Below are 66869 nucleotides of genomic sequence, written 5' to 3'. Positions count from 1 at the left end.
GAAGGAAAGCTTCCTACTACCCAGCAACAGTCCAGCCGATGAGAGACTCTCACAGCTCAGCCAGTGAGAAACAGTCACAGCCCAGCCAATGAGAAACAGTCATAGGCTAGCAGCCCAGCCAATGAGAAACAGTCACAAGCTAACCAATGAGAGCCTCTCACAGCTCAGCCAATGAGAGACTGTCACAGGCCAGCCAATGAGAAGCCACTACACTTCAAGCTCTGTCTTATTCCAGTGAAGTTAACAGCTTATCCCAGCTCCCTCTGGGCGGGGCTTTCCTCTGCGTTGCTGTCTGCAATTGCATCCTGGATTGCAATTCTCTGCTATTCCCAAATAAAACCTTTTCTTTTTTTTTTTTTGCTGGTAAAGTAACTGGCAGTGTAATTTTTTAAGGCTAACAAAGGATCTAATCAACAAGGGTCCGATGCAAACCTGTAAAACAGAATTGAAACTCAAATAATGAAAAACAATTATATTTTAAATGAATAAGACAACTACCAAGAAAAACTAACCCTATGCTGATGAGGGAAACAAAGGCAAGAGAAATGTGGCTTAAATTAAAATCTCCTTACAGCTTGCTGCCCACTGACAGACACCTGAAACATGCCAAAGGTGACCTTCCTGGAGGAATTCATGGCTGCATTAGTGCCTTAATGTTTATGTCTTATTACAGGCTAAAAGTAACCTTATCTTAACAGCAGCTAGCCCCTCAAGGTCCTGAAAGCCTTGCTTCCAAATTCCTTAGAGACTGCACTGTCCATAACCCTCAGTAATTAAAAAGTATGTAGTCATTCACTTCTTCTTATTGGGACACTTTCATGTCAATTGCTCAGGCTGCAACCCTCTAGCCAATGGCTGCTCTACAGGGAGGAGGAAGCTGGAAGTTAGTCCCCTGGCCGGAATGGTAATGAGACCCAGAAACTCTCTTTATTCCTATTCTTTTTTTTTTTTTTAATTTTTAATGTTTATCTTGTGAGAGAGAAAGAGAAAGAGAGCAAGAGAGAGACAGGAGGGGTAGAGAGGGAGAGAGAAATCGGGGTTCAAACTCACAAACTGTGAGATCATGACCTTGGCCAAAACCAAGGGTCAGACGCTTAACCCACTGACCCACCCAGGTGCCCCTCTTTATTCCTATTCTTATATAGAGTTGTCTTTTGGGAGTTAGGACAGCCACCTAAGTCCCCGGGACGGCTGCTAATCTTAAAGACTCTCACGTGAAGTTTCCTCCTCATTGGTCTAATGTGATCCCCTCCACATCCCTGGTCTAGCCGCTTCTGGCTGCAAGACTTAGGCTCAGGGTGGGCCGAAACCAGCACTCGATTGAATCAAAGCCCCACTGGGGATGGCTTCCTGGAGAAGTTAGCTGTAAAAGTCTACATATGCTGGAATGTTGCTTACACTGTGATGGATTTCGCTCTTTACTATTTTTTCATCAGTGTCCCCTGCTGACTACTAAAATTACAAAATTGGATAATTTCCCCTTATAAAGCTCTTCTGGGGGCGCCTGGGTGGCTCAGTCGGTTAAGCGGCCGACTTCGGCTCAGGTCAGGATCTCGCAGTCCGTGAGTTCGAGCCCCGCGTCGGGCTCTGTGCTGACAGCTCGGAGCCTGGAGCCTGTTTCGGATTCTGTGTCTCCCTCTCTCTGACCCTCCCCTGTTCATGCTCTGTCTCTCCCTGTCTCAAAAATAAATAAAACGTTAAAAAAAAATTAAAAAAAAAAATAAAGCTCTTCTGGTGTTTGCCACGGGTGAAAAATGGCACGGCCTTCATGGCAAGGCGCAGCGCAGTGTTTTGGTCCACGTGCAGACACCCACTTTGCAGTCTAGCATGCGTCGGGGAAAGGGGGGCCTTTGCAGCTGCCCGGTGATCACAGTGATTTTGTTTGAGGGACCCCTCCAGTCGCTCTGACACCGGGAACCTGTAACATATTCTGCACGAGACGTCACCCGGGAGTCGGGCCAGGGGGGATTCTTGGTAATGAACCTCTAGGCTTCTTCCTTGGTCCCCGAGGTCTCTCCCTTGGGATGCCTTTTAATCCACTGGAATCAATTCAGATCGCAAGATTCAAAAAAGGTCTTCTGTCAAACTGCACGGCCTCAGTACTCCTGAGGAGACAAGAAAAAATAGCCCATTAACGGGACTTTTAAAGCTTCAGTACGACTTGTCAGTTAGATCTCTTCTGCAGGAAACGGGGCAAATGGTCTGAGGCACCCTGTGTCCAGCCCTGCATGGCCCTAAATCACGACCCTGATCGAAGGGCCTCTTGCAGAATGTGTTTGGCCACTAACCAGGCTGATGAACTCCCTCCTGATCTACTAGATGGTTGTCTAAACAGGCCTCGTCTGGAAAAACCCAGGTTGCTGGAGGAAGCACAGGCCATCCCTAACGAAAGGGACTCTGACACTCTCACTGTTCCTCCTGACAGACTCAGGTTATTCTAGCTGTGTGTGGGGGCCTCTCCCTCCTTCATTCCCGGGGTTATTGAGTGTGATAACTGGAGCCAATTGGCTCTGGTTAGTCTATCCAGGGACAGGGACTTTATGGAAAATTCCCAAGCAGCGGCTGAAACTCCTTTTGTTTCAGGGAAGCCCCCCGTCTTCTCAGGCCCGGCACGACTGCCCATTTCCACTTGCTCGTGGACGAAAAAATAATCTGCATCCGCTCATGTGTCCGAGCTGACAGGCTTGGGGACCGGGAGGCCTCTTTCTCTGTCCTCTGGGCTTTCTTCAGCTTCCAGCATTCCCGCACCCCACCTCTTCCCCCTTCCCCTCCCCCTCCTCCTGTCTGTGCACCGCCTTGGGTGCGGCCTGCATAGCCGGCTCCTGTACAATTCTGGGTGCCTCGGGGGCCACCGGCCCCTCCTCCTCAGTGTCCAGGAGCGAAGGGCACCCCCTTTACGGGAGCCCCAGGGAAAAATCGACAGCGGGGGACACGCAGGTGGAACGCATTTGGCATTTACACTAATTTGTTGGCTCAATTATGACAGACATGTCTTTAGAGTCATCAACATAAATATGAAAATTTTTCTACCTCGGTTTACCGAAGGTCAAATAAGCTCGTGTTCTCTCTGTCGCAAATTGTTGGCGAAGCGATTCCTTGAAATGACGGTTCATTCTGCCCCTAAATATATTTTAAAAGGATACTGGTAGGGGGCGCCGGGGTGGCTCACTCGGTTAAGCGCCCAACTCTTTTTTTTTTTTTAAATTTTTTTTTTTCAACGTTTATTTATTTTTGGAACAGAGAGAGACAGAGCATGAATGGGGGAGGGGCAGAGAGAGAGGGAGACACAGAATCGGAAACAGGCTCCGGCTTCGAGCCATCAGCCCAGAGCCTGACGCGGGGCTCGAACTCACGGACCGTGAGATGGTGACCTGGCTGAAGTCGGACGCTTAACCGACTGCGCCACCCAGGCGCCCCATAAGCGCCCAACTCTTGATTTCCGCTCAGGCCATGATCTCACAGCTCAGGGATTGAGCCCCACGTGGTCAGGCTCTGTGCTGACAGCCTGTGGAGCCTGCTTGGGCTTCTTTCTCTCCCTCTCTCTCTGCCCCTCCCGCACTTGAGCTCTCTCCCTCTCTCTCTCAAAATAAATAAATATTACAAAAATAAAAGTACACCGGTATAAGATTAAAATTCTGCTTTTCTCTCTTTTTAAAGACAAAGTTTTCTCGGATTGTTGGTCTGCTCTTGATTAAAAAAATGTAATAAAAGGATTTTTTTCTCTCTTGTTTTTATTTATTAAGATGTTTTAATTTTTATTTTTGAGAGACAGAGTGTGAGCGGGGGAGGGGCAGAGAGAGAGGGAGACACAGAATCTGAAACGGGCTCCGGGCTCCGAGCTGTCAGCACAGAGCCCGACGCGGGGTTTGAACTCACGAACCGTGAGATCATGACCTGAGCTGAAGTTGGACGCTTAACCGACTGAGACACCCAGGCGCCCCAAGGGTTTTTTTCTCTTTTGTCTCCCTGGAAAATCAAGGTTTTTATGCTCTGTCTTTATTGAGTCTTTGGTTACTTAAGAACTAAAACTCATCAGTATTAAAGGAGCTGAGTTTGGCTAACCACTATCCAACCCTACATATTTGCCTTTGGAATCTCTTATTGCCACTTTGGTTAAATAAATAAAGTTTTAAGTGTTTTTTTTTTTTTTTCAACGTTTATTTATTTTTGGGACAGAGAGAGACAGAGCATGAACGGGGAGGGGCAGAGAGAGAGGGAGACACAGAATCGGAAACAGGCTCCAGGCTCCAGGCTCCGAGCCATCAGCCCAGAGCCTGACGCGGGGCTCGAACTCACGGACCGTGAGATCGTGACCTGGCTGAAGTTGGACGCTTAACCGACTGCGCCACCCAGGCGCCCCTAAAGTTTTAAGTTTTATAACGATCTGTAATCCTATCTAGGCACGTGCTTTATAATTTTCTGAAGTTTTTAACAAACTTCCCCAAGATTTAAGTTGTAAATGAAGTCTTTTTGACCAATTGGGCTTGTTTATTTGGTATGTTAAGTTACTTGGAAAGCCCTGTCAAACAAATAATGATAAATCTTAGGTTGTATTGCCTGGGTAAGTGCTAGAACTTCAAATATACTATATAAAATTCCTGCCGTTTTAATTTGTGTTGATAATAAGGTCATCCCTTAACATTCTAATTGGTGAAATGTTATGTTGCAGAAATAACTGAATTCCCTTGTCAACTGCCTTTGTCTTTTGCAATTTACCAAATGAGTTTCATCTTCAAAGAGACTTGTATCTTTATGATAAAAGTCCTCTTGGACTTCTTAAACAAATGCAACTGGAAAGTCATATTTCAGAGAGAGATGCATAGACTCAGATATGACCAAACAGCTTAAAGGAATTGAGGCTGACTTCACGAAACACGGAAATGTTGGCCTGACACTTCGCTTAGAGTTCCCAGCAGCCTCACCGGGTGAGTAAAGAAGAAAGAAGGTCACCTCCTGGCAGGTGCCGGAACCTCAGGAGATCTTGGGGACCTCGTGAAGGCGAATCTACCCAAATCTACAGGTATCGCAGGCCTGTCTGATAGTAAGTATTTGGCTTGGCTTCGGCCTCGAGAGGTTACCGGAAGTTCAGCTGAGATTTCCTATAAAAAGTTCCAGCACAGCAAATTTTAAAAGATTTATATTATCAATCTGCTCTTCTTGCTGAGCGTATGTAAATAATTAGGCCAAGTTTGCTAAAACTGGACTCGTTCTACAAACAAATTAGTCTTGATCTGGCTATCTCTGGAAATAAGGGTGATTTGGGAGAGAAAAATTATGTTTCAGTAACACATCTTTGCAGACGTTAAACTCTACTCCTGGTTGCCTTTAAGTGTCTGTTGTTTGCCAAAGCTGGACACCTTGAGGTAAACTTCAGAGAAACTGCCGTAAGGCTCACATACAATCTTTGTGCCCGTTGCTCGGTGGGCCATTCACAAGGACCTCCAGAGGCATCTGATTCCTGCCTGTTCCCACTCCAAGCTTGACATCTGCACATCTCACTGGCAGCACGCAGGACTCAGACACTGGGTTTATAATTTGCTCTAACCATTACTCTATTTTCTGTTGCCGTAACAGTGCCTCTTACCAATTACCTGATTGCTTACTAAACAAAACAGTCTACAGGATGATTAACACCACCTACCACACGTTGAACGCCTTAAATGACTCTCCGGAACCTGGGAGACTCCGAGGTCTCCAGCCTGGTCCAGGGGCTCTCTGTGGGACCTGGGGAGTGAGGCTGAGGGCTGGGGCCCAGACAGATCTGCGTGTCCCATTATCCGGGTTAAGTCTTGGCTTCATTTCTCACGCCAATGTCTCGGGCCTTTATCGGTAAAACCGGGTGATCACAGGTGTCACAAGACTGCGGTGAGCAATAAACAAAGTCGCAAAGCACGTAATAAACTGCTCTTACTTCTTTCAGGTCTATTTTACCCAAAGTCTGGGGGCTAAAAGAAGACGTTGCTTTAAGAAATTACCAGCATTATGATTAAAGCCAACGCAGATATCTAATTGAGAAAGCGAAGCATTCGCGTGGATTTTAAAGCTGAAATAAGGGTAAATGCTAAACCCTTGGGCTCCTCTGCCTATAGGACGAGGCCCGGGCCCCGGAGCCGGGACTCGAGTGCTCACCGCACTCACCTTAACCCTGACCTGCAAACCGGGCACTAGGCAGCCGCTGTCCCGCTCGCGCTCCCGCCTTCCCGCCCGCCCCGGACCCCAAACTCGGGACCTAGGATCAGGGGACTCCGGCCGCTCTCCGGCTCTGCACCTGGCGGGGCAAAACGGAGCCCGCCCGAAGTGGGGCAGCGCTGTGCGCAGGCGCACCACGTGTCCGCTGCCCAACCGCCCAGCTTCTCCGGCAGCCAGAGCAGCGACGCCATTGGCCGACAGGCTTATGCATATGCAAGACAAGTGACAAAGTGCGGCCCGGGCCGCTGCTGTGGGCGGCAGCAAAGAGGTGGCCTGGGGGCGGGGCCGGCAGCGGAGAGGCGGCCTGGGGGCGGGGCCGGTAGCGGAGAGGCGGCCTAGGGGCGGGGCCGGCAAAGGAGAGGCGGCCTGGGGGCGGGGCCGGCAGAGGAGCGGGCGTCTGGGGGAGGGGCCGGCAGAGGAGAGGTGACCTGGGGGCGCGGCCTGGACGAGAAGCCGCAGGGGGGCGGGGCACGGGCGGGGCGTGGCCAAGCCGGCTGGGAGCCGGGCGCGCAGCCGAAGAATACGGTGCAAGTGGACATGAGCGCGGTGGACCTTGCCCGCGTGGGCGCGTGTGTCCTGAAGCATGCGGTGACCGGGGAGGTGAGGCCGGACGAGCGCAGGGCGGTGGGTGGGCCCCTGGCACCAGCCCAGGCGCCCTGGCAGTGGCATGCGCGGCGGGCTTCGGGTCGTGGGGCTGGGGGCGCAGTCCGGGCTTGCGCGGTGCGGGGCTGGGGGCACGGACGCGCGTGGGAGGTGGTCCATCGGCGCCCCTCGCCCGCCCCGCGCAGGCAGTGGAGCTGCGGAGTCTGTGGCTGGAGCAGGCGTGCGTGGTGGCTGGCCTGCGGCGCTTCGGCTGCTCGGTGTGTCGCTGGATCGCCCGGGACCTCAGCAGCCTCAGGGGGCTACTGGACCAGCACGGCGTGCGTCTGGTGGGCGTGGGGCCCGAGGCCCTGGGCCTGCAGGAGTTCCTGGAAGGCGGCTACTTCGCGGGAGGTGCTTGTGCTCCCCTCCCCTCCTCCCACTGTAGCCCCACCAGCTACCTCGAGACCCTTCCCCAAGCCCTGGGCAGCGGCCATCCCCTCTTTGCCCAGGCCTGACCCTTCTGTCTCCTGGAGCTCGTCATGTCTCCGGGGCTCTCCACCTGTTGCCCCTACCTGTGTCCCTCAGGCACGATGTCCCTCCCACCTTGGACAGAGGCAGGGCCCAGCGGTGATGCTGGCCTCGAATCCCCGAGGGTCTCTACTGGGTGGCAGCAAGACCCCGCCTTCCCAGGAGCCTGAAGGAGTACGGCTGGGACAGGAGCCCACCCTGCTAGACCCCTCTCCCTGGCACTCAGGATATGCCCTCCCAGAGCCCTGGGCCCGGTGGCAGAGTCCAGGCCAGCCCCGTGCCTCCCTTTTCCTGCCACCTCCGGGCCTCTGCCCCTCCGCTAACAGTGGGGACACTCAGTCCTCTGCTCCTACGTCCTGGGTGGGCAAGCCAGGGGAGCGGGGGGCTGGATGCAGGCAGGTGAGCCGGGGGGTGGGGGGGAGGGGTGAGTGCACACCTGTGGCTTCTGCTTTCCAGAGCTCTACCTGGATGAGAGCAAGCGCTTCTACAAGGAGCTGGGCTTCAAGCGGTGAGCGGGTGGGGCAGCCGCCTCTTCTCATTCCTCTTCCCCCTGCTGCCCTCTTCCTGGGCATGAGGCTCTGGGGGCATCCACTGCTCGGTCGGTCCTTCTAAGGACTCTCTCTTGGGTGCTGGGTGTCCGTTACGGCTGTTGGTTAGGCCTCTCACCCAAGATCTACCCCCTTTCCGGCCACCTCGGGTGCCTGTGTCGTAGGCTGGCTGCCTGGCCTGACTAGTGGTGCCCAGCTGAGTCAGATCTCTGGGCTCACCCAGCCGGGGGTCCAGCCCACACTCCCCAAATCTTCTGCGGGGCCCCAGGCCTACCGGCCCCCAGGCTGGCTGCCCCATGCGCCCCCACCCCCACCCCCAGCCCTGCCCCGAGTCCCTGGTGAGATGCTTGTGAGAATCTGGTGGGTGTATCTTGTAGAGACTGGGGATAGAATTGCTGGGCAAGTCTTCGCCGAAGAGCCAGGGCCCGGACTAGCCAGCTGTGTCTTCACAGGTACAACAGCCTGAGCATCCTGCCGGCCGCCCTGGGGAAGCCCGTGCGCGATGTGGCCCTCAAGGTTTGTGATGGCCAAGGACGGGTGGGACTTGAGGTGGTGGGGCTTCCCTGTAGGGCTGACCCGGACCTGCCTCCCTCCTTCCAGGCCAAAGCTGCTGGCATCCAGGGGAACCTGTCCGGGGACTTGCTGCAGAGTGGAGGGCTCCTGGTGGTCACCAAAGGTGGGCTGGGAAAGGGGTGTCAGAGGCCGATGCCTGGTTGCATGGGGGGCCGAGGTCACATCCTGGGCTGGGAAGGTCTGGCTGAACTTGGTGGCATGTCCCGACCCTCTCTGCCTCCCTTCCTCTGGCTTCCTGACCTTGTCAAGTCTTCTCTGTGCTGGGTGGGCTGCGGCCAGGACGGCTCCCTTGTCAGGGTAACCAGGTGGAGTCTCGGACAGCGAGGGGTGTCTCCCTCCTCCCAGCACGCAGGGGCATCCTGACCGCCTCCCCAACGCTGTAGGTGGTGACAGAGTGTTGCTGCACTTCGTCCAGAAGTCTCCGGGAGACTATGTCCCCCGGGAGAGCATCTTGCAGGCCCTGGGCATCCCGGCGGAGGGCTGTGCCAGCGAGGCGCCCCAGGTGAGCTTGGGCCTGGGGAGCACGCCGCCCGCTAAGGGCAGCAGCTCCCCTGGGTTGAGTGCTGGGTACGACCAGGTGCCAGGCTGCACCCGCAGGGTTGACGTACTTCTGCGCTCGTGGCAGCCCAGGATGTCACTGTCACCCCACTGTGCAGGGGGAAACAGGCTGAGGACAGTGGGGAACCAGGGGCAAGGGTGGCCAGACGGCCTGGCACAGCAGGGCTCTCCCCAGAGGGCAGGGGGCTGCCCGTCCTCTCAGCCTGGGGAGGGTCACAGTTTGCCCAAGGTGACCACAGCCAGTGTTAGTGTGGTCCTGGTGGCTGACCTCCTGTGTCCCGAATAGAGGGGATTTTCTAGCACTTGGGCCCCAGACTGCTGGTGGGTGGGACCAGCTGCTTTGGACTCTGGGGAGTGCGGCTGGCCTGACGGGGACCCTGCTGTGCCCACAGTGTGCTGAGGGGGCGTGCACAAGGTGAAGACCAAGGCCTCCGAGGGCCTGGGAGGCGTCTGCTGCCTTGAACACTGGGAGCTGGATGTGAAGAATCTTTCTGGAATCTCTGGACTGGGGCACCAAACTCTGCCTGGGCCTCTGTGACAATGAACATTAAACTCGTTTCTGGGCGGCATTTATCTTCATTGGCTCTGATCCCGTCGTCCTCGCAGGGGACGTGGGCCTGCAGGCTTCCTTGGGAAGGGCTGGCAGAGGGGAGGAAATGGCCCTGCAGCCTCCCCGAGGGCCTCAGGCCTTTGGCACAGGAGGGTCAGGGGTCGGAGGACCGTGCAGGGTGCGGGAGATGAGGATATGGTCAGGTCAGAGCTCATACTGGGTGGGTGTCCAGGGAGATGTTGCCCCGAAGCTGCTGGGCACGGTGGACAGTGAGGCTTAGGGAGGGGGCTAGTCGGCTGGAAGGACCTTCTCCGATGAGATCTGTCATTTGCACCCGACTGGGGTGGCTGGCCTGGCCCAGCTGGTTCATCCAGCTCCGCCACCACCCCCCACACCATTCCTTGGGGGGATGTGACAGGCACCTGGAACCTAGTGTCCAGAGCGGAAACCTGCCCCTGCCCACTGTGCCTGGGGCTCTTTGGTCTGGGTGCGTTCAGATGACCTCAGCACCACCCCTCTACCCGCCCCCCTCGCCTTGGCCAGGATGACCACAGTGGCCTCCTAGCTGGCCTCCCAACTTCCTCCCACCTTCCCCCCCTGCCCCGTTTGGTACTACTCTCGGGGGTCTTTAAAACATCAGAGCAGGTGACAGTGTCCCTTTGTGGTTTAACCCCGCCACCGGCCTCTAGTTACATAAACCCCGAAGCGTAGATTCTGATCTATGGCTCCCCGGTTCCCTCGGCGGCCCACCTCCTGACCTCAGCCAGCTCCTGAGTCAGTGGCCCCTCCTCCCATCTGAACCGGTGGTCCCTGAGGGCCAGTGTTTGGGGGCATCCTGGCTCAGAGACCCTGGGGGGCTCACCAGGCGTGGCCCTCCCTCTGCAGGGTGCCCTGCTGTTTCCCTGTCTGGCTGCTGTTTTGCCCAAGGCCACCAGCAGTCAGCGCCCAGCCAGATGCTGTCCCCGAACAGTCAGCGGCGCGTACAGACAGGGGCTCGGCCACCCCCCTCCCACCCCCCCCACCCCCCCAACAGACAAGGCAGATGGCTTCTTTGAAGCGTTTACTTAGCTCAAGTCTGAAGCTCATGGACAGCTGACTGGGATGTTTGGAGAGGGTGCAGACAGGTAAACGCGTCTACAGGGCTGGGGCACCGTGCCCCTCACCGCAGGCATGGAGGGCGCCGGGCAGTCACCGCTTGCCCTGGGTGCTGGGGCCGCGGCTGCGCTCCAGGCCCCCCGCGGGGCCGGCCGCGTGTGCGCCTTGGCCTTGCCCGCGGCTCCAGCTGCACGAGCGAGGGCCGCCTGGCCTCCCGCGGCGGGTGGGCGTGGCCACAGTGCGGCCGGCGAAGGCTACCAGACGCGGCATCGCTCCCGCGGGTGCATGCGGGTGCCCTGGGCACAGTGGAAGGCGTCCGCGAAAGCCGCCAGGTTCTGCAGCGAGCCCAGCACCCTGCGGGCGGCCAGGGGCCTGAGCCAGCTGGCCTGGGCCCCGGGGGTGGGCGCTGGGGGGCGGGGGGCGGGGGGCGGGATGGGGGTGGCGCGCACGGATGCAGGGGGCTACTCGCCTGTACTTCAGGGGGCTGTGGACGTCGGTCTTGATAGACTGTACGGCGAACTCAGGCCGGTAAGACCCGCACCACACCTGTGGGGGCGTGAGGGGCGTGGCTGCGTGTGGGGGAGGGGCGGGCCTGGGGGGATGGGACGCAGGAATCAGGGGGGCCGTGAGGGCGTCCAGGCGGGGGTGGGGTGGGCCTAGGGGGGCAGGGACACGCGTGTGCTCTCACTTCTTTCGAGGCACAAGGGAGTCCCGCCTGTCCTGTCCCAGGCTGTCCCTTCTTGGGTGGGGGAGGGAAGCCAGCCTCCCCTCCCCAACTGGCCCAGCTACACCCGAAGCCCCCCAGCTCCAATCCTCTGCTTCCTTTTCCTCCAGGAAGCCTTCCAGGCTGGCAAGTCTGCTTCTGCCCGGCCTGCCCTCTCAGCATGGCCCTGGAAGTACCCCTCAGTGGAGGCCTTCCAAAAACCTGGTGGGCAACCGGTGCCCAGCTGCTGAGGCGGCAGGCAGGGTGGGGACTGTGGCTCCTACCTGGGCATAGTTGATGAAGAAAAGCTGGTCGTAGGTCAGTTCCAGTCCTGGCAGCTGCTTGTCCTTGCCACCGTCTGCCATCCACTTTAGGTAAGCCTGCAGACGCCAAACAGGTGCTGGGCCCGGGCCTGTCCTTGCTCCTGGGGTCAGCACCGGCCTGGGGTCCGGGCAGAATGGAGGTGTGGCTCCACGGTCCTGCCTCAGCACCTGACGGCCCTTCGAGCACCCCAGGGACGGCGCTCCTGCCCTGACGGCCTGGTGATCATCTCCGTGCTACAGCGGCTGGGCCCTGGCCCTGGAGCCGGGGTGGGGGGGCTGGGGGGCGGGGGGGGTGGTGGGGGGGGAGGATCCCTGCTCAGGCTGCCACGCAGCGCCCACCTAGAAGGAGCTCCGAGGCCCGGTGCCTCAGGCTGCAGGTGCAGGGACGATGCCACGGCTGGTGGGGACGTGGTGAGCGCCACTATCTCACCGGGGGAGAGTCAGTGGCTCCCCTGGGGTCCGAAGGCTCAGGTAAGGTCAGGGTGAAATGTGGGCAGCACAGCCAGGTGCCCATTCACCCGCAGCCAGGCTGGCTCCCCCAGGGCACAGCTGCTTTCCGGGACAGATGGAGAAGGGCTCCAGGGGTGCCTCGGCCTGCGCAGGGCACGGTCTCTGCCTCACCGAGGCACCTGTTCCCCCGCGCCCTTGAGGGGCCCCTGCTCGGACCCACCTTATATGCCTGCCGCACTCCTCCGTTGTCAGCGATGTTTTCCCCGAGGGTGCTGAACCCGTTCACCTGCACACAGGACGCGGGACGGTAGGGCGGCCGGGCTCCCCTGCACCCCCCGGGGGCCAGGGCTGGGGAGCCGGTCCCCGGCGGTGGCAGCGCTGCTGATGGCCTGCTCACGTTTTGGTGGTTGGCCAGGTCCCAGGAGTAGTTCCCATACTGGTGGACCATGCACTCCGACTGCTCCTGGAAGTGCTGTGCTGAGAAGTTGGTCCACCAATCGAGCATGTTGCCGTTCTTGTCGAAGTTCCGGCCTGGCGGGCAGAGGCGGCTGCCCTCATGGCCCTGCCTGCCCAGTGCCAGCCTCACCGGCACGTCCTCCCAGAAGCCCCAGTTATCTAGAGCTCATGGGGGCAGGGGACGGGCCCCTGAAGGGTTGGCACAAGGTCATCGGGCTGCTGAGGCCCGGGAGGGGGCTCTGGTGGCCTACCACCCCACCCCCGAGGTCAGAGCCTGGGGTTTCGGGGCCTGGGGGCACCGTGGCTTAATGCCCCTCGCCGTGGTGTCCAAATTCTGTGAGCCCCAGGTAAGGGGAGCACGTGGTCCTGGGGGCCACGAGGCTGCCCTCAGAAGGTCCCGATGGTCAAGCCCTGTGGGAAAGCCAGCTGGGGCCCCCGTGCGTGGTCACAGGCCACTAGAGCAGGCAGGGGCCGCACCCCGGGGTGGGAGGTGGGGATGTCGGGTCAGCACATCTCTGGGCTGGAGGAGGCTGGCTGCCCTGGGGTGACGCCAGGCCAGGACCTGGAGCTTCAGAAATGCCCGGGGTAGTGTCACTATCGCCAGTTCATGGGCCCAGGGAAGAGTGGCCCGTTAGGAGTCAGGATCTGGCCCGTGAGCCCTCACACCCTCTTCTCCATGTCTCTGCCCAGAGCAAGGGTGCGGGACGGAGGCCGAGCCTGCCATTCAAGACCTCTCTGCCACCATAGCTCCCCTGGGAACCCAGCAAGTCCTCTCTGCCTGGGTGTCAGTGTCCCCACCTAAATCGTGAAGGGGTTGGATGGACAGCTCCAAGGCCCCCTGTCCCCTGGTCCCCTCCCGGGACTGCTGCTCGGTGGAGAGGGAAGGAGGCCGTGTAGCTCTGACCACCCCCCACGCAGCTTCCCTACCGTTGTCGTCAAAGCCGTGAGTGATCTCATGCCCGATCACCATCCCAATGCCCCCGAAGTTCAAGGCCTGTGGCTGCTCCTTGCTGAAGAAGGGGGGCTGCAGGATCCCAGCGGGGAATACTGCCCGGAGACGGGGGTGGAGACATGTCCGTGAACAACACTCCCACGGGCCAGGCCCTGGGCAGGCACCCCTGGGGCTCCTGCATCAAACCACACGGCCCGGGGGGGCAGGGCTGTGACCCCCCCCCCACTCCGCCCCTCACGTTACAGACCAGAGAATACAGGGCCCGGAGGTGAGAGGCCGGGGCCAGCATGCGGCAGACCCAAGCTCTCCCGCCCCCCCTCATTCTCTGCTGCCCTCGGGACTGGGGTCTGCTCCCCAGTCTCTAAACCCGGCCCTACCACTCAGACAAAGGTGAGGAACTTCCCAGCAGGTGGGGAGAGGGGTGAAGTCCCTACAGGTGGGGAGAGGTTCTCTCCTCCCGAGAAGAGGCTGGAGGTGCCCCCCCAGGAGGGAGGGGAGGGCTCTTCTCTGGCACTGGAGGGGCTGGGCTCAGTCACGGAGGGGTCGCACGTACCTATCTGGTTTCGGTTTGGGGAGTAGAATGCATTAACCACGGCCGCCCCGATGATCCAGCTGTGATAGACGGGCCGGTCACTTGGAGCCCGTCTCCTGGACCCTTCCCTCCAGGTCCCCTCCCGGCAGACCAGAGCCCCCACCCTTAGGGCCCCCATCACAGTGGCCGTGCCACGAGACCAGCATTGCCCGCAGCCAGGGCCGGGTCTGGGCAATCCACAGATCTGAATCCTCCCTGAACCCGGGGCTCCGGGTCAGACCCCGGCCGCCCTTCCCGGCCCACTGGTTCCCGCGTGCCGCCACTCACAGGTTCTGGTCCACTTTCTCCCGAAGCTTCTTGAGGCTCCGCTGGGCACCAGCCTTGAGGTTCTGAAGACCATTTTCAAAGTACTGGTCCTCCGAGAAGTTCAGCTACGGGACAGGGGTGGTCACTGCCGGGTACGCAGGCAGGGGGTCGGCAGTGGCTGGGGACCGGCCTTGGGACTGGCTGGGCAGTCCTGCATGAGGCCGACGGGCGGTGGGTGCGGGTGGTGGGGTTGGGGGGCCGGTGCTGGCTCTGGGCCTTCGTGCCACTGAGCACATTCCTTCTCCCTCCCGACCTCAGTTTCCCCATCTGTAACAGGGGGAACTCTGGAGAGCTGCCCGCCCAGCGAGGTGGCCGAGACGGCACCACCTGCCAGGAAATTGAAGGCTTATGGTTCACAGGGCTGGTTCAGGGGCGGATCGGGTCGGGGGTGAGGGGGCAGGTGAAGTTCTCAGGGCCCCCTTGGCTGGGGGTGGGGCGCACGTTGGAATACTCCTCGTCCAGGTGCTTGTTCCTCTCCTCCAGGATGTAGTCTGGGTACCCGATCTGCTCCCGGATGCTCATGGCCTAGGGACGACATTGGGGCCGGTCGGTGACTGCCCCACCGTGGGAACCCCGGCTCTGCCCCTCACTCGCTGCCGCGTGGCTCAGGGGCTGAGGGACTCGACACCCCCCCCTCCCCCCACCTTGCAAGCCATGGGGAGGTTTAATGGGGACAGGTGAGGACCGGCTCAGCCCCACAGCCAGCCAGGGGTCAGATGGGGCGGGGGCCGGGTGCAGTGGGACGGTTTCCACTTGACATCCTGGCCCAGAGGGGGCTTGCTCCGAGGCCATCCCTACTCGTTCGCAAGGGTGCCGGGAGGGTCTCCCACACTTGGCTTCTAGTTCCACCTCTGAGCAAGCCACACCCAGACCCGGTGTCTTCATCTCTGAAGCGGGTGTGACGACGGTCGCCCTGTGTCCCCGTGCTGGGGCTGCCCTCTCCAGGCAGGATGCCCTGACCGTGGGGCTCCAGCCACCTGCGCACCTTCTCCTGGGCCTTCTTCTTGGATGCCTCGTCCATCCAGCCCAGCTCATCCAGGGTCTCCACGAACACCGCCCGCACCTTGTCAATGAGCTCTCTGACCTGGGAGGACACATGGCTCTCGTCCTGCGTGTCCAGCATTGGGGTCTCTGCAGGGGTCCGGTCCAAAGCCTCGTCCCTGCCGTGATGTCGGGGCTGGGGGTGTGGAATGCTCCCCGCCTTCCGGGACAGGGGTCCTGACTGCCGGGCGTTCTCCCGGGTGAGCCTAGGGCCTGCCCGCCCCTGGACTCACAGCCTGTATGGCCCGTAGGCCTTTCCCAGACAGGCCTGTAGGGTTGGGGGTGGGGCCTCCGGCCTCCCCATGTGACGGGGCACCAGGCAAACGTGTGCTCCCCGGTACCCCCTGGGCACACACGGGCTGCTGGGGGGCCAGCAGGGTCCCGGCACTGGGAGCCCGGAGTCACCCTGTGGGGGAGGGGGGCTGTGACCCGGGCCCCCACCCACCACGGGCAGCGTCCCTGTGCGGAGGGGCCACAGACAGACTGAGCACAGGGCACCCACCGCATCCTTGCTGTCTCTGGGAAAGGCCTCCCTGACGTAGAGGGAGCCCACGGCGCTCTCCATGTTGCTGTTGACGTAGCTGACACATTCTCGCCAGCGCACCTCCTCCACGGTCGTGCCGTAGAGCACCTGCCGCGTAGAGCACCCATTCACGCACTGCTGCCTCCCTGTCCTCAGCCCGAGCGCCCAGCGGCCAGAGCGGGGCACCGATGAACTCTGACCTCCCCGGGGAGTGCCGGCCGTGGGCGTGGGCAGGATGGCGTGTGCGCTTTTCAGGGGAGGGCTCCCCACCCGGGCTGGAAGTCTGGCCTCTGCCCCGGGACAGGGGTAGGACCCTGCTCAGCCCCAAGTGCCACCTTGCCCCCTGTTCTCGCCGCCCTGGCCTGGCTGGCCAGCCCGACTCTGACCTCTTGGACTCCAGCCCCCCACCGAAGCACAGGCTGGTGTTGACTCTGGGGGCCCTGGGGGCCACATCCAGCTCAGCCATAAGCCACTGGCTCTCCGGCCCCCAGTGGGTTTTCCCATCGCCAGAGTGGAGACGCTTGGCCGGTAGTGTCTCCACCCAACCCGCCAAGGCAGACGCCCCGACTTGCCCCAACTTTCCCGATGCGCTGGAGGGCTTCTGTCCGTCCCACTTCTCTCGCGAAGAACCTGGGGGTCCGCCTGACTCCCCTGCCCCTCAGCCCCCTGCTCGTACCTCAACTGTCTGTTGTCCACACTTGCGTCTGCTCCTGAGGCCCTGGTCCAACCCGTCACCCCGCCCGGACAACGTGTGTCTGCACTCTGACCCCACGCCCCCTCTGATCGAGGCCTTGGAACAGCCACCATGACCACAGGCCTTCCCAGTGGATCCCCTGCCTCTGCCCTGCCCGCACCCCCACCCCCAGCAGCCAGAATGACCACACAAGCAGGACACTAGGCTGTGGTTCCCGTTCTGAACACCCTGGCGGCTTTCAAGGCACGTGGAATCCACGTTCGGCTCAGTCCCACGATTGCGGGCCCCCACCTCTCTCCCCGACCCCGTCTCCTTCCTTCCCACCACGTGGCCCGGGGGTGTCCTGCCTTGGGAATCTGCCCCCAGCCTCTTCGTGTCTGGGTCATTCTTGCCTGGAGGTCTCCAGTGTCACCCTCACAGAAAGGCCATCTCTGTCCCATACCTTCCTGTCATGTCCTACTTGTTGCTTTGAAAGAGTGGCTCTCCGGTTTGGCGACTGTCCCAAGAGGGCAGGCGTTGTCAGCCTCTTGCGTGGCTCTGCCCCTGGCGTGGACCTTGGCGTTTGGCCCAGAGCAGGTGCCCAGCACCGTGAACTAAGTGAACAAATGACAGGCCAGGGGTAGGAGCCACCTGCGTGGGGCCCCACTCACCTTACGGTAGTTAGCTCGCGCATCCTTGAATCGCTGGCTCAGGCTACTAATTCGGTCCAGCACCAGGCGCCAGGCCAGGTAGTTCTGCATGGTCCTGTGGGCAGGAGGCAGAGGGTGGGGCATATGACAGGCGCGTGGAGTTTGCCCAGAGTGGGGATTGGGCTTGTGGGCCCTTGGTCAACGGCTTCTGTGACAAACAGGCGCTCGCCCCAAGCAGGGTGGTGGAGAAAGCCTCTGGGACAACCTCCAGATACAGCCTGTCTGCTCCTAGATGCCCGAAAAGTCCCAGGGAGGGTTCGCAACTCTCACTAAGGTTCTATCGGCCACTAATATTTATCTGCCCAGAGAAGATGCTCCCTGGGGTACTCTCCCATGAGGAGACGTGGAGGGGGGGTGCAGAGGCCGAGATGCCGAGGCCTCTGGGGACCTTCCCGGGGCCTCACCTGGCTGAGTAGACATCGATGATGTCTTCGAGGTTCCGGAGGTAGGGGATGCCATACACCACGACTTCCTCATCTGGCAGCAGTTTGATTTTGACAGAGGACAGCACAGATTGTATGAAGAGCGTCCAGTTAAACCCCTGGGAAGGCGGGCGTGCGGAGAAAGAGGGAGAGAACAGAGAGGTAGGTAGACACAGCTCGTGGGCATCCAAGAAACCCAGCCCCCACCAGAGAATATCTGGGGAATCAGAGGGAAGGCACAGATGATCAGAGTCAGGGTGAGGGTGGGTGACATCACCACAGAGCCTACAGACTGTGGAAAGAGATCACGCCAACGTATTTGAAAACTTGAGCGTGATGGAAAAATTCCTGAAAGGAGTTTAGCAATACGATCTATAGAGTATATATCTAATAAATATAAGAATAGTAGAAATATAGTCTTATAGGTAATAAATTGATCTTTCATTTGAAGGATTCCCACATGGAAATTTCTAGAACCATCTGCCTTTTCCAGTGGATGCTATCTGACATTTGTGGAAGACATACTGCCAGTCCTGCTCAACTTTCCAGAGGAGAGAGGAAGAGAAAAGTCTTCTCAATCTGATTTATGAGGCCAAGAAAAACTTGAATCCCCAAATAAGGATATTACAAGCAAAGAAGGTAACAGGCTAGTGTCGTTTATGATCATAGACAAAAAAAAATCCTATGGAAAATATTAGCAATTAGGATTTATCCACACCTACATAATATGGATAATACATCACAGCCAAATTTGATTTATTCAAGAATTCAAGTTTGGTGTGTAAAATTTGAAAATCGAATCAAGTAACTCACGGTGATAACTAGATAAAGCAGGATAATCACATCCTAATTTTTTTTATTAAAAAAATTTTTTTAATGTTTATTTTGAGAGAGAGAGAGAGAGACAGAGCGTGAGTGGGGGAGGAACAGACAGAGAAGGAGACACAGAATCCGAAGCAGGCTCCAGGCTCCAAGCTGTCAGCCCAGAGCCGGACATGGGGCTTGAACCCACGAACTATGAGATCAAGACCTGAGCCGAAGTCAGGGGAGGGGCAGAGAGAGAGGGAGACACAGAATCCGAAGCAGGATCCAGGCTCTGACCTGTCAGCACAGAGCTCGATGCGGGGCCCGAACCCACGAACCGTGAGATCGAGACCTGAGCTGAAGTCGGACGCTTAACCGACTAAGCCACCCAGGCGCCCCGATCACATCGTAATTTCAATGGATGCAGGAAGAAAGGCGTTTAATGAACTTTGCCGTCTGTTCATGACAAGAAGTCCTAGCGGACTAGAGCTAGAAGGTAAATTCAACAGTCCGGTGAGGGGAATCCACGTACAGCAGCAGCAACCCCGAAAACAAAACCGCCCACAGCAAACGTCAAAACTGAGGGAGGAAACGGGACATCTACTATCGTGACTGAGCGTCCCTGCCAGCTCAACAAGACAAGTAAATGACAGAAAATCAGTAAGGGTTTGAAAGGGAAGAAATAAAACTTATCGTTCACAAAGGACCTGATTTCACGTGCATAAAACCTGAGAGGAACTGCAGATACGTAGAGTATCAGAACGAGCGTGTGCGCGGAATAAAACCGCCGTGTCCGAGGTCAGAGCCTCTGCGCAGGCGCAACAAAGAACCCGAAGATACATCACACAGTAAGACCTTTCGTGTCAGTGTCAGAAACCGAAGGGCTTGGGGCGCCCGGGGGGCTCAGTCGGTTGAGCGTCCGACTTCAGCTCAGGTGGTGATCTCACAGCTCGTGGGTTCGAAACCCGCATCGGGCTCTGTGCTGACAGCCCGGAGCCCGGAGCCTGCTTCGGATTCTGTGTCTCCGTCTCTCTCTGCCCCTCCCCCACTTGTGCTCTGTCTCGCTCTATCAAAAATAAATTAAATGTAAAAAAGAAAAAAAACCCAATAACAAAAAGAGTGCAGCGGGGCGCAAACTGCCGTGTTCTCAAACTTGACTGTGCGGCCGTCAGCACGGCTGGCCCGGTGAGATGGGGCGTAGCGACGGCGAGATGTTGTCTCACCTACAAAACGTAGGACAAGACAACCCAGGGCAGGTGAGTGAACTGTCTGGGTCCGACGGCCCGTCTTGCGGAGGGAGAAGTCGGGGTGGGGGCCTTGGGGACGGGCCGTGTGGACGTGCACACTCGGAGGCAAGTCTAAGCGTTATAAACGCATTCTACGGCAGGCAGCCCAACGCCTGGCTTCCAGGACGTTCCCCCAAGCTTCTTCGCCATCTCCGCGGCACGGCACCTGCAGGCCGTGGGCGTTCTCTTCTCTCTCGCCTCTTCCCACTGTTAGTACGTTTGCAGATCCTGCTGGCTCTATCTTCCAAGTGGATCAGAAACCACCCCTCTCGCCACGTCGGCTAGCGTCTCCACCTGCCAGCGTTCACCGCCTGGTCCTCAGTGTGAGTCGAGTCTGTGCCCCAGGCCCTCTCACGTGCCCTGGAGGCCTGGCATCGTCCACCCCTTCACCGCCGGTGCCTCCTCTGACCTCCGGTCACCCTGCGGCCCCTGCCTCAGGACCTGGCCCTTGGCTGCCCCTTTGTTTGGACCACACACCCCAGACGGTCCCTCTTTCCGAGACTTCTCTCCCGCACCAGCTTCGTGGTGCAGCCCTTCCTGGCTGCGTTGTCCCATCGCCTCCCTGCTCTCTGCACGCAGGCCTCCCCGCCTGGACTGCAGTGTAGACACGAGGCGGGGGTTGCCCGCTTGGCTCACTGCTGGAGCCCGAGCCAGAGGGGGGCCTCGTCCCCCACAGTGCCCGCTGTGGCGGGGGTGGGGGGGCAGCTGTTGGGTTGTGTTGAGGGGCCGGTCGAAGCAGATCACCACTGGGAGCAGGTGCCAAGGAAGAGGGCAGGCTCCAGGGCCATAGAGGGTTCAAGTGCCATGAACCCTGGGCAGGAGTCTCCGGAGTGCTCCTGCTTTGTTCTCTGTCTCCAGACCCTTGCGTTTTCTGGTCAGGAGTTAGGAACTGTAGTGTCTGTCCCACCCCTGCCCTCTGCCCCGACTCGGGCTTCGGTTGTAAGGCTGGCCTGGCTACCACTGCATTTCTGTCCCTCCTGAGGGGAGGCCCCAGACAAGTCTGCGGCTCAGGGTACCGGCCACCTGAGTTCTGGGTTGGGTGGGGTGCAAAACCCGGCTCCCCTCTGTCTGGCCTGGGCTGCTCCTCCCCAGCCCCCTGCGGTCAGGCCTGGTCAGCAGGGAGGGCGGGCCTGAGGGTCTGGCGGGGCGGGGCCGGGTCAGGCAGGGGCTCAGAACAGGCCCCAGGGACGCAGTGCCCGGGGCGAGGGTCGCTCTGGTGAGTCGGCGACCCCTCCCGGCTTGTCTCCTGCTCAGGAAAGCGGGGTCCTCACGGTATCCACCTCACAGATGGGGTGGCCCTGCATGCCTGGACGGCCCGCCTGCACCTGCCGTCCCAGTGCGAGAGTGTCCCTGTCCGGGTGACCTCTGCGCACGTGGCGTGTTTCTGTGGCTTGGCCCGCGGAGGCGGGGCCCGTCGGGGGGCGGGGACTTGCCTTCAGGCCAAACTTGTTCTGGAGCTCCTCCAGGCCCATCCTGTGGTACAGACTAGTGACGTCATGCCTCTCCTCCTGCGGGGCCGTGGCCTGCACCGGGGGGCCGGGGGGGGGGGGGTTGGGGGGTCACACCGGGGGCGGGGCGGCCGGGACCCCCCCCCCCCCCCCCGTCCCCGCCCGGCGGCCTCACGTTTGCCAGCTGCGTCTCGAGCTCCAGCACCTGCGCCATGTCCTCCCGCACCAGGTAGCCGTTCTCGGGGAGGTTCATGTCCGCCCGCAGCATCGCGGCCACCGACACCATGAACTGCAGGTATGCTTCCCGCACCTGGGCCGAGGGAGGCAGGACTCGGTCTGGCGGCCTCGGCCCCCGCGGCCCCCATGGAGCTCTCTGTGGGGGCGGGGGTGGGCGTAGGACACGAAGCGGGCCCCCGGGATGCTCCGGGGGCCAACCTCGGCCGGCGGGCGGCGGGACGGGGCGCTCCAGACCGTCCGCGCCCTCCCGGGCCGGGCCGCAGCCGCCACTCGCACTCGCGGACAAGCCGGTGCAGCGGCCGCGGGCTCCGCGTGAGTGGCCTGCTGCCCCGGACCTGCACCTGCGTGGGGAGCCACACGCTGAGGTCACGCCCCGACGGCTCGGGGCTACGCTTCCGCCCCCTCCCCCACGTCCCTGGGCTTGCACGGGACGGAGAGACCTGTTCTGTCTCCGTGGTTGCCTACAAAGGGCTGGGCGCCTGGCGGGTGCCCCGTAAAGGCCCCGGGGCCGGCCAGGGCTGTCAGATGCCAGGGTCCGGGGTGGGCTGCCCTTAGCGAGGCTGGACTCAGCCAGGGGGTCAGGCACTGGGTCCGGAGGGTCGATGCCCTTCCTGGACCTGCCTTCTTTGCGCCTCATCCTGGGAGGGGCTTTTCTCCCAGGCAGGGTCCGCAGAGGCCACACCTCCAGCGTCAGGCCCGTCGACGCCCTTGGCCTGGCTGTCTCCGCTCTGCTAGCCCACCCGTGGCTCCTTCTGTCAGCCACACTCGTCTCTGCCCCTGGCTGGACCGTCCTTCATGGCCCGGCTCACAGCCCGCCTCCGCCAGGAGGCCCACCATCCTGCTTCCTGGCCGAGGGCTATTTCACAATCGCACCTCCCACAGCCGGCTCCCAGCTCTTCCCTCTGGCCCGGCTCGCCGCTGTCTGCTCCTTGCCTGGCTCCTCCCTGGACCAGGAACCCAGTGGTTACGAGAGCCCCGCGCTCAGGTGGCCTGAGTTCAGATCTCGACGGGCCCTACGCGGTAGACCGGCAGCGTGGACCGCAGTCCTCACCGGTGAGACGGGGGTGAAGGGCGTGGGCCTCGGGGCCACCGGCTCAGCTGAGCCTGTCCCCATACGTGGCACGTGGTGTTTAGGGACGGTCCCTTCGACGGTGAGGACGAAGGCTGTGCTTAGCTTGTCCGCAGCTCTCAGCGCCCCGCAGGCGTTCACAAAGGCTAGCCGTGGGGGGCGGGGTCAAGGGGACCACGGGCAGGCCACAGGGGGGCCCTAAAGCTGCCAGGGAGGGGGGCCAGCAAAGTGCCTGAGGGGCCGGGGACGGCCGGACTCACCTTGTGGTTGTTGCCTTCGTCGAAATAGTATTCTCGGGACGGCATGCCCAAGGTGGGCTGGTCTATCTGGAGACACAGAGGGTGTGACCCTGGGCAACGAGCCGGGGTCCCCACAGCCTGGCTGGGGAGGACAGCAGCTCTCTCGACTCCCCCCGAACTGCGCCCAGCGGGAACGTGGGCTCCACCCGGAAAGGGGGACGCGCCCCGGCGCTGCTCTGCGAGTGACGGCCGGACACGCGCCGGGTGCGCTGACCAGGTGACCCAGGTGACGTGCGGGCCACGAGCAGGGCCTCACGGCGCCCTCGCCCTCCCTGCGTGGCGCGGGCTCGCTGTGGCCGGCGGTGGCTTTCTGAGGTCAGTTTTCCTGCCCTGGAGCCCGAGGCCCGGACAGACGGCACGCGGCGGCTCCTCTGACTGGGACCCGGTCCCCCCGCAGCTGGCGCCCCGGGCGGGACGTGGACAAGGGCAGGACCCTGGGAACGCCCCCGGGGCTCACCCGCCCCCTGGCCACGGCCCTGCGGGCGCCCCCAGCCAGGCACCAGGGACCCGGCCTGCCCCGGCCCCCCGGCGCGGCTCGTACGTAGATGATGTGCCGGCTGGAGTTCTGGTCGTCGTTCCAGATGAACAGGTCGATGAGGACGCGCCTGTTGAACTGCGCGTTCATCAGGGCCAGCTGCTGCTCCAGTTCCCACTTGGGGCCTGGGGGGTCAGCGCCTCACGCTGGAGACCGGCTGCGCTCCCGGGGGTCCCAGGCCAGGCCCTCGTCGGACAGTGGACCCCAGCCCCCTAAGCCCCAGAGCTCGGGGGACATCGTGGTGGCAAGCACACCTGTGGGCCCCGGCGCTGAGGACCCGCTGCGGGACAACAGGGCCAGGGATTGCCGGGCACCTGGTGCCCCCGTGCCCCGCCCCCACGCCCCGGGTCTGGGAGGCGCGTGCCCCCCAGGGGCCTGGAAGGGTCGCCCTCTGCAGGGCTGGGGAGCCCACCGGCAGCGGGTGCGAACTCGCCAGCCTGAGCCCGCGAGGGCTCGGCTCCAGGGAGCCCCGGGCGGTGACACCCGTGTGCTGAGCGAGGCTGCCGCAGGCCCCGGCCTTACCTACGCTTTCGTTCCACTTGTCCATGGCCACCGGCCAGCCGCCCATCAGATCCAAGATGTTCAGCAGGGGCTGCGAGTCTCGCTTTTCTATCACGCCTGCGAGGGAAGGAGGGTCACTCGCCTCCCCGCCACCCACCTTCACACAGGCCCGTGGGGATGCTGCACGCCGGCACAAAGCCAGGCCCCCGTCACACGGGGACGGGGACGGGGAAGGGCCCGGGAGGAGCAGAGACGGACGCGGGTGTCAGGGGCCCCGGGGGCGACCGAAGCAGACGCGCCGGCAGGACACGGGGCGTGGGACGGGGGACAGGCGACCGGCTGGTGGGGGGGCCAGGCCGAGGGAGGCCCTGCGGCCCGGGGGTGCTGCACGGGTGGGGGCCGCCAGCACCGTGGCCGGCCGAACACTCTGGACTGGACGTGGACAACTTGTGCAGGGCAGCGGAGGTCCGGCCGGGAGCTCGGGAACTGGGGTCACACGTAAGGTGAAGGCGAGGGTCCGGTGGCAGGGCGCCAGGTCACTCGGTTTGGCGGAGACTCACAGGGAGGCAGGGGCATGGGGGAGCCTCATGCTGGAAAGAGGGAAGGTTCCGGGCGAGCCCAGATGGGGGCCGGGGTTTCGGGAGGCACGAGCCAGAAGCTGGCGGCTTCCTCTGGCTGCTCCGGAGTCGGATGCGGGGACAAAACAGTGAGCCCTCGGTACTAAGCGGGGGGGGGGGGGGGGGGGTGCTCCCTACAGAGCAGCCGACACCCCAAGCTGGGCTTGCAGACCCCCAGGCAGGGACACGAGGGGAGACGGGCCAGAGGGGCGCGGGGTGTGGGGGAGCCGTTCCTAGGAGCCCGAGCACAGGGCAGTCCCGTAGCAGCACCCGGGTACACGTGTGGACACTCGCGGACACACAGGCACACGCGCGTGTGCGCCTTCCCTGGGGCTTCCAGGTGCGCCCCTCAGCATTGTCCTTCTGCCCGGACGGTGTGGCCCGGGCTGGGGTCAGGGTGTAAACAGAATCACGGGCAGCTGGCAGTAAGTCCCTGCCCCCGGGAGAGCCTGGGCCCGGCGGCCAGGTGGGGGCACAGCCCCCGTGGCCGTGAGTCCTGAGTGGCGTCCAGCTGCCACGCACTGCTGCGGGGACTGTGGGGTCCCGGACCCCCCACTCACTCTCGTTCATGCAGGAGCGGTACAGCATCTTGGCTTTCTGCACAGCCGGCCTGTCCTTGGCGGTGGAATTCTCCAGCACTCCTGTGGGCAGAGGAGGGGGCTGGACAGAGGCCTGAGGCGGCCGCCGGGAGAGCCAGGTCAAAGGTCCTGGTGTCACCCGTCCCTCTTTAGTGAGAGGAGGCCCCTCGGCCCCTGCGGGGCCTTTATTCCAGGGGGTTTCTTCTCTGCGGGCCCCACGGCCACCCTCGAGTGGGGCAGACGTACGGCCTTGCCCAGCTCCACCCCCGAGGTCACGGCGGCTCTCACCCTTGAGGATGATCTCCAGCTCGTCTCGAAGGACGTCAAAGACGCTGTACCGGGAGTTGGTCTCGGGGATCACGTGATGCTGCAGCCAGCCTCCGCACGCATACTGGTAGAAGTCGTCACACGGTTCCCCGGACGGGTCCATGTTCCGGAGGATCCTGGCGGCTGCTCGCCCGCAGGGGTGGAGAGGGAGAGGGGGGACCCAGTCGCGGGTGGCCGCGGACCGTTCGACATTCCATCATGGCTGTGTGCCCTCAGCAGCGTGAGTCACCCTCTCTGAGCCTCGGCGAGGTCGGAAGCAGGAATTCAAGTTCTAGGGCTACGACTTATTAGCCACATGACCTGGGATCCCGCGACCTCTGCCAGGACACCCACGGTCCGGCGCTGGGGCAACGGCCAGGACTGCCCGGCTCCCAGGAGGCAGTCTGCTGCCCCTGGAGCCCCCTCACTCATCAGAGTGTCTGCAGCGGGGGTGGGGGTGGGGGTGCTCTGGGCCGCCACAGGGAGTCTGTGTGCTGTTGGAGGAGACGGTGTCACCCCAGCACCAGAATGTGCTGCGTCACTGGTGGGGGGTCCCCGGCCGAAGGCTCTCAGTTGGATTCCCCACTTGGAACCCCCAGCCCGGGACCGTCCCTCGCCCTCTGTCCCACTTGGCTGGGGCCTCGCAGGAAGCACCGACCATGGACGCTCGTCCACGACCCCAGCATGGGCAGGAAAATCTCAGGTCTGAGATTTTTCCTGATGTTTCTTCAGACCGTTCTCACTGTTTTCAGTCTGCGAATGGCAGCATGTGGTCCCCGATTTTTAGACAAATTCGTGGGAGGAAGCTTGTATGTTCATGTGACCTTTCTCTCTGTGACTGAAGGAAAGAGCCCCTGTCCCTGAACTACCTTCCTCCCCATCACAGGGGCCTTGTGGGCGCAGGGACCTCTTCCTGGGGGCACAGGGCTGGGAAGAGGGAGCAGACCCGCTTTCCTCACCCACTGCAGAGACCCCGCCTGCAGGCGGGGCCAGGGACTGCCCACCGGCCCCCATGCCGTGTCTGGAGGTGGCTCCCCTTGGCCTTGGGAGGCCCTGCGCCCCGGGGCAGGGCTCTGGGAGGTGTGGGGAAGGGGCTTACCTGCTATCACGCAGCCAGGGGTGGTGCAGATTTCACCCATCACCTGGGGCCGTTGGATGGCTGTGGGCAAGACGCGGCGTGAGCGAGTCGGGAGGCAGAGTGGGATGGGGCACAGGTGAGGTGCGTCTGCTGGGGCGGGCAGGGCCAGGCCTCAAACCGCCCCCAGCCCCCGGGGCAGTCCAACCTGGGGTCCTCCCCAGGTGGCCCAGGGCTAGGGCTTACGTGAGGGGGAGCCCCACGCCGGCTTGAACGCTTCCGTAACCCGGGAGACTCTTCCGTGGACGCACCCTCTGCTTTCCACTGACCCCCCCAGGGCCCCCGGGTCCCCAGGACTGAAGCTGGTGGTTCTGCCTTCCTGCCTCTCTGCCAGCCGGCTCTCGCCCCTGTCAGGGTCACCTCCTCCAGGCAGGGTGCCCGTGCTGCTGGTCTCTGCACACTGCTGCCCCCTGACCCCCCTGCCGGGCCCCAGCTGGTTGTATAGGTGTGCACCTGCCTGGTCTGAGGGACGGCGCCCCAAGCCGGGGAGCAGGGAACACCCTGCATGTGGCGGGTGCTGTGTCCCTGCCGCTGCCCTGGCTTTCCGCGGGACTCTGGGGGCCCTGGGCGGGGCCCCGCGCCCCTGCTGCACCCCACCCACCGGGGGCCCCGTCTCCAGCCCACCTGCTTGGGCCATGTTTTGGAAGGGAAGGCAAAGCTACCTCGGGGTTTTCGTTTTATAAGGGTCTTCTCGTCCTCTGAGAAGCACAGCCGGCTAGGAAAGGACGGCGGCTGCTTCCCTGGGGAGAAACACAGCACTCAGCCCCCTGCCTCCCCCTGCTGGGGCCCCTCGGGGCTCGCTGGGGGCAGCCTTGCCATTTCCCTGCAGCGCTGGGGTCCAGGGCTCTCCGGGGGGCTGCCTGCCTCCCCACAGCCAGGCTGGGTCACCAGGGAGCCCAGCGGAACTTACCTCGGAGGGGAGGGGGAAGGCGAGGGGGCTCCCCTGGCTTGCCCACCCCCACTCTCCAGACCCACCCCCATCTGCCGGGGCCCAGGGGGCTCCTGAGTCGGAAGTCCGCATTCTTTCCCCTCAGGGAAGTCTCCTTTGACCTTCCTCTTTGATCTCAAGGTCATGGGCCGCACCCACGCAAGGTGGGCAGCTCCTGGGGTCCAACCGAGGCAGGAACAATAGGTTTGTGTAGGGGGACGGGAGGCCACTTTCACTGCCTGACTCACTGGCCACCTTCCCTGCATCCATCCACTGCACAGGGCAGGGGCATCACCCGGTCAGCATGGGGAGCTTCCGGGAGGGTGGGGACCCTGCCCGGAAGGGGGTGGGGCAGGGGCGAGGTGCAGGGAGAAGGCCTGCTGGGCCTGGCCCCCTACAGACCTGGCTTGTGGCCGAGTGTCCCCGCTACGGAGGCGCACGGAGACCTGGCGGGAAAGAGGGACCTCACGCAGGTCAGAGGCCGCAGAGGGTGCAGAAAGCTCCCGGAGTGTTGGGTGCTCCCTGGGGCCCTGGCCATGGGAAGACCCGCTTATGAAGTGTGGGGTTGGGGGCGTTTCTCCCCCCACCTGTGGCTGCCGCCCTTTGTGCCCACCGTTTGTGCACCCATGAGTCCAACCTTTGCCGACTGTGACAAGCCTGCCCCGGTGCCGGGCCCTGAGCGTTCAGATACGAGTCCGGCACGGGCCCTGCCTCAGGGAGCCCCGGCCCGTGGGGACAGGACAGCGATGCCGATCAGAAGCAAAAATGCAGTGGCGAGAGGGCACGAAGGCATGGCTGCCCCAGGGGGTCTGTCAGGGTCGTTAACCCAGACCCTTGGGACAAGAGCCGGACCTCGGACCCCAAAGGGCCACGCCCTCAGTGACACTCAGTGACAGTGGACAAGGCCATCTGAGCTCCGGCCAAAGACATGACGAGGAGGAGAAGGGATTTTTGCTTCTGATGAGGACGCGGAAAGTTGAAAGCGACTCTGGTTCCCTCCCCAGCCGGGAGAAGGAGTCGGGGGAGTCTGTAAACACCCATCCGAGAGCTGCGGACAGGAAACCCGCAGAACCAAATTCCAGAAAGGCACGCGCCCTCCCTGGGCAACAGGGACCTATGACCGCCTTGGGAGCCACGGCGCGAGGAAGGTGGTCTTGCACAAAGGGGGCTTCGGGCTGGAGGAGCCAGTAAGGCCACCAGCATTGGGGCTGGTGCGAGGGACGGGGTCCCACACCGCTCCCCCACGGGCCAGGTCCTTGTTCCGGGGCCTCCCCGAGGGCACGGGCGGGGCAGGAAAGCGGCGAGAAATCCCCGTGCGTGAAGATACAGGCCAACGTGGCCCATCATCGAGAAAAACCCAACAGAGTCCAAAGAAGTGGACCCGGGGACCAGCTGTCAGAGTTAGGGGACAGAGTCTTCAGCGATGAGGATCACGAGATTAAAGGATCTGGTACAAAAGACGGGAAACGTGTAGACAGATACGTGGTGCGCATCGCCAAATACACGGACACGGTCGGAAAGAACCGAAGCGAAGAATCTGTTTTGCGGGCTTCACGACAAGCTGAGTCTGCACTGGAAGGAATCTGTGTCAACGGAAGTTATCCAGGCCGACGCACAGGGGAGAGACACAAAACACACAGAACAGAGCAGAGGAGAGCCCGCAGAACCCCCGGTGGGGCAGCCACCTCGAAAGCCGGCTTGGCAACTTCTTACAGAGGCAAACGCGGCCTTACAAGGCGACCCCGCAAGTCCACTCCTGCGTGTTTCCCCAGGTGGTTGGAAAGCCCACGTCCACACGGAAGCCGGACCGTGAATTTTATAGCAGGTGCGGAGGGTGTTTTTGTTTGTGGTTCTGCAACCATGGTGTCCTGCCACAGAGCCACGAAGAAATAAACCGTATTACGGCCACATGGTGGAATTATTATGAAGCAATGAAAAGAAATAAGCGAGGGGCGCCTGGGTGGCTCAGTCGGTGAAGCGTCCCACTCCGGCTCAGGTCACGATCTCGTGGTTCGTGGGGGTGGAGCCCCGTGTCGGGCTCTGTGCCGACAGCTCGGAGCCTGGAGCCTGCGTCGGATTCTGCATCTCCCTCTCTCTCTGCCCCTCCCTAGCTTGTGCCTTGTCTCTCTCTCTGTCTCTCCCTCAAAAATAAACCAAAAAAGGCAAAAGGCGCTGACCGTCAGCGCGGCGGTGTAGTCGGTGAAATTGGTCCCCACGGGAATGCAGGTTGGCAGTTCTGAGACCACGACTGGGATTAAGTAAGCAGGGGAGGGCGGGAGTCCAGACTCCTCACCGCTGCAGGGGGAGGGCAGGTCGGCAAGGGCAGGGGGCTGGAAGGAAGCTCGTATTTAGCCCGACATAGACACAGACGGTGCACACACGGGGCTGAGCACGCCCTCGGCTGAGAGCGGCCGGAAGCAATGACCCGCCAGCAATGCTCACATCTAGGAACCTGAGCGTGGCTTCTGACACCGTCTCCCCGTGCAGGGAGCCAGGGGTCCTTGGAGAGACGCTGGGTTCTCTAACGGGGGCAGAAAAGATACAAGACGGGCCTGGAACAACTCACAAGGCTAGAAAGGAAGGAAGTGCTCCCCTCCCCTCCAGAGTCCCAAAGCCACAGTGACGGGGGATTGTCAGAGGAGCACCAAAGCCACGACAGAGCCCCCGAGGTCAAAGCTGGGGCGATCTGAACACAACTAGCTCTGGATCCTAGTCCAAAGTATAAAATTCACATCCACGAGTCCATGCCGACATAAATACATCACCGCGTAAATACATAAATGGGGGAAATAGAAAAAACCCCATATAGAAGAACTCCAAATCGTTTACGGAGGTGCTCTGCCCGGAGAGATGTGGATTCCAACTCCCCCCGCCCCTTGGGCGTGAGCTGTCCACGGTGGCTTCCTTTCCAAGGGGACAGTATGGAAAGCGAGGGGAAAGGTAACTTTATGGTGGAGAAAGCCGACGAACGCTATATGCTGGAGCCACGTGGTCACTGTCAACGACAGCGACGAGTCATTATAAGTACGTACCCTTCGTTTACGGGCCTTCCTCCCCAAAACACATCCAACCATGAGAAAAACATGTGACAAGTCCCGCCTGAGAGACGTTCTACAAAATACGGGGCCAGGACACCTCAAAACTGTCCAGATCATAAAAACAAGGGAAGTCTGAGAAACCATCACAGCCGAGAGTCGCCTACGGAGATTTGATGAATAATCAAATGCCTCCGTGGCATCCCGTAGGATCCTGGGACAGAACAGGACGTGAGGGAGGAACAGAGGAAATCTGGAGAAAGTGTAGACCTACTTAACAGTCATTGGCAAATGGGGCGCCTGGGTGGCTCGGTCGGTTAAGCGTCCGACTTCGGCTCACGTCATGATCTCGCGGCTCATGAGTTCGAGCCCCGCATCTGTGCTGAGAGCACAGAGCCTGTTCCAGATCCTCCGTCCTCCTCCTGCCTCTCTCTCTGCCCCTCCCCCACTCTCTCGCCCTCACAAAATAAACATTAAAAAAAATAATACAGGTTGGCCTTGACTTGAATGATTTATATTCCCTCTCTCTGTCTGTCACCACGTCCTGTGTCTCTCTCTCTCTGGAAAAAAAGGCCACAGAAATCTCAGAGGGTGGAAAACAACCTTCCTCCCCGGAGAATGAGCACGGGCTGGTCGTCAGGCAGGTGCGTGTACGAGGTTGACCGTGTGGCCAAGGAAACCTCAAGCTGAGACGTGCGTTTTAAGCAGGTGGCCTCCCCAGGTGCCTGATGGAAACAAACAACAAGCCTTCTCTGGAGGGAAACTTCTCGGCCCAAGAGACACAGGGTCCCCACACGTAAAGCCAGTGCGAGCACGGATTCACTCCAACACGGCGAGAAGCTTCCACGGGTGTGACCAGCACATGGCAGAACCGTGAACCCCGAGGATTTTGTATTCTGGGACTCTCCGATCCCGAATGTCTGGGGCATCACGGGCCCCCAGTCTCGACTCCTCCCTGCCCCCATGCTGTTGCCGGAGGACGTTTTCTCCCTCTCGTCTGTGGGCTGGCCCCGTGGCTTGCTTGGGCCAACAGAATGTGGTGGAAAGGATGCCTGCTCCGGTCCTGAGCCCAGGCCCTAGGGGGCCTGGGGGCTTCAAGCCGTCCTCCTCCACTCTGCCCAGGCCCGCCTGCTGGTCCTCGTAGCGGGTGCGAGGACCCCCTGGAGGGGGGGCTGAACAGAGTCCAGCCTGGGTGGGCCGACTTGGCCGTGGCTGTGCGCCTGTGTGCGCGTCCCAACAGACGAACGTTACTTTAACCCCCGAGCACCAGGGCAGTTTGTGAGGAAGCAATAACCCGGCTGATGCAGAAACGAATCCGAGTATGTTTGGAGAAGTAAAAGAAAACACTAAAAACAAGGGCAAGAAACATTTAAAAAGAATCAGTGTGTGAAAGAATAAATTGTAAATTCTAGACACACGAAAGAACGTGGTGGCCAAGATCACATTTCTGGATTTTTTCCTCCGGGCTGCACTGTTTGCTAATTGAAACCTAAGTGACAACATGTCACAAATTCCAGGGTTCCATGGAATCTTTACTGCACTGCAGGTACAGGCATATTCAGATATATTTTTGGAGAATCAACATTCTGCAAAATGCAGCCAACATTTTAATTCACACCCGAGGGAAGGCAGCGTCCTAAAGGGTATGTATTCCGAGTTATTGCAGGCTAATTGGGGGAGAATTTCTGCAGATCTAACACAGGTGAAGAGAGGGTTAGTGAGTTGGAATATAGCCCAAAAGAATTTACCCAGGAGGCAGGACAAAGTCAGAGACGGAACCTTCCCAGAGACACTTGGAGGATAGAGCGAGGAGGGCTGAGGACACGCGTAATCAGAGTTTTAGAGCGGGAGAAGAGAGGTCGTGAGGGAGACACAGCATTCAGAAAGATAGTGCACGACTTCCCACAACGAATACACGGTATTGATGCGGAGATCCGGGAATCACAACTTACCCAAAGCAGAATAAACGAAACAAATGTTCGCGGCCAGATGCCTCATGGTAAAAGTGAGAAGATACCAGAGACAAAGGAAACACAGCTCGGAGGGGAAGAACGTTCACCTGACAAAGAACCACAGTTAGATGGGCCCAGATTTCTGCACAGCGGCTGCAGAAGCCAGGAGACCGCGAGACTAAATCTTTAAGCCATCGAGGGACAATGGGGTCCAGATTTGTCTCATCAAACTACCACTGAAGGATGGGCAAAGGTGGGGGGAGGGAGAGAGAGACTGAGAGAGAGAGAGAGAGAGAGAGAGAGAGAGTCACAAGCAGACTCCAGGCTCAACATGGAGCCCAACGCAGGGCTCGATCCTATAACCCTGGGATCGTGACCTGAGCCAAAACCGGGAGTCAGATGTTTAACCGACTGAGCCACCCAGGCGTCCCTACCGTGGAAAAATTGTTACCGCGGCGCTCCCCACACTTGCCTGGTCACAAGAAGGGCCTCAAGTGTCCATCATAGTACAGAGGTTGAGGCCTATTGTGGACTGAACGTGGCTTCACCCCAGTTCACAGGCCAAGGTCCTGGCTCCCGGTGGGCCTGCCCGAGGAGGTGATAAAAGTTGAATGAAGTCATCAGGGTGGGGCCCAGCTCCTGAGAAGAGGCGGGTGAGGCTGCCACCCCCTGGTCCGCAACCCACCCCTTGAATAGGAGGCTCCAGAAGCACGTGCTTTGGAGAGAAGAAAGATGATTTCGAAAGGACATCCTGAGCTGGGAGACGGGAGGACGAAGAAAGCTCGCGGGGTGTGCGATGAGCCCAATGAACCCGGCTGTATTCACTAACGCTGCCTCCGTGAGAGACCAGAGTGAGAGAGAACCGAGTCTCGCCCGCGACCACACGGAGCCGGCACGGGAGAGGCGTGAACGGCTCTAAATCCTTGCGCGTCGGGAAGCAGAACGGAGGTGCCCATCAACTGACCGCCTCACTAGCTAACCAGCCACGCGCACGTCTGAGGCAGAAGGGGTCTGCTTCCTGCTCGGAACGTCAGCAGCCACGACACTACCCTGCCCGTCCTAACGACAAGAGAAGTCTAGATCGTCCGCAGACGTCACAGCTTCTCGAGAGCCCCGTCTAGGGCCTGGGGTCAGAGAGCAACTCGGGAAAGAGTTTCAGAGCGCGAGGAGCCCCTCGAAGGAGGGACGACAGCGTCCGCCCTCTGACGGGACCCAGGAGTGAGCCTGGTCACCACGCAAGTGGGTAAGAGGGACGGAAGGAGGCGCAATCTTCGCGCGTTCTTAGAGGCCACCCGCGCGTTGGCTCGCTGGTTTGGAACAGCCGGGAGGGAACGCTGCCTCACTCGCGTGTTCTGGCCGGGGGTCTTTGGCAGGTGCTGACGAGAGACACTGGGGGCAGCCATCGGAAGGCCAGAGAGAGCCCCCTCAGGGGCCCAGGCCAGACGTCATCCGCTTCCGCTGAGGCACACTCACCAGGTTCCCCTGCTTGCCCGCGCCTTCCTCTCGTCGGGAGCAAGGGCCTGAGCCGCTGGGGAAAAGGCAGTAAAGCTCGCACCTCCAGGGGTCAGGCAAAAGCCCACCGGTCTGGAGGAGGGTCAGAACCAAAAATCCTCTGCCCGTGGGACAGGACAGGAGCCCCCTGTGGCCCCAGGATCTTAGCATGACATCAAGCTGACGTCTGCTGCCTCTAGAGAGAGGGTGGGAAACTCAGGGGTGGAGCAAACTTTGGTGGACGAGGGGACCAGCACAGGGATGCTCCGGTCCAGGGCCCAGGGCGGCTGAAGACCAGACGTGGCCGGTGCATCAGGGATCGCGTGCCCCCGGCGCGAGCCGAGCACTGGCCACCTACCCTTTGTGGAGGGACTGAGGCGCGGAGAGAGGCCCCTCTGTGTCACGGGCATCCGGGGGCCGCTGCCAGTGAGGCTGAGGCAGGGCCGAGGGGAAAACGGGAGGTAACGGCAGCCAGCCGGTTGCTGGAGGAATTCGAATCCGTGGCGCCCCGAGGGTGACTCCTGACTAGCTGAGTCGAGCCCACACACCAACAGACTGGCAGGACACATGTCCCCGTTTCCAGCCACAAACACGATGTGCCTCGGTCTCTACCCTTCCCCACGTGGTGTTCAGGATTCGGCGAAGGTGCGTGAGACACACACAGGCAAAGGCCGGAAAAGCGGACTGCTACCAAATAATCGGCTGAACTCGATTCACAGAGGGGCGCCTGCGGGGCTCGGCTGGTTGAACGCCCGACTCTTGATTTCGGCTCAGGTCATGATCTCGCGGTTTGTGGGTTCGAGCTCCGCATCGGGCTCTCACTGTCAGCACAGGGCCCGCTTGGGATCCTCTGTCCCCCCCCCTCTCTGCCCCTCCCCTGCTCATGCTCTGACTCTCTTTCAATAGTAAATAAACATTAAAAAAAAAAACTTAAAAAAAAAAACAAAACTAGATTCAGAGAGTGCCCAAATGCTGGCACCATCAGAGCTGAACTTTAACACAACTATGGGTGATACGTTAAAGGATTTAATGAAAAGGGAGGACGGCATGCTTGAACAGATAGGACATTTCAGCAAAGAGGTAGAAACTATAAAAAGGAGTCGTGTGGAAATATCAGAAATAAAAAGCGTATCATTACAGGTGGAGGATTTTCCTGACTGGCTGCCCAGCACGCCGGATCCAGCCGAGGAAAGACGCAGCGAACGTGGAGACTAGTTCGGGTCAGACTCTTTAATCCGCAGCACAAAGACTAAAAGGGTGAGAAACACAGAACAGGCCATCCAAATATTGCGGGACAGCATCAAACCGTCAAGAGAAGAAGAGAGAGAGAGAGAGAGAGAAAGGGGTCAGAGGAAATATTTGAAAAGATAATGGCTGAGAGTTTCCCAAGACGAGTCGAAGAAAGTAAAACCCCAGATTCCAAAGAACACACGCGGCACGAATCCTAAAATACTGAACCGCGCCCGCGCTTCCCCCGGCCACACCGCAGCCGAGGTCAGAGAGAAAAATCTCGAGGGCAACAGAAAGAGGAGAAACGTTACAGATGGAAACAGCAGAGACGGGAGTCATGGCGGCCTTTCCCGCAGCAGCCGTCTGAGCCAGAAGGCAACGGAGCGACTGAGGGAAAAACCAAACGGTCAACCGAGGATTCTCTACTCAGAGATAAAAATCTTTCAACACGCAGAGGAAAGAAAGGCTTTTTCAGAGAAGCAGAAGCTGAGGAAGTCCATTTCCAGCACACCTGCCTAGGATAAATCCTGACGGAGGGTCTCCAGGAAGGAGGGACATGGGTCCAGCCGGAAAGAAAAAGAACGGAGAACTACGGAATGGCGTTTCTTCTTACAACAAAAACAAGTAAGCGAGCCTGGCAAGGCTCCCCCAGACCCGGGATCCATGGGATTCTGGAAAGATAACTGTATACCTTATATTTGTGCAGGCTCAACCCGTATTACCACGCCTCATAACCACCTAACAATTGATACGTGGAACGCAGAATGACGGATTCTTTGGCTTTCCTCGACATGAACAGGACCCCAGCGATCTGGCCTCTTGTTGAAGAAGCAGAACCTGAGGCCAGGCGGAGTGAGCCAGCTGCGTCTCAGTTTACAAACCGTCCGAAGGACCTCTTCGTGCAGGAGACCGCAGGTGTAGCTCCTTGAGCTGCATTGAAAAATTCTTTGGAGGAAAGATCAGAGAGGTTGGGAACAGAACTTGCAGATTTAGAAATGTCATTTTTTTAAAAATGTTTATTTAATTTTGAGAGAGACAGAGCATGAGCGGGGGAGGGGCCGAGAGAGAGGGAGACACAGAATCAGAAGTAGGCTCCAGGCTCCGAGCTGTCAGCACAGAGCCCGACGCGGGGCTCGAACCCACGAACCAAGAGATCACGACCTGAGCCGAAGTCGGACGCTCAACCGACTGAGCCACCCAGGCGCCCCTAGAAATGTCATTTTGAAGGGACTCACACCAAAGTGATTCACTGTTGGGGAACCATCAGTACTGGGTACTCAAGCCCCATCCTGCAATCCACGAAAATCTATCTTAGGACCAAGAGGGTGACATCTGAGAGGCAGACGGGCTGGTAATGAAATAATGTGACCGAAAAAAAGGAAGCCTCTGGAACGAGGTAGCTATTAACGACAAGGAAACCAGGTAACGGCAAAGAGGGGAGACGCGACCCAACTTTTCTTCATAGCTCAGCTGTGTATGACCCTCAGTCTTTACCACAAAGCACGGACACGTCTGTATTGTGAGGGCAGGGTCTGGGTTGTGTAGGGAGCTGAATCTGCCTTCCCTTCGGCACGTCGATAACCATACTGGTAGCGGGTAAATGACAAATCGGCTATTTTGCCATTAAATCTGCTCACGAACACCATGACAGACGTAGGCATTTTTCTAAGTGTTACTGATGCATTACATCCTGGGCCCTCAAGTAAGCCTGTCGTGTGTGTACTATGTTATGTTCCATTTCACAGACGGAGAAACTGAGGTGCAGAGGCACGGAAGAAACCTGCCGAGGTCACGCAGTAGGATCTGGGGCGGGGGGCCGGCACGCCGAGCCATGCCTGGGCATTAACCACAACCTTATAACGCCTCCTCACGACCCAACACTGACAGTAAAAGAGGTTCAAAGTCAAGGTTTAGATACGGAAAGCCACCTCAGTCCAAGGGTTAGCAATAGTTTCCTGTCAGGGGCCGGGCAATAAATATTTTGGGCTTTGTGGGCCACACACAGACTCTGTCTGACCAGTTCAACTTAGCTCTTGCAGCAGGAAAACATCCACAGACAACACAGACATGAGTGGGCCCAGCTGTGTTCCAATAAAACTTTATTTACAAAACCCGGGCCAGAGTTTGCTGGCTTCCGTGCTGGAAAGTGAATGTGGCTGCTTTGTAGGAGCAGGATTCCAGGAGGGGCAGGACCGCGGACATGGGGCTTCATCTCCTACTGTAATTTCTATAAAAACGCGTGGGATTTCCCGAAAAGCACTTGTCCGTAACTTTTTTTTTTTTTAACGTTTATTTATTTTTGAGACAGAGAGAGACAGAGCATGAACGGGGGAGGCGCAGAGAGAGAGGGAGACACAGAATCGGAAACAGGCTCCAGGCTCTGAGCCATCAGCCCAGAGCCCGACGCGGGGCTCGAACTCACGGACCGCGAGATGGTGACCTGAGCTGAAGTCGGACGCTCAACCGACTGAGCCACCCAGGCGCCCCATCCATAACTTTTAAAACAACTGTTCAAACAAAAAATCAACGAGAACCCCTAAATGGACAGTGATAGAAAACCTGCAAGCTAGCTGAGGGAAAATAGAGGAGGAAAAAATACCAGAGCCACCCAAAAGAAGGCAAAGACAGCCATAACGAAGGCCAGGAAGACTGAATTCTCCGGCTAAGAGACAAAGACCCCAATCCAATCCAGATTCGTACGGTTGCAAGAGACACATCGAAGGCGAAAGACACAAGAGGTCTGACAGAGAAAGAATGGAAGAAAATGGGCCGAGTGGTTATATTCACATCGCGCAGAACAGAACTTTAGGCAAAAGATATTAAGATAGAAGGTGTCACTGTGCAATGATCGGCTGTGTGAAGACACCGTTTCTAACCTTGTCTTCACATGATAACGTAGCCTTAAAAGAGGCAAATTAATATTTGGCATAAATACGAGGAAAACTGGTGGTTCTCACACAAGAAAATTGAAAAAAAACCCAAATATATAGAAGATTCGATTGGTGTGGATATATCTGTATCTCCAATTTCATCTAACAGTTAGTGATTGGGTGTCTTCCACGAACACACATGGATTGTTTGCAAAACTGACCACGTGGCAGTCCCAAAGCGAGCCTCAGCAAACACCCAAGAATCAGCACCGCGTAAACCCTGGTTTCTGACCACAATGCAGTTAAGCGAGAAGCCAACGAGAAAAGGTAACTGGTCAAATCTCCGTACGTCTGGAAATTAAAAAGAAAAAAAAAAATTCGAAATAACTCAGGAATCCGGGAAAAAAATCATCGTGGAAATGAGAAAGCACTGAGAAATACACAGTAACACTGCATGTAAATTCTTCTGCGGACTCAAAGGGCCTGAGGCCGAGATCAGCTGGGGGGTGGAGGCCGGGGGGACAGTCCCGTCCTCTGGAAGCCTCTCAACCAGGTGTTTCCAGCCCAGCGAGCCCCGAACTAGGCTCCTCGAGGTCTGGGCTCCCCAGGGCTCTCTGTGCAGCCAGAGGCTCCTCCCCTGCCCCCTGCCCCTGGAGCTGGCAGTGCCCCCATCCTGGCGGGGGTCCCAGAGGGGCCAGAGACCAGAGCAGCTGGCAGGGGTCCTCCGGGCGCCTGGACAGGCTGGGAGCAGCGCTGGGCTGGGACGCCCATCCCATCCATAGGCTGCGCCCACTTCTGGTCCCCAGAAATAGCCTCGTCTAGCAATGGATGGCTGCTTCCCTGCGGTGCACAGGGCCAGGGCCAGGCCAGGGTCATTCTAGTGACAAAGGCCGTGATGCCCTACTGTGAGCCCCTCTCCGGAGTCCCGTGCCCGCTGCCCTGGGGGTGGGGGTGGGGGTGGGGGGTCAGCACCCACATCCGGGCTGGGGTGGCGCCTGTGAGCAGCAGGGTGCAGCCCAGGTGCAGACACGTGAGCCCCACCCCCGCCAGGCCCCCCACCCAAGTCGGGGACAGCCCCTCCCTATCCACGCAGAGGGGGAACCAGAAGAGGAGTGTCCTTGCACAGCAGCCCCGGCTGCACCCCCGGGAGCCCAGTCTGACCCCTCCCACCGTCTTGCACCCAGGGGAGCCTGTCTGGGGGTCACGACTTCTGCAGGGCGGGGGAGAAGGAGGAGGGCAGCCGCCTCCGTGAGACACAGGTGAGCGCAGGGGAAGAGCGCGGCTCCCGCCACCCGCCGGCCGGACCGCAGTGCGGGAGGGGAGGGGGCTGCGCGGAGCCTGCGGAACCGGCCGGGGCGGCCGGCCCTGGGCAGAGCCTTCTGGAAGGGGCCGCCGGCGCCCTGCAGGTTAGTGCCAGGTGCGGACCCTGGGCCCCCGCCTGCCCCCTCGACCAGACGGGCGCATCGGGGTGGGTGGGCGGGGGGCGCCTTCACTCACCTCCGCCGCGGGCGGCGTAGAGGAGGCCCAGGGCCACCAGGGCGACACTCAGCAGCAGCAGCAGCAGCAGCAGCCCCCCCTCCAGGAGGCCCGGGCGCTTCTGTCCCGACCAGCCGGCAATCTCCACCATCCCTACCGGGCTCTCGGGCTTCCCCATCGCCAAGTCTCTAGACGGGGGAAAGTGCACAGCTGAGAAAGTCCAAGGCCAAGGGCAAGGGCTGTGTGTCCGGCCAGGGTGGGGAGCCGCGCGTGGAGCCCCTGGGGCCCTGCCCGAGTCTGGGAGGCCGGTCCCTTCAGGACACCGGGCTCCTGTCCCCACTGCCCGGTCCACAGCCGGCTCTCGGCCTGTGTCTCGCTAGCCGGTCTCCCCAGGCCAGAGCCTCTGAGGGCCCGAGGTGCCGGTGGGGGGGCGGGGGCGGTGCGGCCCGCGGGCCATGGTGGCAACCTCTCCCCAAGGTCGGCTTCTCCAAGCCCGCTCTCCAGCAGGGGTCGTCCAGGGACCACTCTGCTTACAGCTGGGGGTGGGCACCAGGGACCCAGCAGGCCCAGCTCCCCATGCTTGCCAAGGGGCTAGGGCAGCGGAGCCGGCCTGGGGCCCTAGTTCCCCGGGGCTGGGGAGGGGGTCCTGGAGTCCTGGAGCTACGGGCCCCGAAACCCCTCTGGGAGGTGGCATGGGCCACTGGGCTTCCTGCCCACCTTTCCCGCCCGGAGCCCAGGAGTGGACCCTGGGGAGACCAGAAGGACGGGCGCCCACGCAGGCAGTGACCGTGAAGGCCAGCCCCAGCAGCCACCTGGCCGGCGTGCATCCCTGTGTCCCCCTTCCCCACCCTCCCCTGCCCCCGCCACTCCAGGGGTGGGCAGCGGTGGAGGACCGTCAGGGTTGTGGCAGACAGGAGAGGGCGCGCTGCCTGGGGACAGGCGGGGACAGCAGACCCCGAGGGCTCTGAGGTCTGCACTCCCTTTGGCAAGTGGGCGTGCACACGCCCCTCTTTGCTGGCGCGCACAGCCCTGCCCCTGGGACGGCTGTGCAGCTGGGAACAGCTGGCCGCTGGCCTGTGCGTCAGACTCCCGGTCCTCAAACACCGTGACACAGCCGAGCCCCGCACCAGTGCCCACGCTGCACCAGGCAGGGCCGCGAGTTCGGGAAAAGCCTGAGGAAGACCATGCCAGTCGGGCCCATGGGCAGGCAAGCGTGGCTGCTGAGACACGCTGGGGCTGGCGCAGGTGTCCCTACCTGCCAATGCCCAGGGGTCTGCCTGAGTTCTGTCTCCCGCTCTGGACGGGGGCGGGGGTGGGGGGGTGGCCCTAGGCGGGTCTTACTCTCCCCGGGCCTCACCTGCTCCATGACCCAAATGGAGAGAAGCCGGGCCTGCTCTGATCTCAGCACCCTCCGCAGCCCCTGCCCGTCACCTGTCTGCGCACCCCATGTGGTCCTCCGCCCTCAGCACCCGGCAGACCCCTCCTTGGAGGCTTTGCCCTTCCCCCAGACCCTCCCCCCGCCCCCTCACTCCCCAAAAGCCCCTGCTCAAGGCCATCTTCCCAGTGGAGCCTTCCCTGGGTCCGTCTTCACCAGCCTGACCCCCTGACCTGATTTCTGTTTTGCCACCAGATGTGCGATTCAGGCTCGATGCCCCTGACTTCCGTTTCCATGGTCCCCCTCCCCATGGGAAATGTCGGCACCATGGGGGCGCGGGGCTCCGTCTGCCTGGGTCCCCAGCACCCACTCTGGTACCCACGACCCCAGAGGCATCAACCAACGTCTGCTGAACGATGAACGAAGGAACGGGTTCGGCTGGACGGGTCCGAGCCTTGGCCTAGGGTCTGTGGCTCCGGCCTCTCCAATGGCTTTTGTCTTAGGTCAGAACTAGTGAATGCGTTCTCTCCTTCTGTGCCGCTCGCTTCCAGGAACTCAGTTTGGCAGAAAAGTGCGCACACACTTTCATATTGAGGGCTAAGGGCAAAGCCAAGTGCTAGGGAATCAGAGCAGGCCTCTCTGGGCTATGGTGGTCAGCCAAGGAAATGGGGCTCGTCGGAGGGGAACGGTGTGGGCGTGCTCACAGAATGCTCTGCCCGGCCCCTGGGAGACGGGCTGGGCACTGCTAGGGTGCTCCCTCCGTGCTGCCCAGGAAAGCTGGCCCTGGCAGGCAGGCCCCCTCCCTCGGCTCACCTTCAGGTCACTCGGGGGCGGCCTCGTCCCAGGGGCAGGTCTCAGAAGGCTGGGTCGGGCTGGCCTAGAGCTCCCGTGAGCTGGGGCCAGGTGGGAGGGCTCCCAGGGCCGGAGAGCAGTGGCTTCAGGTGGGGTTCCACTGAGGCTTCCGGGCCTCCTTTGTGACGCAGGCGAGGGTTCCCTGGAGGCGGGACCATCTCCCACTCACCGGCAGGGGGTTCCATCTGGGTCTGGTGTGGGGGAGGGGCCGAGAGCAGCTCCTGGCCGAGCGAGGGTCCCTTTGCGGGCCTCTGGCCCTGCCTCCTGCTTCCTCCTCCCTCCTCGGCCCCACCGTCCTGAGGGGGCTGTGGGGGCTGCAGGGAAGGAAGGCCAGGCCCTCCCCCCGCCCTGCCTGCGAGGCGGGGACCAGAATCCCTCACTGGCAGTGGGGTTTGCCAAGGCCCCGCCGTGGGGCTCTGCCCCTTAGTCTCCAGTGAGATTGGTGGGTTCTGGGGGCCTCGCCAGGTATAAAAGGAGCACCACCTCCCTACCCGAGACACCCACGTTCCGCCAGCTTGGGACTCAGCAGCCTCCCTCTGCCCCTGGGGACTCTTGAGGGGCAGTCGGTCCTGGCTAGGGGAACAGGAGAGGCTTCTGGACTTGACAGGGGCACGCCAGTGCTTCCGAGCGTGAACCAGTCGGCCGGCTGACGGAGGCCGGGGGCTCCGGGTGGAGCAGGTCCAGCCACAACCCAGGCTTCTGTTCCTCGGGCCCCACTCGGGTGCCAGCACGGTTCTGCTCCTGTTTCAGAACCCCACGGAACAAGCGGTCCCCCAGGCCCCTGGGACTGGAAGGGTGTCTGGGCAGGGCCGCCCATGCTGGGTCCTGCTGGGAGATGTCACACCCTTTTGGGGTAGCTCTCTGCTTGCCCCCCCCCCCCCGGAGGAGGGCAGCACTGGGGGAGGGGGGCTGATAGCTGACCCCACCCCCACTGCCCGGGCGAGGCTCTCCTCACCCCCCTGTCTGGTCTGTCTCCCGGCACCCACCCCATCTGAAGGCCGGAAACCCAGGCAGAGCGAGGAGCCGGCAGCCTGGGGCACCTGGGCTGCTGGCCTGGAAGGGCACGAGGTCAAGGTCAGGGGAGTGAGCCGCCGGGGGACTGCCCATCCCGGGGGCCTTGAGGCGGGCCGGGGGCCAGCTCGGCCAGCTCGAAGCTCCTTCCCAGAGCATGACGGCCCTGGGGACCCCACAGGTGACACGGTCCAGCCAGAGTACCACCTCTTACCCCGCCACCAAGGCCGCCGGGATGCAGACGCTGGCTGCTGGCCGGAGCCCAGCCCGCCGTTCCCACCCAAGCTGCCGGTTCATGGGTTCTGTCTGCAGCTGTCCAGAAGCTATGAGCCAGGGGACAGCGGGGCGTGGTGCTGAGGCCGACACCATCTGGCAGGGCTGGCAAGGCGGTGCTCGGGTACCTGGCAGCCAAGGGAAGCCATGGCTCCACAGGGCAGGGAGCTACAGACCCCCAGCCCGGCCAGGTCCTGGGTGCAGAGTCCCAGCCCCCATCTTATCGTGCCCAGGACAGTCTGGAGGGTGGATTTAAGCCTTTTTCCTAGGTGAGCTCGGGGGTCAGTGGGGGCTCCCTGCTCACCCCTGCCTGCATCTTGGGCAAACGATGGGAGATGGGGGGTTGGAGACCCAGGCTCCCATGGGGGGGGGGGTGGGCACCACCTCCCTCATCGGCCCTGGGACGAGGGCAGGTCTAAGACCTGCCCTTGACTGTCGCCACCCCTGCTCTCGGGCAGGATCGTCTGGGGCGGTTCCTGTCCTCTGCACGAAGCCCGGCCCCACCTGGCAGGTGTCTCTGGGCCTCTGCAGGGCAGGGATCGGATCTCCCCGCGGGTCTGCCCACCCGTGCTGTGGACAGGCGCGAGGCGCCCTGCTCAGAGAAGACAATCGGGCTGGAGGAAGTTGAGGACATTCCCGGAGCACTCACAAAGCTCCGGTGAGAGCCCGGCCTGTGGGAGCACCCCCACACCCTCCCTGACAGCTGCTTCCTGACAACAGGCCTTGGGTCCCCCGCACAGGAGGGAAGGGGCTGGCTTCTGACTGCCCCTGGTCTCTGTCACTGAGCCACCAAGCCAGTCCCCTCACCTAGAAGAGCCGTCACAGAGTCTGAGAGAACGGATGGTCTGTGCCAGGCGCAAAGGTGTGGTCGGCAAATAGCACACGGGGCACGGGGCACGCACAGGGGAGCTCGGTCACCCAGCGGGGGTTGTGGGTGACAGACGGCAGCCTGTTCGGAGAGGCTGCTCGTCCGTCTTGAACTCTGTGGTTGCTGCTTCCACGGTCCCTAGGGTTCTGCCCGTTACATAACTGCCACCTTCTTAGCTAATTAGCGATGCTTTATATTAAACCCTCGCCATTGCGATCACTGGTGTGGTTTCCGTCTCGAGTGGACCCTGACTGATACGTAAATTGGTACCAAGAGTGGTCCCTGCCACCAGACCCACAAAGACAGATCTGGGGCCTGGCTCGGTCGTGTCCTTGGGCCTGTCTGCACGGCCAGGCTCGTCGGGAAGGGAGACTTGCGGTGTGCAGGGGCTTCACGACTGATGGTGATGGAGCGGTCACCGTGGTGGTTGTGACGCACCCACTGAATCAGGGGGCGTGGGAGCCCAGGCGCTGTGGCGCGTGGCCGTTCCTGCAGTGATGGTGGCCGCAGGGACTGTGGCAGGGGGTGGGCTCTCCTGAGTGTCCTGGAGCACACACAGGAAGAAAATGACCAGCTCAGGTCATAGCCCGGGAGTCAGGGGGCTCCATGGCGGCCCTGAGAGGACGCGGTTACGAGCACGGGCCAGTGCTGCTAAATGTCAAACGTGACGGGTAATCCCGTGAGCCGTGTAATTACAAAGTTGGTCGCATTTACAGACACGTCAACTTTCTTGTGAGAAATCAGGGCGCTGATTGCGAAGGGATGCGACCCTGGAAGTAGGAAGGGGGCTCAGATGAAGCTGAGAACTTTGAACCCCAAGTCCCCGAGCCCCTTTCCAGGGGTGCAGCCCATCTTCGTGTGGGAGGAGACGAGCCTTGTTTTCATCATCAACCCTGAGAGCCTCATGGGGGTCAGGGGCCCAGAAAGAAGGATGCTCATTCTCTTCAACCTCCATGACCCCCTCCCTCACCCAGGGACTCTAGACCCATAAATGGGGTCTGATCTCAGCATCCTGGGGGAGGGGGCGGGTACCATGTCTAATCCTGGAGGAAATAGCATATGCGCCCGCCCCGATAATTGCAAGATTGCGCTAATTCACACAGGGGACCCTGGGAATTCTGCGTGGGAACGGAGTCTGAGGGTGTTAGGCCACGGCGGAGGGAACACAGCTCTGGGCTGGGTCGGCGCTAAGGCCGTGGGCACGCCCCCCCCCCCAGACGCTGGAGACGGTGTGCCCGGTGGTTTTGCCAGTCCCCGTGGCTGAGGGCAAGCCTCACTCGTGGTCTCTAATGAAGGAAGACGAGATGCCAGAACTTCCCGAGTACAACAGAAGGAATCCAAAGGCGTAGGATCTGTCCAGTGTGACCATACACCCTGCCCCCTGCAGCCCCCAAGAAGGGCCACGGGACTTGTGTCCCCGTAGCCCGGTTACTACGATAGACCGTAGCGTCCCCCACCTTGAACCGTCTTCGTATTGCCGTGTACGTTGCTCGAGGTGTAGTGTGAACGCGCCTCTGGACTTGGGCTTGTTGATATTTAGGATTTTTGCAAGACAAGTGCGTGCAGGGGCCACGCTAATCTGTCTCGTTCCAATTTCAGTTCGTGTGCTGCCGAGCCGAGCATGACATTTAGGATTCTGGAACTGGTAATTCAATTGGTTTGTAGCGTTCTTTCGGTTGAGATTATGCTTTCTTCAACGATGAACTTGAAAGCTTTTCTTCTTTTTCTTGGCATGAACGACTTTAAAGACCTTTGGAGTTGACAGCAGCAGGGCGGCCCAGCGGAGGGACCCTGGGCTTTCTCGCTAAGTTAGCTGTTGGTTCACCTGCTTTATTTTTGAGAAACCGTGTTTTAGGGTTATTGATTCTTCTATCCTTCTGTTCCTAATTTATTAACTTCTGCTTTTGTCCTTGATTCCTAGCTCCTGACTTCCCTTGTTTTGCTGTCTTTTTCTGACTCCTTGAATGGAACACGTACTTTGTTTTCTTTTCGTTGCTTAGTAATCTCCTTGGGGCCTGCCCCTTCCCGGGGCACTGCTCTGACTACCTCCGGCAGCTGCTTCTCCACACACGTTTTGTCAGGATTAGTTTTTCAACGTCCTTTGGTTTCAGATATGGTCTCCTCTCGGATCCGAGAGCTGTGTCACCCGCAGGGAACTTTACAAAATTAACTTCCAGCTTTGTCATCTTGCGATGACGTAATACTATCCATACGCTACCGCGAACGTTTTCTCGCTAACCTGAAACGTGGTGATCCTGTAGACTCTCACTTCCCAGCTGAGTCTGATCTACATGGGTGAGGCCCACGGTATCCTGCTGCTCAGGAGCCCCAGGCGGGGGGCGACAGGGCGACCCGTGCCCCGGGCCCGGAGAGCACGGGGTCAGTGGAGCCGGCAGCCCAAGGAGGCCTCTCTCCGGACCCTCGCCTTCAGCCTCTTCAGGCCACCGTGCTCGGGGTCTACCAGGAGGCCATTCTCCGCGGCTGTCCAGGCCTCTGCATAGCGCTGCTCCTCCATCAAGGTCTGGCCCTGATGCAGGAACACTTGGGCAGTGGGGTCCCGGCCTGGCCGCTCCCACAGGCTGCTCTGGGCCAGCGCGGGCGCCAGCTCGAGGGCCCGGGTGAAGGCGCCCGTGGCCCTGGCCTCATCTCCCAGGCTCAGCAGCAGGCGTCCCCGGGAGCACAAATCCTCCACCTGCGTCGGGAGGCCACCGTCCCTCCCATCCTCCCGGAGCACACGGTCCAGGTCCTCAAGTGCCCGCTCAAACTCCTGCAGCTCAGCCAGACAGGTGGCCCTCAGGCGCAGGTGACGGGCATCGCTGCCTCCCGCGAGGACGGCCAGCGAGCAGTAGCCCAGCGCTCGCCCCGGCTGCCCTGAGTTCAGGAGGGCGTGGGCTTCCCGGGCTGCAGCCTGCACAGAGGGGACAGAGGGACACAGGGCGGGTCAGTCCAGGAAGCTGCGGGCCCCTCACCAGCCCTACACGCCTGGCCTCTGCTCCTGACCTGCCAGAGCGCTCCGGCTGGCAGCTTCAGGAGGGGAGGTACAGGGGAGGGGACATGGGCTGCAAGCCCTCCCTCCACCTTGCAACCCCGCCCACAGGGGTCCTCCCTGGACTCCCTTCTCCTCACTGGTCCTCCCCTTCCTCACAGCCCCACTGGTTCTGCCATCTGGTGAACTCCTCCCTCATTCCTCCCTGCCTCAGCCCCTCTCTGCGGTCACCTTCCCGACGACGACGGGCCCACGGATCCCACACTGCCCACCTTCCCGCGGCTGCGCTGGCCCTGAGGACCCTCGCGGGCACCGCCTCTGCCCAGCTCCGTCCCCGAGCCCCCTCCTCTGCCCGAGGTCAGGAAGGCGGCCGCTGAGCATTGGTGGGTTTCTCCCTCCGGTCCACGAGCCGCTCCTGCAGAGCCAGACTCAACGCGGAGAAACTACTGCATTTGCTCCCGTATCGGCCACCGTGACCTCCGGGGGGGGGGGGGGGGGGCTGGCTTCACTGTGCTTGCCCCGCCCCCGGGACTGGCAGTGGTGTCGTGAGGAGGGCGGGGCCAGAGGTCAGCGGGCACCGTCCAACCTAGCCCTGCCCCCTCCGCCCCTCCCCCCGGTACAGCGGGGGCTGGGGGGGGCCCGGCTGGAGATTGAGGCCCTCCCCCACCCCCCCGGCTCACTTTCTGAGCCGACGTGGGTGCCGATGAAGCCCACTCTCAAAGCCTGCCCCCACGCGCTCCGGCTCCCCCAGCGCCCCCTGGGATGAACCCCTCTCCCAGGAACCCACAGCGGCTGCCGCTGGAGAACACGGCGCCCCCGGGGCCGGCCTTTCCCGCCGCCCCTCTCCCTCCGCCCCGCGGCGGGGTGCAGCCGAGCCGGCCTCCCGAAGAGGCGCCGAGCATCGCGGGGCCCGCACGGACGCCGTCGGCCTGGGAGGGGGCGGCCCGGCCCGGGGCCCGGGGTCCGAGCGACGCTGCCCGGGCGCCGCCTTCCCGGCAGCCCGGGGGCGCGAGCCCGCGGGAGGCGGCACCTGCCGGGAACTTCGAGGCTCCGGTCCCGGCGGCCGACAGGGGCCGCTGCGGAGCAGGCGCCGGGCCGCCGGGGGTCGGGGCGCGCGCCGGAAGCGGGCTCCACCTCTCGGGGTCACTTCCGCGTCGGCCCAGTGTCGCGCAGACGCTCATCCGGGCGGTCTGCGCCCCGGAGCCGCAAGCGGCCTGCCGGCCGCCCCTCTGCGCCCCCGTACCTGCTCGGAGCCCTCCCCCCGGCCCCCTTCCCGCTCGGAGACCCCCCCCACTCCTTCCCGCTCGGAGACCCTCCCCTGGACACCCTTCCCGCTCGGAGCCCCCCCATCCCCTTCCTGCTCGGAGAGCCCCTCCCCCCCATCCTTTTCCCTCTCGGAGCCCCTATCCCGGACCCCCTTCCCGCTCGGAGAGCCCCCCTGGCCCCCTTCCCGCTCGGAGATCCCATCCCGTTCCCGCCTGGCACCATCCCCGCCAGGGAGTCGGACACCCCTTCCCGTCCCCCCTCCTCCCATCTCAGAGACACCCTCCCCCCAGATCCCTCAGGGGAGCCCAGAGACCACCCAGCTCCCTCCTACGAACCGGCCCAGACCAGTCTCCTCCGTGCTGAGACCCCCGCCAGACCCCTCAGAGATTCCCTGGGGGCTCCAGGTCCTGAAGACGGGACCCCCCCCCCCCCCCCAGGTGGCAGCTGGTTCTGCGTCTCTTCGCTGTTTCCACCCCTAATGCCTCTGCAGCCACTTCCTCTCTTAAGCCCCCTGGCTGAAGCCCCTGGTAGGGTTTCCGTTCTGCTGCGGGACCCCGAGAACTAGAACCCACTAGAGTCCTGGGCACAGCAGGCGTGAGGACGTGGGGTACCTGCCCCAGGTCGCAGGACGCTTGAATTGGTAGTCCCTCGGACTCTGGTCCGCTTGTGCTTTTGGCCTCCCCTTCCGGGCGGTCCCTTCACGTCCCTCCCCTCCCCACAGGTGCAATTCAGCCACTTCCGGGGGTCTGCTCGCAGCGTCTGTTCCCCAGCCCAGCGTCTCCCCGCCGACCTCCCTGCCAGGGCTCCTGCCCCCAGCCTGTGGATGGGGCAGCCCCTTCCCTCTGCCCCCGCCCCGCTGGCTCTTCCGTCAGACTGGCCCCCACTAGCCCTCGGCCCTGAAGCCTCTCATGCTCCCCCACCCCCCTCCTCCTCCATCCACACGAGCTGCACTGACCACCCGTTTTGTGGTTTTTGTGAACTTTCTGAACGCTTTCCTACCTCCACGCCTTGGCCTTGGCCTGTCTGTCCCCTCATGGTTTCGCCTCCAGTGCCACCTTGTTAACCCCACGGCCCTGTCTCAGGGTCTTTTCAATCCCGGTACTCTCGAGAGTGAACCCTCCCGCTGCCTCCCCTGAGAGACGAGGCCCACAGCGCTGCTGGAAGGCGCTCGGTGTCTTCTGGTCGACTAGACAGCGAACGGAAAGTCAGCCAGCCGGAGGCGCTGACCCCAGCCCGCCGCCCCGCCGCGGTGCCCCGTCAGCTCCTGGCCTGCAGGAGCCCGCCTTCCTGCCACGCTCTCACTGGGAGGGACGTGCCGCTTTCCCTGACTTGGGGTTGGAGCGGGCTTCCTGTGACGGCCGCTGCTCCTGGCTGGCTCGGCCGGTTCCGACGAGGGGTCCCCTCTCTCTCCCTGGCCCTGTCACTTGTGGCTCATATGTCTCATGCATACGAAGGAGGTTGCTGGGGTCGCTGGCCAGACTGGCTTGTGTCCCCATCCCATCCCCACCCCCCCACCGCAACTGAAGTCAGGCAGACGGGGAGGGCAGAGCCGCCCGGGGCGAGGGGCCGGGGCGCCAGGCGGGGGCTCCGTGGGGCGCACCTGGGTGAGGCTCTGCCGCTCCGAGGCCTCTAGGAGTTGCAGCAGGAAGCTGAGTTCCTGGGCGTCCGCCTCTGCCAGGCACTGAAGATCCCGCGCGGCGGCTGGCACGTCTCCCTTCTTGAGCTGGAGCAGGCCCCACCGGGCCCGGGCTGCCGCCGACAGGGGGGTGGCCCGCGGGGCTTTCTGCAGGCAGGCGCCAGCCTCCTCGTAGCTGCCTGTCAGCGATCGGGGAGGGACGGTCACGGTGGGGCGGGGACGGGAGAGAGAGGTGGGAAGCTGGCCACAGCCTCTCTTGCTCGGTGCCGGCCCAGGGAGAGGCCAGACGATGGAGGGGCTCGGCTCGGGGAACAGGAGACGCCGACACCGTGCCAGTCGCAGCTTCCCTGTTGGCCCGATCCTCCCCACTTGGGGTGGGGGTGGGGTCACGAAAGCCCCTGGCATGGCTCTGAGCCTCACAGTGGTCACCTGGAGGGTCCCTCCTGAGCACTCGCAGGAATCTATACTCTACTGCAGGGCAGTCTAGGCCTTGAGGAGGGCACCTCACAGGCTTGGGGGGGACAGTGACAGGCCAGGGAAAGGCAGGCTGCAGAGAGCTGTCCCCTTTCACGTTAGTGCTCGAACAACTTCAGGATTTTGCCCCGCGTGGGCGAGCTGCCAAGGAGGCCGCGGTGTTGCGGTCCTTCCGTGAAAACCCAAACCGCTCCTTTGTTTCTCCTCCCTGCAGGGGGCCGTGGTGGTGACTGAGAGCTCTGGACGCTTACACCCCAGGCCCCACGCGGGGACCGGGTCACAGGGCCGAGGTCCGGGGTGGAAAGGACCCCAGGAGGCGCCGAATGCTTTTATTTTACAGAGCAGCACCAGGAGTGACGGGAGCCGGACACCCGCGTGCCCCGAACCCGGGCTGAGCGTACCCGCTGCCGTGAGCACGTCCGCCAGCAGGATGTACCAGCCCGGCTGCCCGCCATCGATTTCGACCAGCGCCTCCCCGGCCGCAATGAGGCCCTGGGCGTCCTCGTCGCTGAGGGGGGCCCCGGCGGCCGACGCCTGGCTCAGGAGGGCCCGGCAGCGGGAGGAGAGGCCCCGGGTGACGAGGGCCTGGGCCTCTGGCTTCAGAGAGCGGATCTCAGGGACCGCTGTCCTCGCATCAAGCTTCAGAGCCAAGAGGATGTCGTCCACGGCCTCCTGTGGGGAGAGCGGGGGCAGAAGGCGTCCCCGCGGGCGTTTGTCAAGTGTTCTCCCAGGGCCTGGGCGCTCGCCATGCCAGAAGGGGCACGTAGCCGGGTTGCTGGCTTTGCACGATAGGACGGCCCGGCCGGCGAGCCGCACAGAGCAGAGCATGGGGAGCTGCGGCCAGGATGCTGGGGTTCCGGAAAGGGAGGGATGGCTGGCACCAGGGAGGGCACACTGAGGAAGAGCCCGCCACAGGCTGGAACGGAAGCCAGGCTGCCAGCGCCCTTGTGGGAGACTCAGGACTCCCGAGGGGCAGACGCCAGCACCGTCTCTAGAGGCTCTCAACTCAGCGTCTGGGACCATCTCCCCTTGCCTCCGAGCACACGGCCCTTACACAGTTAGGAACCCTGGCAGGCAGGTCACCTCTGGGCTGCGGCGCCTCAGGGCGGCCACCCAGCTTCAATCACCGGGCTGAGAGGTGCCGTTGTCCAGGGCTGTTCAGCTGTGGCTGCCTGCGTGCAGGTTTTCTCTGGGAAAAGCCCCTGTCCTGGGTCTGCCAGGGCGTCCCCTCCCACCTTTGTCCCTGCATGCTGACCACCCGAATCCTTGGGCTCTGTGCAGACAGCTCGGGGTGGTTCCCAAGAAGGCAGCTGCGGTCTTGTTATGTTAAGCTGAAGGGTGGGGGGAGTCTAGTAGCCCCGAGGGCTTGCACATCCTGTGCTCACTGAGGCTGGGAGGCACGGGGACTCTTCAGATGAAAGGGACAGACTTCCTGAAACCTGGGATGACGGGACGTGATGATGAGTGTCCCGGGAGCCCCCGTGCAGGAGGAGTTTTAAGGGGCGTCTCACGCTCAGGACGGTCTGGCCCTGCTCCCTCTCCCCTTGGGCCCGAGAAGGAAAGCGGTGTCCCGGTTCCTCCCGGGTGGCCCTCCCCTAAAGCACTGTTCCCCTAACCCCGCTTGCCCAGTCCCAGGCGGGGAGGGGAGGGCCTGGTACCTTCTGCCGGTCCAGGGCCAGGGCCAGAAGAGCCCGACCGCACAGAGCCTGCACGTTCTTCGGCTCAGCCCGCAGCACTGAATTGAAGTCAAACATGGCGGTCTTCTTCTGGCCCAGGAGCCCATAACAGTGGGCCCGGATGAGCAGGGACTCCACTGCTTGACTCCCTGGAGGAAGGGGGTTGTGGCATCAGGACGTGGCCGCTGTTGGGCCTGGGCGGGGGGGGGGGGGGGGGGGGGTACAGCATCTGCCCCCATCCAGCATCTGCTGGTGCCCAGCAGTGGGGCAGGGCAGGGGCGCACCAGCTTCGGGGCCACCGTGGGGAGCTCACGGACCCCTGGGCACCAAGACACGATCTTGTGTCTGGGTTGACCTGGGGGCACTGGCTGTGGGGCACAGGGAGCCCAGCCATAAGGGTGGCATCCGGGAGGGCTGGTGGACAGTCCGACAGGGGTCCCAAGAGGAGGGGGCACCGGGGCTGCGTCTGAGGTGAGGCCAGCCAAGGGTCCCGGAGGCAGACGGGTCCTTGGGGCTCGAACAGCTGGAAATGGGAAGGTGCCAGGTGGGTAGGGAGGAGTGCTCTGAGTTCTTGGGCCCCTCCCCAAGGAGACCACCACCACTCCCTCTGGTCGTCTGTCCAGCGATGGGCACAGAGAACAGCACACCGGGCCCTGCAGGATGCTCTGGCTCACGTCCCCTTCCCCACTAGTGCGTGCAGGCCGTGAGCCCTGCCGTCCAATCCTCACCACCCCGGCCCCTCACCCCGGCGTCTCCATCACCCACTTTGAGAAGATGAAAACGATGCTTGGTAAGTGCAGAGCCAGGAATCCACCTGACCACCTGATCCAAAGTCCGCACTTTGAATCTCCACGCACCCCAGGAATTTGAGGCGCATCCTTGGGGAAGCCTCTCCCCTCCAGCATGCGCGCCCTATGCCACCGCATCGAGAAGGCCCCACTCCAAGAGGCCCCGTCGCCCAGGATGGCGCTGGCTGGGCAGAAGGTGACAGCAGGCTCACTCCTACAGACACACCCCCACTGTTTCCAGGAAGGGCTGAAGGGGGCCAAGACTCTTCCCGGTTGGAGGGAGGGGGCCAAGCTGGGGGAATGGCCTTATTCCCTCCTACCCAGGGTGTGTGTGTTGGGGGCCCTACCCAGGGCCCAGGGTGTGTGTGTTGGGGGTCCCAGCTCAGGTCCCAGCCGGTCTGGCCGGTCTCCCAGGCTTTTTAGCATGCTCGTCTGGACGGCTAGGGGCTAGGGCAAGGCGTGAACCGAGAGCGTGCTGGGATCCCTCAGGTCTCTGACCCCCTACCCCCGCGTGGCTCATCTTGCCCCTACGTACCCGGCACAGGATGGGAACCCCGGGGCGGGCGGGCAGCTCCTACCTGCAGCGAAGATGGCCAGAGAGAGGTAGGCGATGGCCTCCCTGGTGTGGGCCGCGCCCTCGGCCCCGCTGGGCCGCGCCCGCAGGATGGCCAGGGCCCTAGCGTGGCAGTGACCCCGCAGCAGCTGCCGGTCCTCGTGGCTGAAGACGTCCAGGGTGGGCTGGAGGCAGGCCGTGTCCCCGGACTGGACCACTTTCTTCACCAGCTGCAGGGCAGGGCAGTCACCGGGTGCCCCCTCCCCCCTGCGCCGGATGCCCAGACCCCTCCACCCCCAGGTCCCCTCGCAGGGGGGCAGGGGCGTGGCCCACGAGCGGGAGCTTCCAGGGGCGGGGCTAGGGGGCGGGGCTAAGGGGACCGGCTCCCGGGCGGGGTCGGCCGTCCCGGGCCCCCGAGAGCGCCGAGCGCCGGGAAGCGGGGGACGCGCTGGGCTGCTCGCGCGTGGGGGCGGGGGTCCCAGTGTCCCCGAGCCGCACCTCCTCCTCCGAGCCACGGAGGCCCACACGCTGCAGGTCCAAACGGGAAGCGCGGGGAAAGGGGGCTCTCAAGTCCTAAGGGGACAGAGGGCACCGGAGTCCGTCGGAAGGCGAGGAGCAAATGCCCTGGGACCGGAGCCCGTTCCGGGCGGAGCGAGACCCGGGTGGGCGTGGCCGCGGCTCTCAGAGCCGCTCGGTCCCACAGAGAGACCCGCTGCTGCCCCTGCCGGCCGCTCGCTGAAGACCCAGGTCCCAGAGCGGAAGGTCCCGGGCATCCTCCCCGCCCACCCGCGTGGCGCAGCGCAGGGAGACAGGGAACCCGAATGTCTGACCCAAAGCCTGACACCTTCCCCTCGAACATGACCTCGGACCCCGGTTCCAACGGGAAGCCCTCATGCCACCTGAGGGAGGTGAAGTCCTGCTCTTCCTGGGAGCAGAGCGGTGTCGGAGAGAGGCGGGGCCAGCGGCACCTCTGCCATCCCCCTCCCTGAGCAGGGTCACCTCCAAGCCTAGTTCACTTGGAAGACTTGGGATGAAGCTCCGTCTACACCTGACTCTTGGCCCTTTTCCTTCATAACACAACGAAAGCAACTATGAGGCACCTACTACATGCCGGAGACCTGCTGGGCCCTGGGGCACCTGCTCTAGCTGTTCAGCAAAAACCCGTAAGACCAGGGCACGGATGAAGAGACTGAGGGTCACAGAGGCGAGGGGCCTTGCGGGAGACGGCAGAGCCCGGGGCTGGGACAAGTTCTGCCCGCTCCGGAGTCCAGGCTGAGGGTTGCAGAGTGAGGCCAGAGGGCCTGGTGCCCTCCAGGGGGCTGTGGCCCAGTGGGGCCTCCTCACCTGGTGGGCGTCATGGAAAAATCCCCTCCTCAGCTGCAGCAAGGCCAGTCTTGCCAGCACGGGGGCCGCCCGGGGCCTCTGGGAGAGGGCCACCAGCAGGGCCTTGTGGGCGTCGTCCAGGCGGCCCAGGCGGTACAGGGCATCGGCCCCCAGGAGGCCCGAAGCCTCGTCTCCCCTGTCCAGCTCCGTGAGGAGCATGGCCAGCTGGTACACGCCGTGGGCGTCGCTGTGGAGAGAGTAGCGGAGGAGAGCTGTGCCCCTTTCACCTGCCCAGGGAGGCGGGCCACGGGCAAGTTCTACCCCCGGCACCTGGTCCGCGCACCTCCCTTCCCACCCGACTACAGAGGCCTGGTTCCTGCCAGAAGGCCCCTCACACACGTGGGGTGGCAGTGGAGCTGACCTCAAACACTCCCTGCCCCCCCAGGAGGCTCCCAGCTCCGAGCTCTTAGCTTTGCGGACACACGTTCCCGCCCCCTCTCAGCAAACAGAGAACTGCAAGTCAAAACAGCTGCAGATTCACCCACCGACTGAACAAACCCGCAAAACATCTGCAAAACAAACATCGGGGCGGGGGTGTGGGGCTGAACGGGCAGGCAGGCGGCTCCTGGGCTCAAGGGCCTCCCAGGGGGCCGGGCGCCCGGACTCAGAAACCCCACCTCCGCGCGCATTCTCGGCGGAAGAAGCATCGTGGAGATGGTTGCGTCATAGCAAAGGGCAAAAGCTCTGGGAAAGCGCGGGGAGTGTTCCCGGGGCGCGCTATCCAGCTGCCCCAGAAGGAATCTAGGGGCCAAGGAAACGTTCAGGAGCTGCTGAATAAAAAGCAGTGGGCTAAAAATTGCACACAGAGCACACACTCTGGTGAATTCTATTTTGTGTGTGCACCGGAGAAACAACTAGAAGGGAACGTTATCGGTGCGGTGGTGGGCAAGTCGTACATTCCCATTCCTATTTTTGAGTTCTTAAATTTCTAGGGCCATAAGGCCCACAAAGCATCACATCGTTTGAGAGTGAGAGTCCTAAGACCCGGCTGGGCTCCGCGCTGAAGCTGCCATCCGTGATTTAGGGACCCCCCCCCCCCCCCGCCCGCGGCTGCTTCCTGCCTCAGTTTACTCATCCGTAAAATGGGAAGACGCACAAACCCTAGCTACCTCGCAGGAGACCAGAAAGAAGCAGCAGCCCCGGGGGGTGCACCTGGCTAGTTTTTACCCTTCCTGCGCGGCGGGGCTGTGTATCTCGGCGGCCCTCCTCCGGCGGCCCGGTGCGCCCATGTGTCCCGGGTCTGGCCTCCGCTGCAGCATCTTGCGGCCCTCCTCCCGCAGCACGGTCAGCAGCAGGCCCCGCTGGTTCCAGGGTACGTAGGCCTTGGCGACGAGCAAGGCCTCCTCGGGTTGCAGCCGGCTGGCGGTGACATAGTCCAGCGCGCCCAAGAACGCGCTACCGGTCAGCACGCGCAGCAGCCCTCGGCCGCACAGCGCGCGCACGCAGCTGCCCAGGTGCGGTGTTCCGTGCTCCACCACCTCCTGGAAGTCCTCCCGGGCGCGCCGCGCGTCGCCGGCGTGCAGCGCGCAGAAGCCCCGCAGCGCCAACAGGGGCGCTCGGTCCCCGGCGCGGTCCGCGCGGTCCCCGGGGCGCGCAGGCCGCAGCCAGCGCTCGCACAGCGTCCGGGAGCCCGCCGTGTCCCCGGCCAGCAGGAGGCACTCAGCCAAGCGAGCGCCCAGGGCCGGGCGCTCCCCAGGCGGCGCAATGCGCAGCAGGACACGGAGCGCGCGGGTCACCGGGGCCAGCAGCTCGCGGCCCGAGTTTTCGCGGAGCTCAGCGCGGCCCCGCACGGCCTCCTGGAAGTGGGCGAAGCCCACATCCGCCGCCTCCTGCGCCCGGGCCCGCACGCGCTCTCGGTCCCCAGCGGAGAGCACCGCCTCGAACTGCCTCCGCGCCCCCGAGGGGCTCTGGCGGAAGGCCTCGTGCAGGTCCCGAAGCAGGTCCCGGGCCCCACCGTCCAGGAATAAGGCCGCGGCCGCGCGGGTGACCAGCAGGGCGGCCAGACGCTCACCTGGGGAGAGAAACAGAGGCACTGGGCCTGCCTGTTGGGCCACATCCTCCGGGGTGTCACCTATAGCCCCCGACCGTGCGGCGCTTTGGACCCTCTGGAGCACCTCGTGGCATCTCCCGAAAGTGTCCCAGTAGCCCAGGACATCGCATCCCGAAGATGGACCGTTAGTGACAGGGCAGAGTCCGGCGGGACAGCCGGGGTGCCTGTCCGGCAGTGTTCTCTGCCCGCGGGTTCAAAGCCAGTCTCACCGCTCAGCCCATGGGGAAATTTAGTTAGAAAACTTCTTTACTTTTTAACGATGGATTTGGGGATTGAGTTCCCTCTCTGGGATCAGGCCACCCCCCAGGGTCAACGCTGAGGTTCTTGACCCTGTGACCTTGGTAGGGGATGGCTGGAACTTCAGCATTCTGCTGCTGGCCTCCTTTGGGCTGGGTTGGGACCCAGCGCCTCCCTCTGGAGCCAGCCCGGGGTCAGGGCCAGCGAGTAGAGGATGGGTACACCCAGTGCTGCTTACACAGTGGGGGCCTTGGGCCATTTACCGAATCTCGCTGTGCCTCAGTTTCCTTTTCTGCTTTGTAATGGGGTTAAAAATGGTCTACACTGGAGGCGCCTGGGTGGCTCAGTCAGTTGAGCCTCTGACTTTGGCTCAGCCCCACATCGGGCTCTGTGTTGACAGCTCGGAGCCTGGAGCCTGCTTCGGATTCTGTGTCTCCCTCTCTCTCTGACCCTCCCCCACTCATGCTCTGTCTCTCTCTGTCTATCAAAAATAAATAAATGTAAAAAAAAAATTAAAAAAAAAAAAAGAAAAATCTCGCACCCTGAGATCAACCAACCAACAAGGTCACCGTGTCTAGTCTTGGTGGCAAAGTAGGATGCTTTGGGCCTTTCCTGTCCTTTACTTGTTCCTGAACAAAACCATTCTATGCCTGAGTTTTATAATACTTCACGTCCTAGGGAGTTGCGGTAGGCGGAGAGCCCTTGGGGCCCATGGGGATCTGCTACCTATTTACCCACGTGGAAGTGTGTTCTCTGTTCTTCTGAGGCTCCAGTTACCCAATCAGACTTCCAGACACTGTCCCACACGTCACCAAGATTCTGCTCATTTTTCTCGTGTTCTTCATACCGGATAATTTCTATCTTCAACTTGACTGACTCTTCTGCTTTCTCCAATACGCTCTGCATTTTTCAAATCTAGAATCTCCGTTTCATTCTTTTTAAAACCAGTGTCCATTTACCGGCTCAGATTCCACATCTGTTCATTCATTGTAACCGTATTTTCCTTTGGTTCTTGAATCGATCTGGAATAGTTCCTTTCAAGTCCTTAGTCTGCTAAGTTCAGCACCTGGATCATCTTGGGCTCAGTTTCTATTGACTTCTTTGTCTCCTGACTGTGGCTTCCATTTCATTTCCCAGTTTCTTTGCATGTCCGGTTGGTGTTTTGTAGAGACTCTGGATTCAGTTATGTTCCTCCGAAGGGGATTTTGTGTCAGCAGGCAGTTACAGTGGACAGGATCAACCCCCAGGTTCCATCTTCTCTTTGCTGGGCCCAGCTAAAATCTCTGGTGAGTCCTTGAAGCTCCCAGCAGCTGCTCTTTCAGACCACCCGGTCTCTCGCACGGATGCGCAGTTTGGTGGCCCATCAGGGATTCAAGTGGATTTAATACACAGATTTGGGGTCTAACCCCCTCTGTGGCTCCCCCCTCTTCAGGACTTTCCTTCTAAGCTTTCCAGCCGCTTTTCTCAGCCTGAACTCTGTCCTGCAACCTCTCAAGCCAGTACAATGGCAGCTTCCTGTTTTACTTGGCTAACACGTGGACGGAGGGGGCTTCCTCTGGCAAAAAGCTGCAAGCCTGTGCCTCTCGCATGGTGTGCATTTGGTCACCGTTCAGTGCCTTCAAAGGATTGCATTTTATATTTTGGCCGAATTTGATCACTGTTACCTGTGGGACACAGTGCAGTCAAGCGAGTCCACCATTATGGAAGCCAGACGCTTCTATTGTGAGACTTAAACATTTCGACAATATGGGGGGATATAAATGCTATTCCACTGTTGCTTTAATCTTAATTTTCCTGATTACTAGCGAGGCCAATTTTTAAAAATCTTAATTATTTTCTCCAATGGGGTGGGTGGAGAGTGGTATCTCATTGTTTTAATTTGCATTCATCTCATTACCATGATGGCGAACATTTTTCATATTTCTCTGCCATCTGTGTTTTCTCTTATGGGAAATGCTTTTGCCGATTCTCATATTGAATGCTTTTTCTTATTGATATGTAGGAATTCTCCAAATACTCTAAGTAGTCATCTTTTGCCCATTGTATATTTTGCAAATATTTTCTCTCGGATGTCGATTTTCCTTTAATTTCCTCTAGTTGTGGGCAAAATGGAAGCTTAAAATCTTAAATTTAATCAAACACAACAAATTTCCCTTTGTTTCCCCTTTCTGTGTCTCAAGAAGTCCAGCTATCCACAGAAATCAGAGTAGCATTCTCTTACCTTTTCCTTTGGAAACTCTACAACGTAGCTATCACATAATCCACCTGGAATTGATTTATTTTTATTTTTATTGTTTTGCAGAATCAGCAGCATCCGCTAAATAATGGTCGTCGTCTTTCCCTATAGACCTGTGAGGCTCACTCTCACATATTAACTTCTGGATGCCCACAGGTCTGTGTCTGGCCTTTCGAATTTGTTTTGTTGTCCTTTCCATCTGTCCCTGAAGTCAGTAACCTTTGGTATTGGTTAGTATAGCCTTGTATCGACTGGTAGGGGAAATCTTTATACCACTGTCTTCCACTCCGTTTTCTCCTTCTCTCTCCCCTCCCCCTCTCCCCCCCCACCTCCTGCTCGTCTCCTTCCCCTTCTTCTTCTTCTTCTTCTTCTTTGTCTTGTCTGCTATTGTTTTTTGTAATACCAACCCTTTCTATTGTAATACCAACCCTTTCTAACAATGGACATTGGATATCTACTTATATGGGTATTCTTTATTGTTTTTAAATAAAGTTTTATAATTTTCTCCACAAAGTTTTACAGCTCTTTGAAACCAATTATTTTCCGTTGCTACAGTCAGCGGTATATTTTCAAATGATAAAGTTTATGTTTGTTGCTCGTGTCTATACATGTAAGTGCTTTCTGTACCTCCATTTAAATTCTGTCCCTATACCTAATACCTTTTTGCTGTATCTGTTGGCTTTCTGCGTAGCTAATCACATTGTCTGGAATAACGTTGTTTCTTCCTTTCTAGTCCGACATTTATTTATTTTTATCTTGTTGCATTGGCTAGTATCTCTAGTACAATCATGGACCCAGGGGAGGCGGGGAGCCACCACATTCTTGACGTTAAACGGAAGACTTCTCCCAACCGTGAAGTTGGCATTTGGGTCAGGTGTTGATAGCATCTTTCTCAGCGAAGGACGTTCCCTTCTATTCTTTGCGTAAATTTGTCAAAATTGTGTTAAAAATATTCCAAGCTGTTTTTCCTGAGTTCCTTGCGACGATCATACACTCTCCTTCCATTAATGAAGGTAGTGAATAATATGATCGTGGACACGTGAAATTGTAACTCCTCTATTATTTCACTGAGTTTTGGCTGAAACTCGCATCAAAGACTGTTGCCGTGAGTCGGCAATTGTATTGGTTACTACTGCTGTGTGACAAACTACCCCGAAACTTAGTGGCTTAAAACAATGACCGTTTCAACAACCAGAAGAGCCCATGATTCATTCTCAGTTTGGGCTACTTGGGTGGAGGTGGGCAGTTCTGGTGATCTCACCTGGGCTCCCTCACGTCTACAGTCATCTGGTGGCTTGCCTGGGCAGGAAGGTGTAAGGTGGCCTCACTCCCAGGCCCGGGGCCTTGGTGGTGGCCTGGTGGAGCCTCCCTCTCCGTGTGCCCCCGTGGCTCACTGGTCTAACTTCACGGCCCCGGGGGTGTGGCTGGATCACCCCCGACGCTTGCTGTGTGCATTCGGTGAGGATGCACGTCAAACCTTAAAACGGGTTTGCCCACCTAGCGTTCAGGGGAAGGCGGCTGGCACTGCTTTTCCCCATCTCTAGGTGCTCGGCTGCCCCCATCTCCCTGTCTAGACCCTTAACTCTGAACCCCTTCTTTGTGTGTTGGATTCTGAAACCTCTTCCTAAAACCAAGCTCCCTCTCATCTCAGGGCTCATGTGCTCAGCCGCCGAATGACATGTCCACATGACTGGCACAAGGGGACATGTTTTTGAGTACTTAATGGGTGACACCATTTTAAAGGTTGGACACATATTTTCACTGAACCGCAACAGCGAGCTTCAGAGGCCAGTGCAGCCACCAGCCCCACGTGCACATGGGGAAGGGTGGGAGAGGCCACGCGGCTGGGAAGGATCTTAGAGGGTTTGTGGTAGGGTGGTGTGGGGCTCCTGGGACTTCACCCACTGACCCACGCTCTGTCCCAGCCCCCCACCAGAGGAGGACCCAGTAAACGGACCAGAGAGGAGCAGTATCTCAAACTGGGGGTGCCTAAGTCCCCCATGGCCCCCTTTCCCATCTGCTCCCGGTCCTCCTCCCGATCTGGTCCTCCTTCTAACCTGGTCCTCCTCCTACCCTAGTCCTCCCCCCAGCCTGGTCCTCCTCCCAGCCTCCCAGCCTCTTAGCGTCTTCTGTGATCACTCTGGCTCCCTCGGCACATTCTGCACACGGCAGACAAAAGAAACTAGAAATGTAGCCGAGAGCACATCTCTCCGTAGTTTAAAACTCTTCTATGGTTCCTTGCTGCTCTGGGGGTAAAGTCCAAAGTCCTTTCAGGGCCAGCAGGGCTGAGCCACAGCTATCTCTTCAGGGCCTCCCTTCTCCCTCTGCTCCTGCCCCCTGACGGCTACTACGGCTCCATTCAGTGGCACGGACACCCCAAGTTCTGTCTCTCTTAGGGACCTGCCATGTTCTGTTTTCTGCTGCCTGGCACCCTTCAGTATTAACTCAAATGATACCTCCTCCAAGAAGCCCCCCGCTGACCACCCAGCCAGAGTGGCACCTTGCACGGTCCATTTTTCTAAGCACATTTTTTATTTGTTCCTTTTCTTGGGTGCTTTGTAAGGGCAGGGGCTTGTCCATCTGGTCACTGTGCTGTCCTCACTCCGGGAACACCCCCCCCCCCCCCGCCACTGGACCGTAACCAGCCCTGAAGCACGCTGTGAAGGCTTGGCTGGGCGACTTCCACCCGGCACGTAGGGGACAAGAGTCACACTCTTACCTTGGGGGCCGCTGCCCACCAGGTCAGACTCCAGGGCCCGGCTGCACGCTGCCCGGCAGTCCTCATACCTGCCGCTGCTCAGCAGGGCTTCCGGTGACAGGGCGTGGCTCCAGGTGCCCCCGGGGTCCAGGGCTGCCAGGAGTCCCCGGCAGGCGGTCTCCTGCAGGCCGGTGCCGTCCTCTGCCTCCCGGCGCCCTGAGATGTAGTCCTGGAGGGTGCCGATCAGCACGGGGAGGTAGGGCTTCTGGTGGGTTCGAACGAAGGCCACGGTCCGGTCTGCGTTCGAGGCAAAGGCCTGCAGATAGTCGACCGCGCCCGCGCCCGCCTGCAGCCCGGACAGGACGCGGGCCAGGGCGCGGGTCAGCTGTAGCTCCAGGGCCTGCTGGCCGTGGGCATCCAGCAGGCTGCCACAGCGCCGCACCACTTCCTCGTGGTGCCCGTGTGCCAGCAGGCCGGCCAGGGAGTGCAGGACCGTGGCCGGGTGGTCCGGGCAGAGGGCGGCCAGGAACGCGGAGGCCAGGGTCCCCGTGAGGGACACAACCGCCATACCGTCCCAGTGGATGGGCGGGATCTGGCTGTCGCCTCGGCACCAGGCCTCGAGCGTGGCCACCACCGGCGCCCCCCGTGCCTCCGCCAGGGCAGCGCGGACGCTCCGCACGGCCGAGGGGGCGTGGCAGCTGAAGGCAGCCAGGTAGAAGGCGGTGGCCAACGGGGGCTCTCCCAGGGCCAGGTGCCGGTCTCCCTCCCGGCAGAGGCAGGCCACGAGCTCTTGGGCCGACATCACGCAGTGCCCACGAAGGGCCCGTGTCCGGTCCTCACGGGCACCTAGGGTGGGGGGGGGGGTTGTGTGGTTAGTCCGCAACCCTCCCCACTGAGACCCCAGTGTCAGGGCCTGCGGGGTCAGGGACTCTAGGCCCTTGCCTCCCCCCCACCCAGGCGGAGGACCCCTCAGGAAGGTGGAACACCCGACCCCCTCCCTGTCCTGGTCACAGGGGCCACCTTCTCAGCTGTCTGACTCTGCAGAGACCCGCCCAAACTCAGGGCCACACCTCTGCCCACCTCCCCCGTCCACCATTCCACGTGGGTGCCCTGGGCAGCTGGGGAGGTGAGGGGCACTTGCCTGGCTCCTGGGTGGGGGTGGGGAGCCTCGGTGGCCCAGGCCAGGGGGTCAGTTCTGAGGTCGGTTCCCAGGGACTAGCCCCTGCCAGTCCCCTCCCTCCCTTGCCAAACCCGACCTGAAGTTCTGAGGACAGTACTCGGGGACATTCTCTCTCGGGTCCCAGAGCGCCTGCACACAAGCCCCACCCAATACACGCTGTCCAACACACGGACACCCGCACAAGCACCCTGCGACACAGAACACACGCACGCACACTCACCCAGGCACACCGCATGCACACACGCTCACTCGCACCCGCCTGTGCACGCAGACACGCACACTCGCCTGTGCTCCGAGGCTGAGCGGGGCGCGCGCAGCCTCATGGAGGGGTGGGGGTGGGGGGCTGCGTCGCCCGTCCGTTTCCCGGGAGAAAGTCAACACCCGGCGTCCCGGCTGCTCAGCGGCGCCCCCAGCTGCCGGGCGCGCCCCGCCCCGCCCGGCCCCCAGGCCCTGGCCCCGCCCTGGGCCCTCGCTCCACCCCAGACACCGCCCGCCCCCAGGCCCTGGCCCCGCCCTCGGCCCCGCCCCGGACCCCCGCCACGCCCCCAGGCCCTGGCCCGGGAAGCGGGGGGGGGGGGGGGGGGGGGGCGGGGAGGAGGGCTGAGCGGCCCTGCAGGGCGTTTGCGGGAGGTGGGGCTCGGGACCGGGACCAGCACTCACCGCATCCTCACCGTCTTCACCGAGGAGGAGGGAGCTCTGCGGAGAAGAGCCTGAGGCCTGGCCGCCCAGAACTCTGCCTTGGCTGCCTCGGGGCCCCTTCCCCACCGGCCCCTCTTCCCGCGGGTTGCTTTCGTGGAAGCCGGCTCTCGGGCCACCCCCTCCACGTGGGCTCCTGTGGGTGTTCCCGCGGGCTGTTCCCAACACCCTGCAGGTGGACCCTTATCTGCACATGCAGCCCCTTTCTGCTGACTTCCTGGGTCCGGCCCAGACAACCCGTGCTGAGCAGAGGGCCTGCCCTTGCTTGGGGAGAGGTCCAGCGGCTGTAAGGAGCAGCGACCTCAGCCTGCTGGCCCAGGGTCAACCTGACTGCAGCTGAGGAAGGTGCTATTTTTAGGAACCCCCACCGCCTCCTGCTGTCCCTACCCCACAGGAGGTAGCAGCAAGGCTCTGAGATGTTGAGCCCTGCCCAGGTGGCTGGTGGAGGGACGGCAGGGCGGGGGGGGGGGGGGGGGGGGGGGGGGGGGGGGAGGGGGGGGGAGTTGGTGATTTGCATGTCCCTGGAGAGATCCTCTTGCTTTGGGCGAGGCCCCTCCCAGTTCAGGTTGCTCAGATGCCAGGTAAACCCAGGTTCCTCTGCGGGACTCAGGGAAACAGGCGGGGGTGCCTCTGGCGGAGTGGGGGGGCGACACAGGTGCCATGAGGCAGGGCGGTGGGGGCCCTGGGAGTGGGGGCCGTCGCATCTCCGACGTCCTTCCCGGGGATCCCGCTCCTGGGATGTGGCCTCTCGGCCCATTAGGGAGGGCACCATGGGCAGAGGCAGAGTCTGGGATCCAGATGTGCGGTGGGCAGGGGAGGGGGGCGTGGCTGGCAGGGCCCCGTCCCCCCGACTTTCACAAGGGCAGAGCCCCCGAGCCGCGAACGAACGCAGTGGTGACAGTTTATGAAGAGCTCTCCCGTCGCTTTGATTACTCTCACTTAAATTACCCTAATTAGGCAAAAGCCATAATAGAGTGGGGCCGCCACATGGGGCCGTGCGGGGCCCGGGGCGCACAGGCGGCAGGCCTTTCACCAGCACGTCAGCTCTGATGGGCCCCCTGCCTCTCCGCCCTGCACATGGAGCCCGCACGCCTGCAGGCGCAGGCCAGACGATCCCGGTGATCTCAGTGGACCACGAGCCGTGGCCACGGCCCCCCGGCCTCAGAGCCATACACATGGCGGATAAGCCCAGGGCCCCTGCCTCCTGCCGCCGGCGGGGGGGGGGGGGGGGGGGCTCAGGAGGCAGGACCGTGAGCAGGGGTCACGTATGCGTGGGCTGACCTGAATTCGACAGGAAGCTGACTCCCTGACCAGCGTCAGGTGGAGCCCTTGTGCCGCTGTGTCCTCTAGAACAGGACAGGACAGGACAGGTGGCGTCTTTGAGGGGAGGCCACGGCTCATCCCCAGCTTTAGGGGAAACGGGGTTTCGCGGTGAGGAGCCCACAAGCGCTGTGTGGATCACGAGCCTGGTGGGAACAGGGGCCGCAGGGGCTGTCCCTCCCGGTCGCCAGAGGCGCCCCGGGCTTATCAGACCCGGCCCGGAGAGGGAGGGAGGGGGTCTCCTGCAGGACTCCTTGCTGTCCCTGAAACAGCCACGGAGTGGCAGCTCCGAGGGACACGGGCACCCATGTCGTGACCCCCCGCGGGGGCGCGTGGTCCCCGCTCTGGATGCCGTCCCGGTCATGGCCGACTCGGGGATAAAGACCCACCAGCTGGAAAGGGAGCCCTGAGCCCCGTCACCAGAATTTTCTTCGGTGTGAGCAGAAGCATGGCAGGGAAGTTGGAAGCAGAAGTGGTTTAGGGATGCGGACTGCTGGTTGTGGCCTTGGGATTGACCTCACAGTTCTGTGGCTTTCGCCTCGTGTCAGGCGGGTGGGCAGGGTGCTCCTGGGCCCCTAACAGGTGACTCTGGGCTCGCTCAGGGCTGCTTCCTGGCCGGGCGGCCATTCGAGGCTCCGGTTCTTTCTCTGGGCTCAGAATCCATCCAGCATCCCGTGAGCCCCGGGGTGCTGTCCGAGGGCGTGTGAGCCACCCGGGGGCCCCCCCGGCTGCCAGGCTCAGGACGCCCTCGGGACTCTGAGCAGCCCCTACTTCACCCTGAGGGGCTTACCTGTGGCCACAGTGGCTGGACAGCGGCAGGGATCCGGGAATGGCAATGGGTGGGGACCTGGTCGTCACCAGATGAAATTTCAGCTTCTCGTCCCTGCGGCCAAACAGGCAAGATGCAGGGGGTGTCGGCGTCCTCTGGAGCCTGGAGCCTGCGGGGAGGCCCTCTCCTCCTGGGGCTTCCTCCTCGCGGGGCACCACCCCCAGGCCTGGCCCCGTCCCTCGTCCCTCGGCCTGGCAGGCGGAGGCCACACCTGTCACAGGGCGGCTCCTCCCCATCAATAATGCAACGGGGGAGGGGCGCCCCCACCTTCCCCTCACCCACCCGCCCACCTGTCACTCTGCGTGTTTCAGTCTCAATTACAGGGCTGGCGGTTGGCCGAGGGCCGTCTCTGCGTCAGGGGCGCTGTTGTGGGTGAAGCCTCGGTTTAGGCGCCAGTGGAGACGGCTCTTCATCAGGTGTTTTTATCAAGGAGGCTTCTGGGGCTCCCCTGAACTAACAGCTCCTGCCCATGGGACTGCCCCCGCCCCCGCCGGTCACTCAGCCCAGCCGTCCTGGCTCCCTTGAGGTCCCCAACCCCACCGGTTCCTCCAGGAGCCCGTCCTGCCCCAGGGCCTTTGCACTGCCTGCTCCTCTTCCCTGACACTTCCTCTCTCGCTTCTTTCAGGTCTGGGCTCAATCGTCCCTCCTTACAGAGACCTTCCCTGACCATCCCTCCCCCCCCCCGACCCCTGCATCTAAAGCAGCTCCCTCTTCCCCCCTGCCGCCTCATCTGCTTTGCCACCTGGCACAGTGTGCTTGCCTGATGTTGGCTTTTTTCCTTGGGATGTTGGCTCCCGAAGAGCAAGGTTGGGCTACAGTTGTCCAGCAGGTACCTGACAGGTGGGGGATGAAGGGGGGAGGGAAGGAAGGAAGGAAGGAAGGACAAAAGAAGGAAGGAAGGAGGGAGAGGG

At 61.3% G+C, this 66869-nt stretch overlaps 3 protein-coding genes across 6 annotated transcripts; 1 reads left to right on the top strand and 2 right to left on the bottom strand.

Annotated features, from left to right (window-relative positions):
- The first annotated feature begins 6687 nt into the window (after positions 1–6687).
- PRXL2B (peroxiredoxin like 2B) lies at positions 6688–9545 on the top strand. Of its 2 annotated transcripts, XM_047868728.1 has the most exons (7): positions 6688–6789; positions 6978–7182; positions 7756–7807; positions 8300–8363; positions 8448–8523; positions 8804–8922; positions 9371–9545. In XM_047868728.1, exons 1-7 carry the CDS (start codon positions 6727–6729, stop codon positions 9395–9397), a joined length of 606 nt encoding a protein of 201 aa, XP_047724684.1. In that variant the 5' UTR covers positions 6688–6726; the 3' UTR covers positions 9398–9545. The 2 variants fall into 2 exon arrangements, with proteins under 2 accessions (XP_047724684.1, XP_047724685.1); XM_047868729.1 differs by lacking the exon at positions 9371–9545 and having other exon boundaries at positions 8766–8883.
- Positions 9546–10587: 1042 nt separating this feature from the next.
- MMEL1 (membrane metalloendopeptidase like 1) lies at positions 10588–42703 on the bottom strand. 3 transcript variants are annotated; one of them, XM_047869974.1, is made up of 25 exons: positions 42290–42703; positions 41760–41989; positions 39593–39759; positions 27252–27329; positions 26554–26613; positions 25437–25598; positions 25131–25211; positions 23975–24070; positions 23459–23577; positions 22879–22944; positions 21488–21622; positions 21298–21387; positions 17757–17893; positions 17314–17407; positions 15949–16077; positions 15391–15489; positions 14847–14930; positions 14367–14470; positions 14061–14119; positions 13483–13602; positions 12497–12630; positions 12320–12385; positions 11611–11706; positions 11093–11169; positions 10588–10977 (listed from the first exon to the last, which is right to left on the bottom strand). In XM_047869974.1, exons 3-25 carry the CDS (start codon positions 39747–39749, stop codon positions 10878–10880), a joined length of 2343 nt encoding a protein of 780 aa, XP_047725930.1. In that variant the 5' UTR covers positions 39750–39759; positions 41760–41989; positions 42290–42703; the 3' UTR covers positions 10588–10877. The 3 variants fall into 3 exon arrangements, with proteins under 3 accessions (XP_047725930.1, XP_047725931.1, XP_047725932.1); XM_047869975.1 differs by lacking the exon at positions 27252–27329 and having other exon boundaries at positions 41760–42703; XM_047869976.1 differs by lacking the exons at positions 39593–39759; positions 41760–41989; positions 42290–42703 and having other exon boundaries at positions 27214–27310.
- Positions 42704–42711: 8 nt separating this feature from the next.
- Positions 42712–62773, bottom strand: TTC34 (tetratricopeptide repeat domain 34). Its single transcript, XM_047869968.1, has 8 exons — positions 61955–62773; positions 55880–56723; positions 54674–54899; positions 53355–53559; positions 51971–52137; positions 50714–50984; positions 49803–50017; positions 42712–46858 (listed from the first exon to the last, which is right to left on the bottom strand). The coding sequence occupies exons 1-8, from the start codon at positions 62733–62735 to the stop codon at positions 46331–46333; spliced, it is 3237 nt and encodes a 1078-aa protein (XP_047725924.1). The 5' UTR covers positions 62736–62773; the 3' UTR covers positions 42712–46330.
- Positions 62774–66869: the final 4096 nt, after the last annotated feature.

This window comes from Prionailurus viverrinus, chromosome C1, assembly GCF_022837055.1.
Source record: "Prionailurus viverrinus isolate Anna chromosome C1, UM_Priviv_1.0, whole genome shotgun sequence".
NCBI lineage: Eukaryota > Metazoa > Chordata > Mammalia > Carnivora > Felidae > Prionailurus > Prionailurus viverrinus.
This window is presented reverse-complemented; position numbering and strand designations above follow the sequence as displayed.

Bases quoted from the DNA above. Each gene is read 5' to 3' on its own strand.
- PRXL2B (XM_047868728.1), top strand. From the start codon at position 6,727: ATGAGCGCGGTGGACCTTGCCCGCGTGGGCGCGTGTGTCCTGAAGCAT. The intron at 7,808-8,299 runs GTGAGCGGGTGG...GTGTCTTCACAG, and splicing joins AAGGAGCTGGGCTTCAAGCG to GTACAACAGCCTGAGCATCC. The intron at 8,364-8,447 runs GTTTGTGATGGC...CCCTCCTTCCAG, and splicing joins TGCGCGATGTGGCCCTCAAG to GCCAAAGCTGCTGGCATCCA.
- MMEL1 (XM_047869974.1), bottom strand. From the start codon at position 39,749: ATGGGGAAGCCCGAGAGCCCGGTAGGGATGGTGGAGATTGCCGGCTGG. The intron at 14,120-14,366 runs GTGAGTGGCGGC...CGTCTATCACAG, and splicing joins GAGAAAGTGGACCAGAACCT to CTGGATCATCGGGGCGGCCG. The intron at 12,631-13,482 runs GTAGGGAAGCTG...TCTGCCCGCCAG, and splicing joins TCACGGCTTTGACGACAACG to GCCGGAACTTCGACAAGAAC.
- TTC34 (XM_047869968.1), bottom strand. From the start codon at position 62,735: ATGTCGGCCCAAGAGCTCGTGGCCTGCCTCTGCCGGGAGGGAGACCGG. The intron at 52,138-53,354 runs GTAGGAGCTGCC...CCCTTCCTCCAG, and splicing joins TCTGGCCATCTTCGCTGCAG to GGAGTCAAGCAGTGGAGTCC. The intron at 50,018-50,713 runs GTACGCTCAGCC...GATCGCTGACAG, and splicing joins GGACGTGCTCACGGCAGCGG to GCAGCTACGAGGAGGCTGGC.